The sequence below is a fragment of the Otolemur garnettii genome, unplaced genomic scaffold (genome assembly GCF_000181295.1).
Source record: "Otolemur garnettii isolate 467f Iridium unplaced genomic scaffold, OtoGar3 scaffold00241, whole genome shotgun sequence".
NCBI classification, from domain to species: Eukaryota; Metazoa; Chordata; class Mammalia; order Primates; family Galagidae; genus Otolemur; species Otolemur garnettii.
The window spans coordinates 1517985-1590073 of NW_003852636.1; the positions used below are offsets into that span (position 1 = coordinate 1517985).

Below are 72089 nucleotides of genomic sequence, written 5' to 3' on the forward strand. Positions count from 1 at the left end.
TCAACTTAAGAAAGTGGTCGATGTAGGGAGGAGGTTGACTATGGAGCTCCACTTTACTTTTATATGAGGTATTTTTATAACATTAAGTTATAAATATTTTCTAGATTACACTATAGTTCCTTCTTCAACTCATGAGTTAATCAAACATGTATTTTAAAATATCTCACTCCATATATTTTTTTCAAGTGTGTTAACTTTTTTTTCATTATACATTAATGCATTTATGGGGTACAATGTGCTGATTTCATTAGGAATGCTTACATCTCATTTACTTAATTATTGTGTTTAGACATTTATACTCTATACTAATAGATCTGACATGTACCCTTGCATTATGCACCATAAGTGATCCCATCATTCACCCTCCCTCGATCTGACCTCCCCTGTCCCTTCCCATCCCCCTTCCTCCCATCTTCATCTTGGGCCATAGTTGTGTTCTAGTCTTCATATGAAAGTGTGAGTGATTGTAAATTAGTTTCATAATAGTACTGAGTACATTGGCTATTTTTCTTCCATTCTTGAGATACTTTACTAAGTAGGATATGTTCCAGCTCCATCCATGTAAATGTAAAAGAGGTAAAGTCTCCATATTTTTTAAGGCTGCATAATATTCCATGGTATACATATACCACAATTTGTTAATCCATTCATGGGTCAATGGACATTTGGGCTTCTTCCATGACTTGGCTATTATTAATTGAGCTGCAATGAACAATCTGGTGCAAATATCTTTGTTATAAAGTGATTTTTGGTCTTTTGGATATACATCTAGTAGAGGAATTGCAGGATCAAATGGTAGGTCTGTTTTTAGATCCCTGAGTATTCTCCATACTTCCTTCCAAAAGGAACATACTAGCTTGCATTCTCACCAGAAGTGCAGAAGTGTTCCCTTTTCTCCACATCCACGCCAACATCTCTAGTTTTGGGATTTCATTATGTGAGCCACTCTTATGGGGTTAGATGATTTTTCAAAGTGGTTTTGATTTGCATTCCTCTGATAATTAAAGTTGATGAGCATTTTTTAAATTTATCTGTAGGCCATGCACCTATCATCTTCAGAGAAGCTTCCAAAACATCAAGAAAGAAAGAATACTTTCCAACACATTCTATGAAGCAAATATCACCCTGATCCCCAAACCAGGAAAAGACCCAACAAGAAAAGAAAACTATAGACAAATATCTTTAATGAACAAAGATGCAAAAATATTCAGTAAGATCCTAGCAAACAGAATCCAGCAACACATCAAACGAATTATACACCATGACCAAGTGGGTTTTATCCCAGGGTCTCAAGGTTGACTCTATATATTTTTTGAGGTTTTTTTTTTTTTTTTTGGTATTGATACCTAACTTAATTATACAGGGATCAAAGAATATGGTCTTTCTATTTTAGATGTCTTTTGTAATATCAGATAACTGGATTTTGAAAATATCATTTTGGGCTGGGCATTTTGGTTCACACCTGTAATCCTAGCACTCTGGGAGGCCGAGGTGAGTGGATTGCCTGAGCTCATGGGTTTGAGATCAGCCTGAGTAAGAGCAAGACCCCATCTCCAAAAATAGCCAGGCGTTGTAGCGGATGCCTGTAGTCCCACCTACTCAGGAGTCTGAGGCAGGAGAATCACTTGAGCCCAGAAGTTCCAGGTTGCTGTGAGCTGTGATGCCACAGCACTTTACCAAGGGTAAAAAAATGAGACTGTCTTAAAAAAATGAAAATATCAATTTGAAATTTACAATTCCAGTCTTTTAACTGGTAGGTTCATCTGAGTACATTTATTTTGATCACTGACATATTACTTATTTATTCATATCATCAATTTTAATGCTTTATATTTATCTTGACTTTTACCTTTATATTTTCTCATTTGGGGAATCTTTACAAGTACTTTAGTTTCTGTTTTCCCATTTTTTCTTCTACTGGCCCATATGTTTTCTAATCTTTCTACTTATTTAAAAAAATGTTTTATTTGTAGCTGACACATAATTGTACACATTATGGAGGTATAATGTAATGTTTCAATGCATGTAAACATAGTATAATGATCAAATTGGTAATTGCTACATCCATCATTTTCATTTCTTTGTGGTGACAACATTCAAAATCTTCTTTCTAGATATCTTAAAATATATAATATATTGTTATTTTCTATAGTCACTCTATTGTGTAATTGAACACTAAAACTTATTCTTCCTGTCTGTGACTTTGTATTCACTTACCAACCTGGTTACCCCTTCTGTTTCCCCTCCCCAGACTCAGATAACCACTATTCTATGCTCTACGTCTAGAAGATCAACTTTTGTAGATTCCATGTATGAGTGTTATCCTGTACTGTTTGTCTTTCTGTGCCTAGCTTATTTCACTTAAGCAAATGTCCTCCAGGTCCATCCACATTGCACAAATGATAGGATTTCATCCTGTTTTATGGGTGAATGATATTCCATTATATATTTGTATCATACTTTCTTTACCCATTCATCATTAGATGGGCACTTAGGTTGATTTTATATCTTGGCTATTATGAATGGTGCTGTAGTAAACATGAGTGTGAAGGTGTCCGTTCATTGAAATTGTCATGTTGATTTCATTCCCTTTGTATATATACCCAGCAATTGGCTTCCTTGATTATATTGTAGTTCTATTTAATTTTTTTTTTAGTCAAAGTCTCATTCTGTCACTTAGACTAGAGTGCAGTGGCATGATCATAGCTCACTGTAACCTCAAACTCTTGGACTCAATGGATCCTCCTGCCTCAGCCTCCCTGAGTGGCTGGCACTATAGGAATACTCCACCACACCCTGGCTAATTTTCTATTTTTTGTAGAGATAGGGTCTCACCCTTGCTCAGGCTGGTCTCAAACTCCTGGCCTAAAGCAATCCTCCTGCCTCGGCCTCCCACAGTGCTAGGACTATACGTATGAGCCACTGTGCCCAGCTTTATTTTTAAATTTTTGAGGAATCTCAATAACATTTTCCAAAATGACTATACTAAATTGCATTGCCATCAATAGTATATAAAAGTTCCCTTTTGTGCATATCCTTACCAACAATTGTTATTTTTTTCTCTTTTTTGACAAAAGCCATTCTAACAGGTATGAGGTGATACCTCATTGTGGTTTTGATTTCCATTTCTCTGATTAGTGATGCTGAGAAAGTTTGCATGTATCTGCTGGCCATTAGTATGTCTTCTTTTGAGAAATGTCTATTCAGGTCTTTTGATCATATTTAAATTGGATTATTTCAGGATTTTGCTATTGAGTTGAGTTCCTTATATATTCTGGATATTAGCCCCTTGTCAGATGCATAGTTTGCAGATACTTTCTCCCATTCTTCAGGTTCTCTTCACTTTGTTTCCTTTACTATTCAGAGCTTTTAGTTTGATGTAATCTCATTTGGCTATTTTTGGTTTTGTTGCCTAGAGTTTGGTGCCTTATTCAAAAAATCCTTAGTCAGTCCAAGATCATGAAGCATTTTTCCTGTTTTCTTCTCCTGTTTCCCTCGTAGTTCGGGGTTTTACATTTAAGTCTTTAATACAGTTGGGGTGATGTTTTTATACAGTGAGAGATAGGAGTCCAGTTTCATTTTTCTGCATATTTTCCAAGCACCATTTATTGAAGAGATTGTCCTTTCTCCAGTGTATATTCTTGGCACCTTTACTGAAAATCAGTTGGCTGTAAATGCATGAGTTGATTTCTGTGTTCTTTCTTCCATTCCATTGGTTTATATGTCTGTTTTTTTTTTTTTTTTGTGCCAGAACTAGAACCATGCTGTTTTGGTTACTATAACTTTGTAGTATATTTTGAAGACAGGTATTGTGATGTCTCCAGCTTTGTTCTCTTTACTCAAGATTGCTTTGACTATTAGAGTCTTTTGCCTTTTTCTTCTGCATTCTGAGAAATTTCTTCAGATCCATATTTTAGACCACTAACACTCTATTTCTGTCTAATTTTCTATTTAACTTGCCAATTGAAATTTTAAAAGCAACAGTTACATTTTTTAGTTCATGAAAACCTTTTTGGTTCTTTACAAAACTTATTCTAGCATGATGGTGGAGACCCTTCTCTCCCTGCTAGGTGCAGCTATAATTCTAGGTACAATGCAAGAAGTAACCAAAAGAGAATTCTGCAAAGTGGAAAGAAGATGTTGAACTGGTTAAGAATCCAAGGACCTGAGGAAAGATACAGTAGGGCATATAACAATCCCACACCTAATAGACAAAGTAAACCTAGGCCTATCAGTGACTGACTTCAACCTAATAATACAAGGTAGCTCAGGTAGGTTCATTTTGCCCACAAATGGAATAGGATTCCCAATAGTAATCATTGGAAGCTTTGCTGAGAAGGACCAATGGGGATCCTCTCTGACAATAAGTAGTCAGAGGAAGTCACTCCTTCTACATAAGGCCCAAGACTCCTCTCCCAGGAAGAGACAATGGGTGACGAGGAAGCACCTAAAAGGAGGACTATGCCATAACAAACACCCTTGATCTGGAAACCTCTTTGTCCCAAGATTCCTCAGATCCTCAGATTCCTTTGTTCCCCAGAACAAAGACATGAGTTAGGGTGGTCCAGGGACACCAATAGTGGAAATCCCAGTGCACCAAGCTGTCTGGGTCTGGAAGCACTCTCAATTTCCCAAAGACAGCAGGGATCCCCCCCCAAGAGGGCCCTGGTGAAAAACTCCCCTCCACAAGCCAGAGATTTTCTTCTATACCAAGCAGCAGGCAGCACTGATGGCAAGGAGGATGTTCCACCACAATAAGTGCTGAGAGATCCTAAACATGAAACATTCATTATGTTATGTTGAGTCCTAAACATAAAAATATACTAACTTAATCTGAATTTAAAATCTCAAAAACATCATAAAGAAAATTCAAATGTAAGTCACAGACTGGGAGAAAAGGTTCACAATAAATATATCTGTAAAAAGACTTGTATATTGAATACATAAAAGATCCTTATACATCAGGGGTTCTCATCTGGCAGTGATTTTTGTCCCCTGGGGACAGGTGACAATGCTTGGAGATATTTTTGGTTTTCACAATTAGAGGGGAGAATTCTACTGGCATTTAGTAGATAGAGGCCAGGGACTCTACTAAACATCCTACAATGCACAGAACAGCCATCTACAACACTGAATTATCTAGCCCAAAATGTCAATAATACCACATTCAGAAACTTTGTTACGTTAATCAATAACAAAAGGCAAAACAACCCTATTTTTTAAATAAGCAAAAAACTTAAATTGATGTCACAAAAGATCATACACAAATGGCCAGTAAGCAGATAAAGTGTGTTTAGGAAATGAAATTAAAACCATGATATACCACCAAGACAACAACTAGAACAGTGAAGAAAACATCTTAATAACATTAAACGTTACAGAAGATGTAAACAACTGGATCTTTCATGCATAGCAGGCAGTTACAATTATTCAAAAACAAGTTTGGGATTTTCCTGTAAAGTTACACACATACCTACTTTATGACCCAGCAATTCTACTCTCATGTATTTACAAAAAATATATAAAAACAGATGTCCACAAAAAGACTTCTACAAGAAAGCTTTATTCATAATAGTTCTAGCGATTGCTAGAGTTGGAGAGCTGGAGAGTAATGGGTAAGGAGTACAGAGAGCATATTTTGGCGATAATGAAAATGTTTTAAAATTAATTGTGGTGATGGTTATACAACTCTATGAATATTCTGTACTATAAACCATTGAGTTTTACACTTACATTTGTGAATAGTATGGTATGTGTATTATAACTCAATATAGCTGTTACAAAAAAAAAGAGAATTAAGTATTTGATACACATGTAGAATATACATCATTTGGATCATTTTACCTAAATAAGTAGACTCCAAAGAGTATTTATATGAAATTCTAGAACAGGAAAACTAATCCATAGTAACAGGAAACATACCCATAGTTGCTTATGGGAGCCAAGGACTAACTGAAAGTAGAAATGAGTACTTTCATGTGTGATGGAAATGTTTTACATTTTGATTTTGACTGGTAGAAATAGGATATATACATTCATTAAAATTCATTGATCACATGTAAATTTTACCTCAGTTGAGAAAGGATATAGAGGCAGGTGACAGGTGAAAGAAAGGAAACAGAAAAGAGGAAAAGAGGAGGGGAGAGATGAGAGGAGGGGAGAGAGGAGAGGAAGGGAAAGAGGAGGGAGCAGATTTAGGAGATATTTATAAAGTAGAACCTATGGATTTTTGTATCTGGTTGGATATTAAAGATCAGAGAGAGGAAGGAACAGCAGCAATAAAAGGTAGAAGAGTGATAGTCTATAAGCCACAGAAACATGCAACGGCTCCTCCAAGAATTAGCTGTGGGACCCTGGGCAATCATCTTACTTCTCAGATAATTCCTTGTTTTAATCATGTGTAAAAGTGACAATAATCCATCTTTCATGAGGTTTTTATGAGGACAAGCTAAATACTGCATTTAAAGTCCCTATAGGATGACTCCCAAACTTCTACCTTGGCCCCTAGATAGATTCTGTAATGCCTCTGGAATGAGATAGGGACCGTGAATACAGAAAGGATTTGTACAAGGGATACCCAAAGAAAGTAGCCAGATGTGAAGATGAGCAGAAATGAACCAGCATGCCAAGAGCTGGACTTGGAGCCTGGGATAAAAGTCGCAAAATCTACTTTTAGGAGACATCTCACCAGGTTCTCAAACCGGCAGGTGAGATGCTGGTATTATCTTCACCCTGCTGGTTCATGGTCAAAGGGGCCTACTCCCGTCAAACCTCTCCTCTTATCTTCACCTGGGCCAACAAGCGTGGCCTTGGACCCAGCTTTTCTGGCTTAGTGTGTATAGTGGTACTCTGAGAGCAATGGGATATTTCCCTAGGGTTTGTGGGGGAGCCCACATCTTTTTGGATCTGATCAAGATCTGCTTCCTTGGCTTGGTGCCCGTAGCTCGTTAGTTAGGGCACTGGCCACATACACCAGGGCTGGAAGGTTCAAACCCAGCCTGGGACTGCTAAACAACAAAGACAACTACAAAAAAAAATAGTCATGTATTGTGGTGGGCACCTGTAGTCCCAACTACTTGGGAGGCTAAGGCAAGAGCATCGCTTAAGCCCAAGAGTTTGAGGTTGCTGTGAGCTGTGATGCCACAACACTGTACCCAGGGTGACATAGTGAGACTGTCTTAAAAAAAAAAATCTGCTTCCTCTTCTATCCATGTGGTAATGCCCAATGGTATATACAGGGCCCAGAGATTGAAAGCAGGCCCACTGGGTTCCAGGCTACCTCTGATCTATCAAAACCAGCAAAGAGAAGCAGAAGCTGAGTTATGGTTTCTATGTTAATTTTGAAGCGTACTTAGACTTTGAGATGGGTGCTTGGGGATGTTATGGGCTTCAGGCTGATGATTGTGAGCCTGAGATCACTATAAAGGAAGTCATCCTATTTACAGTGTTTTGAACCTCCCTCCTTCTCCATTCACTTCTCACAGAGGAGTCTGAATGCAGGCCAAAGTAGGCAGTAGCATCTTCCATTTATGGCCTGAACCTCACTAGTCTCAACACTTGACAGAGTTGTGTCCTGCTCTTGTCCTGAAGCACTGCAGAGAGGGCAGAGGTGGCTGTAAGGAGCTGGGAAAAGTAGCCAGAACTTTGGGAGTTGACAAGCCTTTCTCCTGAAGTCACCTCAGGTGAGGAAAAGTAACTTCAGTTACCAGGGGAGGGCAGCAGAGGCCAATTTACAGAACACTGAGCCTGGACTTGGAACCCCTGGGTTAGAATATTTGTGTTGGTGCACAGAGTCGTGTCAAGTCCAGGGTCCACTCAATCCCAGGCCAGCACCACCTCATCTCCTTGCAGGCAGGTACAGACCTGTTCCAACAGTCAGGGGAGAGGATGGTCCAAAAAGCAGCCAGGGAAATCAGATGAGGAAAGGTTCCAGGACCATTGGGCAACCTTGGGGACCCAAAATACCATTAATAGAGAAGTCCAGCACATGGTAAGGGAGGAGGGCAATTACTTACATATAATTTAGTTCAGTCTTTACTGTGCACAGAAATTTCTCCTTCCCTGACTCTCACATAGATTCATTCTTCCCTGCTTTACATATTCTAGGCTGAGTCCTCACAGCCTGGAAGTACTCTTTCTCAGAACAGCTGCCTCAGCTTCTGTCCAAGGTCACCCTAGCAATGACAGTTTTCCGTGTCTACCATGCTCGCTTCTCTGGCCTGGAATCCATCTTCTTACTTCCTATAATCCATGTATCTAGATAGAGTATCTAGATATCGTAAAAATGCAGTTCAGGGATTATAGGAAGAGTTTCATTCCATCGCCCCCCCCCCACCAGGTACAGCAGAGAGATGAGTCATCAGTGATTTCTTGTGGAAGAGGATGAGGCTGGTAACTAAAGGTAGTTTGATGAGTTACTGAACTTAGAAGACACTGACGATCTTCATTCTATAACTGAGATGAAAACCAAAAGTACTCCTGAAAGACAGTGCCTTACTAGGGAGTCCAAGTACAATTTTCGACTTCAGAATAGAAAGAGTATGTTAATTGAAGTATCATAGCCTGAGATGCCAACTACTCTGGAGACCACACAGCTGATAGAATAAACATAACCAAATATGAGTTTATACCAACCAGTGAAGGTGATGAGCTTCCCTAAGGAATGTTCCAGGAAAGCCTTACTGTTTTTCCTCTTAAGCTTCCAGATCATGTGTCAGGTTCAGACCAAATCCAAGAGGTCTTCTGGCTTCTTGCAGGACTAGGGACTCATCTTCCTTTCTTTCCTCTTTAAAGCTATCATTAACACTCTGTCTTTAAGTAGGTCACATCTCTCCCTTGGGCTGGCTAAAAAGTAAGAAAAAGTTATCCTGGCACTCTCCCACAAATAAATCTACAGACAACAGGTAAAAGGCTGTACTTGCCATTATCAAGGCAAAGCAGAAGATAGTTAACAAAAGCAACACACTGCACATACTAGGTTTGGTGAATTGTTACAATGGAATAAACATAAAGTGACAAAGGCTCCATCTTCTAACTTTCTTAGATAGCTGGGGGTTGGGCTCTCTCTCTTGACTCCTTAATTAAATGGCCACTGGAAGCTCTGTTAGGCTTATTCCCTCTGCTTTCTTTTTCCTGAAACACTCTCCCTCCCCCCCACACACACACATTTCTCCCAACCCGCACCTGAAGCAAGGGCATACAGGCTCCCTTTCTTTGCATGGGAAATCTGTGTCTCCAAGGATGTTATCCCTGGTGGGTGAAGAGGAGCACCCAACCCACAAGCTTCTGCTATGCATAGAAACTTTCCCCTCTGGGAATTTCCTCCCAGCAGAGAACCAGACTTAATAACCTGCTGGTGAACATGTCTAAAGCTACAGAACAGATTATAAAGATACCAGGAGAGAAGAAAAAGGGAGTGCTTTCCCTGTCCAACAAAGAACAGTTCAAGGTGGATTAATATGAAATGGGGGGCATGTATAAGACACTTTAGAGCCGTTGTGACTGACATTTTATCTATACAACAACCTCCTTGCGAAGTACCTATTCCTCCCTCCCTCCCTTCCTTCTACCTTTCATCCTTCCCTCCCTTCCTTCCTTTACTGATAAAGAAATAGGATCTGATTACTTATGCTCAGAAGTAGTAGGCTGGGATGGAAACCCAGGATTGCCTAACTCCAAAGTTAATGCTATTCTCACTAGTACTATGTGGTGTCTTGAAGAAGGGTGGAGGTCTAGAACTCCCAGAGCTACAGACTATACCCCATAAGGTTGTCAGAAAGAGGCAACTTTAACTGGACCATGGTCCAAGCCTCAGGAGGAGAATCACAAACCCTCCAGAGGAAAGGAAAACCACAGAGCCAAAGTACAGCACATCAAGAGTATGGGCCTCTACTCAGAAGTAGTAGCGGAGCAGGTTATGGGGGTCCTGAGGAAGAAGACTTCCTTCTAATTCCTATTTTACAAGAATAGCATTTTTTCTATGTTAAAGATTGCCATGGGTAGAGGTTCTTCAATTTCCAGAGTTTTCTCATGTCCATGATTCCCTAGAAATCTTGTTTCCATTTTTTATTTTTTCTGCTTAGTTTTGAACCTATTTCCTCATGCTTCCCATAGCAAAGGTAGGTTAGTTCTCTTCTGCAGAAGTAAGTTCTTACTCTCACAGGAACGGATTAGTTGTGAAAAAGGGTGGTTAAAAAGAGTCTGGCTTTCTCATTTTTCTTGCTTTTTATCCCCCTATATAATCTCTTTGCACACACTCATTCCTCTTCCACTTTCTGCCTAAAGTTGGAGTAGCCTGAGATATCTACATGCAGATATCCAGTCTTAAATTTTCCAGACTTCATAATCAGGCTAAATAAACCCCCTTTCTTTATAACTTATCCAGTCTCTGGTATTCTGTTATAACAACACTAGATAAAGACACAATATTTGCTAAGAGTGAGAGGGTGGACTCAGGGGTGGGAGGTTTGAGATAAGAGTGGAGAAGATTTGAAATAGTCACCCTGAGGCTAGGCGCAGTGGCTCACACCTGTAATTCCAGCACTTCGGAAGGCCAAGGTGGGTGGATCGCCTAAGCTCACAAATTTGAGACCAGCCTAAGCTAGAGCAAGACCCCTGTCTCTAAAAATAGCTGGGCATTGTGGCCAGAGCCTGTAGTCCCAGCTACTTGGGAGGCTAAGGCAAGAGAAATCACTTGAGCCCAAGAATTAGAAGTTGCTGAGAGCTATGATGCCAGGACACTCTACTAGGGGCGACAAAGTAAGACTCTGTCTCGAAATAAATAAATAAATAAAAACAGAAAGAAAGAAAAAAGGAAATAATAGTCATCCTGGAAAGTGAGTGTGCTAAAGAAATTTAACTCTTAGTAGGATTGTGAAACAATGTTTAGGGCTTGTTGAGACTGGTGATTCATAACAGAGCAAGGCCAGTTTGTGACAATGAGTGGCTAAAATAGGGTAGATGAGATGAGGAAGTTTAGGAACCAGCAGGTTCAGGTGGTGACTGAATCATCAACATCTACACCGAAATCCCCTAGGACAATGGCAGGCCTTGTGGTAGGGAGTAGGGATTCCAGAAGACAGAACCCAAAGCCTTCATTGAAAAAGGGTGTACTAGTTTCCTAGGGTTATCCTGATAAATTACCATGAAACAACACAAGTTTATTCTCTCACAGTTCTGGAGGCAAGGCCAGGAGTTCTAAATCAAGGTATTGGCACGGTTGGTTCCTTCTGGGGCTCTGAGGAAGAATCTGTTCCATGAAATTCTCCTAGCTTGTGGTGGCTGCCACCAATCCTTGGCTTTCAGCTACATCACTCCAATCTCTGTCTCTGTCATCACATAGTGGTCTTTTTTTTCTGTATGTGTACCTGTGTCCAAATTTCCCTCTAATTATGAGGACACTAGTCACTGGAATAGGGCCCACTCCAATCCAGTAGGACCTAATCTTAACTTGATTACATCTATTACATCTAAGATCCTATTTCTAAATAAAGTCACCTGCACAGGTACTAGGGGGTTAGGACTTCAACATGCACCTCAGGGGAACATAGTTCAACCCACTACAAAGGATATACGATCAGAAGGTCTGTTCATGAAAGCAATGAGAAGGAGTGATGTATAAAAATGATATAAGGTTCAAAAGAGCTGTAGTTTTTGTAAGAGGAAGGAGAGAAAATAGTCTGAAAGTAGCAATGGGAGGAAGTATAACACTTACCCCATCTCCCAACCCCAAGGTACTAGAAGAAATAATGAGAAGCCTTCATGTAAGAAGGCAGCCAGGAAAACAGAGTCCTCTGAGTTTCTGTTAGATAAAAGAGGTTGAGAAAGCTAAGTAGGGATCATCTGGTCAAGATGGCCCCAGTGGAGGTTTGGGTAGATGGAGAAAAACTAGAGGGTTGGGTTGGATGAAGAAAAAGCATATCAGTGTGAGAATCAGTGTGATGGTGGATATGGGCTTATGCTTTGAAAGTTGACTGGTGACTATGGGAGGTATGAGGAAGGGTGGATTAGTCCTGGTATCTTTGAGGAGCCTGGCTCTGGACCTAGTGGCCATAAAACTGACTCTCTTAACCAGAGCTGGTAGCAGCCACAGTAACTGCATACTCTGCATACTACAAGTTCTAGAGTAGTGAGTGGTGAGCCCAGAGATGGCCATCTCTGTACTTTTGCAGCTTAGAGTGGGATGGATCCTAGCGTGAGGCCACTCTGTCAATTACCTAGGATTGAGGTGGGATTCCTCATTTTAGAATTAGAAGTGACAGGGAAATCCCATGGTGAGTCAAAATGTAGACATTTACTTCTCTTGGTTTTGACTGAGAAAGTATAAAAATATTTAGGAGGAATCCCCTGGGTCTATCTTGTAGCCCCATTTGTCCTGTCTCACTCACAACTGCCAAACAATCTACAAGCTGAAAATGTTTATCAGTGTTTTAATCTAGGAAATTACCCCAGAAGCATTAACCCTCTGCTGAGAGGAGGTTAGGTGAACATGAACTCTAGTGCCAGACTACATGTATACAAATTCTACCTCAACTACTTGCTCACTGTGCAACTTAGACAAGTGACTTAACCTGTCTATACCTCAGTTTCTTCATCTGGAAAATGGAGACAACAATAGCTCCTACCCTACAGAATTCTCATTGTAGAGGATTAAATGATTTAATACTTAGAACAATACCTGGCACATATTAAGATTATATAAGTGTATTTTTATGATTATTAATTCCCTCTCCCATCCTCCCACTCAATCACTCGATACTATCCTGCTTGACAGAATCTCCCTGCCTCTGAATCCTAATCTGAATAATTACTTCTGATCCTTCTCCTATATGCATTCTTCCCTGGATTTATCTACCTCTAGACCAAATAAGCCTAGAGCCTGCAACTGTTCCTCATATGATGGCTGCTGGTGCACCAGCCTAGTGATTCACCTTTGGACACTTTGCACTTTGTCATTATATCCTAGTTTAAATGGGTTGTCTACAGTAGAGCACAGTGTACCATGTAGGCACAGCCATCCCTTCACTTGTTCTGGTTCCCTACTTCTATTAATGCAGCCTAAAATCTAATCACCTCTTTTGGCAGCATCATCACTCTGTTGGCTTGAATTGACTTTATAATCAAATTGAGGTCTTTTTCACATATGCTGTTGTTAAACCAGGCAGGTCTCTTATATCCTGTGCTAGAGGAACAAACCAAGCTGAAATTGCTAAAAGAAAGTCAAGTTCAGAGTCAAAGCCCAGGGTTTGGCTCACAGAGTTTAGTCCAGGCAAACAGTTAATGGTTGGGGTTCATGGCAGATGCTACTCATTGCCTACCCAATAACAATTTTTCTCTTTTCTTCTTAACGAATTCCAACTTTGTTCAGAGCAGCAATGTGCTTAGCTAAAAGTACTGGATTTCAAAGCTTCCTTTGCAGGAATACACATAGGAGAAAAATCAGAAATAGTTATTCAGATTAGGGTACAGAGGCAGGAAGATTCTATCAAGCAGAGTAGTATCAACTGAGTCAAGGAATATCCATATGACACAGTTTTAGTCAGAGATGCAGGTGGATGTCACTGGAGAGAGCATTCCATTAAAAAAAAAAAAAAAGAAAGAAAAGAAAATACTCCCTAGAATGTCCTTTGTCCTTGTCCTTCATGTTCTCCCCCTGCCAGCTCTTTCCTTTTTTCCTGTTTAGAATACAGACTGAATCCCAGTGCTGCAGCAGCCATCTTGTGACAATGAGGCAAAAACAAGTGGATAAAAGCCTACTTAAGAACAAAAGTCTTGAGGGCAGCATTGACCTGACATACTGGCCCTGGATCATGTATCAAGAAAATTTTTGTTGAATGAAACAAATAAACCTCTACTGTTTAAGCCACTATTGTGGAGTGGTTTATTTGTTTGCAGTCAAAAAATATTCCTAACTAACATAGGGTTATAACAGGAAAATTGAGGATACAAATGGAGGGTTAACTGACTAGGAATCCAGAAGGAGGAAACATTTAGAAATACAAGTGGGCAGTTGGGATCAGAAGACTCTGTCAGTGGGCCACTAGCTCTCAGCTATCAGACTGGGGTTTGAGATCAGGACTCCTCCCCTAGATAGTGGACTAAAAGAGCATGAATGGGCCTAGGCCTTGACAGGGCCTTGACAGACAGGCATGGTTTCTGACTGATGGATTCAGATACAGGACATGAGACAGAAATTCAGGGTGCAGAAGTGGGGAATGAGGTATAGGATCAATGGAAACTTAAGATCAGGCTCAGACCAGAGACAAAAGGACAACTCGATGCTGAATTCCAGTATGCAGTGCAGGTTACTTCAATTCTTCCTGTTTTAGGACAGGAATAGCTTGCAGGTAGGAGGAAAATTACAGCTATAGAGGGAGAAAAGGGCAATGGGTAGGATCTGGTCAGAGCCTGACAAGCTTCAGCTCAAGCTGAGCTTTAGCCATCCTGACACTCTTCTTACAGATTCTTAGATTCACTCTTAATTACATATCCCTCTTTCCATCTTTTCTCCATGATCTTTTAAGATCTGAGCTTAACAGAAAGCTCACTGTGTAACCATACTGGCTTCGTTAAATGGCTCCCACTTTGTCTTCTCTCTAATTGCCAGCATTTCACTGTGGAAAACCTCCTCTTCCCTCTACTCCAAGTTGTCTTCCCTCCTGCCTGGTTTGAGGGCCGTCTATCATTCTTCCTGGGCAGTCTGGGCCTCTCAGGAGAGATACACCTTTATCCTCTGGCGTTCACTGTTGCTAACCAAGAGGTAGGTAGCGAGAAAGGGCTGGGGAGAAGAGCTGGCCAGGTTTTGACTGACTCTAGGGAGCAATGGGCCACTCCAGCTCCCTTCCCTACCTTGGCTATTTTACTCCAGGGGCCTATGCCCTCCCTTCCCCCAACCCAATTTCTTACTTCATCTAGAGAGAGAATGAGAGCCTCATCTGACTGCTGGTATGCTACCACTTCTCCTTTGTGTGCAGTGAGTACTGTGTGGGTAAGTTATTGTTACATTGTGCTCCTGTGTTAAATGGACCTTTGTGAGACACTTTTTGCTCTGTGTTCTGGGGTATAGGGAGGAAGTCTTGCCTGAGTGACTTCTCACAGAAAGCTCCAGAGGTGCTCAGAGCTGATAGCCTAGGCTTGGAAGACTGCTCTTTCATTGGCACTCAAAGTTGTCAATCACTGTGGTCCTGCCAATCAGCTCTGAAATAGGAATCTGTAAGAGATTAGCCTCCTTTGTTAAACATAACACTGAACCCTCCAAGGACTAAACAAAGAATGGCTCAGAAAAGGCAGTTCCTAGGTGGGCAGAGGCAATCGTGCCAGTGTCCCTAACTGGAGCTCTTTGGTTTCACTCTCTTTCTTTAGGCTCTGTCTCTATTCCTTACATCTAGGCCCCCAGTCCTAAGTCCTTTCATTTCTGCCTCTTTCATTTCCCTCTCATGTGTATTTCTTCTCTCTGTCCCCAGTGCTGCTGCCTTTGTTCAGCCCTCAACACCTCTTACCTGGACTACTAACCAGTCTCTCAGCATCCAGTCTCACCTCCTTCAACCCAGCCAAATCAATTTTCTAAAAATACAAGTCTGATTGTGTCACCTCCTGCTAAACACCTTTCAACCTCTTCCACATCTCCTAGTGCCTTTGGGCTAAAGTCCAAACTACTTAGCATGGCATCCAGGGCTCTTCATGATTTGGTTCCTGCCAAATTCTCAGCCTCATTTTTGGCAGTACTCCCACTTCATACCTAGTCATAATGAACTACTTTGTAGGTTTCTGAACATGCCATTCCTGATTTTGCTTCTAGGCCTTTACACATAACATTCTCACTATCTGGGACATCATTGACCCACCTTCTCTGCTATCTGTTTAGCCAGGACCTACTCATCCCTCATGATTTCAATTAAACTCTCACAGCCCAACATATATATTTCATTTGTGTCTGTGTTGTTGATGTCTAGTATAGATAGATATAGAACATAATAGATCCTCAGTAGATGTTTAATAAATGAATGAATGAATGAATGTCCCAACTCAAGTGGCTGTGCTCAATATCACCTCTGAGGGAAAGTGGCAGTTGACTGGTCCTTCCCTCTATGAGAGGAAGACCTCATCCTTACCCAATTACACTGGGTAGCAATTGTTTTTTTTTTAACAAGTCTGCCTCACTAATTCAACTGTGAGCATCTCAAGGGCAGGGCTATGTCTTATCAACCCCAGTTTACTGCCTAACTCCCAGCATAGTGCCTGAAACAATGAATAAATAAGCTTCCCAAATACCCGACAGTTCACTCCCTTGTCTTGTCCCCCACTATTTGCTTACCCACAAACTCTCACCATCAATATACCTAAGTGGTCACACTCAAGGCTTCACAAACATGCAAAGGTTCACCCCATCCCTGAAATTTTTTACCTGCATTCCTCTTACCTGGAATGTCCTTCTGACCCACCCACCCACATCCTGATACTTCTTTAGAAACCAGCTACAATTGCCCCTCTTCCAAAAAAATTTCATGCACCCACCCCAGCCTATCTCTGAGCAGTGCTAACCATTCCCCATCATCCCATTTAACCCTTGGCATCCCTTCATGTAACTAAGGGGAAAACTAAAACTCACAAAGGGAAAGATTCTTTCAAGGGAACACAGTATGTTCAGTGGCAGAACTAGTACCTGAACCCATGTCTCCAGCCCACGAATCCTTCCACTGGCCAATACATGTCTTGCTTCCTTAAATAGACTATAATTTCCTTTTAAGGAAGGAATGTATTTACCACCCTTCATCTTTCCAGGCAGGGCCTTTCTGACTCCAGAAAGAGAGAGCTCTAGGGCCACACTGACTGAGTTTCTACCTTGGCTGCTCCATTACCTTAGGCAAGTTTACCGCGCTAAACCTCAGCTTCCTCACATGTGAATGAAGATAAACAGCAGTACCTATCTGGCAAGATTGTTGTGAGGATTAGATGAATAATGCTTTTAAAGTACTAGAGCAGGACCTAGCACAAAGTATGAGCTCAATAAATGCTATTTTCTTTATTGTTATGATTCTTAATATTAACAAAACGGTCCTGGCAATGGTTGATTAAAAATTAGAATGTGGAAGTTACTGGGAGTTGGGGAGAGTTAGCGAGAAAAGAAAGTAGACCACAGGATCCGTCTGAGATTTGGTGGAATCCAAACAAGGTTAGTGGCAAGGCAGGACGTTTGTATGTCTGAGATCCTAGTGGCACCGTCTGACTCTGCAAGAGCCCCTAGCACATGGTTCCATCTGGCGGTGCAGCTTCCCTAACTCTTCCTCAGCTATTCTCAGCAGCCTGTAGGGGGAGCAAGGAAGCTAGGACGGGTTGGGGGGGGTGCTGGAAATATTTCTAAGGGCAAAAAAAAAAAAAATGACACCCCACCAGTACTTCCCATCTTAGCCCACTTTTTGCCCCTCCAGGATGCTCTCAAGCTGGGTCCTCTTCCTCAGCTGAGCTGGGAGCTGTCCTTCAGCACCAGGGGCCGCCTTGGTCTCCGGCAGGACAGTGAGGGCGACAGTAGAGTTAAGAACACGGGACTGGTCCGACCTGCAGCCGGCTCTAGTGTCTCCTAGTCTTGGGGACCGGGGAGGCGACCAAAGGAGGCAATGAGACAGAACGGTGTCTCCTTCCTCCTGCCTCCAAGGATCACCCTCAGAAGTACCCTAGCCCTGGGATTGGGGGAATGAGGGGTGGCCTTGGGGAGGGAGGAGGGCGCTGAGGTTGGTGGGGGAGGGGGAGCGCTGGGGCCTGGGACTCAGCGTGTGGTGTGCGCACGCGGGGAGCGGGCGGATGAACGGAGGCGCTGAAGTGAATGGAGTTGGGGGTGGACTGGAAACATCCCCAAACAGCACAGGCTGCGGCCGGCGGGGGCTGGGGTGGGGTGGGGGGGGGAGTCCTGAGGCGCAGGCGCAGTCGGGGCCCAAATCCCGCTCCCTCCTCCTTTCAGTGTCTGTTTCTCCGCCCCGCTCCCCCCTAAACACACTCGCACACTGGCTTTCAAGGTGTTCTCCGCACAGCGGAAGATGGCGACAGACTGACGGGGCATGGCCAGCGGGAGCCACGGGCTGTGCCGCTCGGCGGCCGCTGCAGCGGTGTGAACGGGAGGCGGAAGCGAAAGGCACACTAAGTAAAGCCCGGTGTCCGCGTCCGGCGCCTGTGGCGCTGCCAGGAGCCAGGTGGCCCTCCCGTGCCGGAACTCCGGGAGCAGCGGGTGCGGAGCCAGAGCAGAGCTGGCCCGGGACCGGCCCCGGCGAACAGCCGGAGCGCGAGCGAAGCCCGAAGGGCTGGGCAGCGGACCGGCTGGCCGGCCTAGGAGGGCGCGAGCGAGGAAGGGAGCGGCGCGGAGCGGGCAGCGGGCGGACTGGCGGGAGAGGAGCGAAGCGGGGCGAGAAGATCGGAGCGGAGCGCGGCTGCGGGCCCGCACGGCGGCGCTGAGGGGCGCAGAGCTGCACCGAACCGAGACGGCCGGAACAGAGTGAGAGCCGGGCGGCCGCTGGCGCGGAGTGAAGTGGCGCGGAGCGGAGGGCATGTGAGGGGCCCGACACTATGAGGAGTGCGGCGCGGCCGCCGCAGCCGCCACCGCCCCAGTGCCCCGCACCGCCCCCCGCTGGGACGCCGGGCAGTGCCTAGCGGGCCGGGTGGCAGCGCCCAGGCTGAGAGCTAGGGAGCGCGGGAGCGGTGCGGGACTGCACAAAAGCGCCCCGAGACTTCGGCCTGAGCGGGGCCCCGGGCCGACTGGCCTGCCTCACCATGCAGCCCCCAAGGTAGAGCCTGGACGGCGTCGAGGAGCGCGGAGTGGCGTGCAGCCCGCCCGACTGGGACGGCCGTCCGGCCTCGCGCCTGCCTACTCCCTTCATCCCGGACCACCCCTGAAATATGTTCAGGGGCGCTTGGATGTGGCCCGGAAAAGATGCCGCCGCGCTGACTATCTGCTGCTGCTGCTGCTGTTGGGCTCCCAGGCCAAGCGACAAACCTTGCGCCGACTCCGAGCGGGCGCAGCGATGGCGACTGTCCCTAGCATCCCTGCTCTTCTTCACCGTGCTGCTCGCTGACCATCTGTGGCTGTGCGCGGGGGCCCGACCCCGGGCCAGGGAGCTGAGCAGCGCCATGAGGCTGCCCTGGGGAGCCGGCCGTGAGAGGCAGCCAGTGCCTCCTCGCGCGGTATTGCCGCTGCCACCGCCGTCGCCCGGCAAGTCCAGCGCGCCCCCGGGCACCTGCGGCCCGCGATACAGCAACCTGACCAAAGCCGCCCCCGCCACCGGCTCTGGGCCGGTCTGCGGCAGCGTCCCAGAGCCCACGGGGCTGGACGCTGCTTGCACTAAATTGCAATCTTTGCAAAGACTTTTCGAACCGACTACCCCAGTCCCTCCTCTGCGGCCCCCTGATTTCCTTTCCCGTGCCCCAGCTGAGTTCCCCTCTGCCAAAAAAAACTTGCTCAAAGGCCACTTTCGGAACTTCACTCTCTCCTTTTGCGACACCTACACGGTCTGGGATTTGCTGCTGGGCATGGACCGCCCGGACAGCCTGGACTGCAGCCTGGACACCCTGCTGGGGGACCTGCTGGCCGTGGTGGCCAGTCCGGGCTCTGGGGCCTGGGAGGCGTGTAGCAACTGTATCGAGGCGTACCAGCGGTTGGACCGACATGCTCAGGAAAAATATGACGAGTTCGACCTCGTGCTGCATAAATACTTACAGGCGGAAGAGTACTCAATCCGGTCCTGCACGAAAGGCTGTAAGGTAGGAATTGGTGTCCGCGGCCACAATGGCTGTCTGGGCAGCGGCAGCGATAGTAGGGGGACCAAGACAAAAAAGGAGGTCTCCGTCTCTGCCCACCCCACCACTCCCACCATTCTCAGTGCAGCAATACCTGAGACCTCTCTGAGACCCTCCCTAAAGGGGCCTCAGAGATTCAGGTCAGGTAACCCACCCAGCCAACTTCTATTAATTCCGGGTTTGAGCACCTTAGGGCTGGGGCTTCCTGGCGCCCCGCCTCCGCGTGAGAAGGGCGGGGCTGTGGGGCCCTCGGCTGGCAAAAGGGTAGCAGGAGGAATTATACTCCCCTAGCCTATACCCTTAACCAGCTGTGCCCCCCTCCTTTTCTGGGCTGAAATTGAAAGTCCTGGAACTAGCTGGTCCAAGGAGGAGGACAAAGGGTGAGAAGAGGGGTATTCCTGGTGGTGGGACACATTATATGCTGTTGACCTTATGTGACCTGAAGTGGCTGGCCACAGCCAAGACAGGTGGAGCCCCAGAGTGCCTGTCTTCTCCCAAGGAGGGAACCTGCAAGTTCCTCTCCCCTGACAAAGGAAGAAGCTGGGAACAGAGTACTGTGGCTGTGGGAGGGCCACTGAAGGTTGTTGCATTACCAAACTCCCAGTGCCTTCCCAGAGCCCCAGGTTGGCAATGGAGGGAAAGCTGGCTTTCTGGCTGCTGGGGACAGGCATCCATAGTGTAAGCCAGGCAGCTGCAAAATGGGACTGCCTAAGGTAGAGCTGAGTGTTGAGAAACTTTGTGATCCTCAGCAGGGTTGTTTTGGACAGTATGTGGGTGGGGGCTGCAAACATTTGGGACCTGATGCTAATGCCCTATTTACCCAGTCTGGCCAGGTAGACTGCCTTTGAGAGAAAACAGAATAGCAAGGTCAAAGGGTCAAATGACAAGGAGACCAGGTGGGGTAGTGGCCTCACATATCCTTGAGCTGGGGCCAAGAGCTGGAAAGGGAGACAGTTGCCTCCTTGCCTAGCTCATCTCCTTCCAAGGCTTTTGGGAGGGGCAGAAAATGTCCCTTTCCTCCAGCATGGTCCCTCTGGACTTCTGCAAGGCTTCCATGCTTTTGGTGGACTCTATAGGGATTTGAGGATGAGAGCCAGGGAGGAAAGGGGTAGCTCCTTGTTCCTGACTCCACTTTCTCCTTCTCTTTTTTCCTGTTCTCGTAACCTAGCAGTCTCTCTCCCGCCTCCCTCAGCCTCAGCTGACTCACTGCCTCACTCACACTACCAAATGAGATATTCCACTTCTTAAAGGTGTACAGACAGATAGACACATACACACTGCCATATACCACCACCACCACCACCAACCGGGCAAAGTCACACAGAAATACAGAGAGGTTGTCATACCCACAAACGGTGTCACAGAAGCAGACACCATGTCACACACACACAGTGTCAGAGACACACAGGCAGAAGTACTGTCACATGTAGAATGACACATTTAGTCTATAAAGACACATACCTTTGATGTCAGCCACAGACACACACACACAATGGGGGCAGAGGGATATAATCTACAAAGAGATTGAATAAAGCATGTCTGCCTTTTGTGGCCCTCTTTTCAACCCCATAGCCATGACTAGTTTATTTCTCAGTCACCAGTATGAATGAGAGCCATGCCACAACTTTTCCAGGGGGGTTTCTCCATGTTACAGTTGGTTCCAAGCTCCAACTGATCCTGCTTTAAATAATAATATCTCATGTTGATTGTTTTTACCAAGCAGTTTAATGTAGGAGAAAGACATCTGATCTCTCCAATTTAGGAGGCCTTATCACATCGACAACTTATTAGTGGTATGACCTTGGCCAAGTCACTTCATTTCTCCAAGCTTTCATTTCCATATTTGTAAAACAGGGATAATATTCCTTGCTTGCCACATCCTAGGTCTTTTGTGAGACTTAAGTGGTAAGAGGTAGCTGATAGTATTTTGCCACAAGAATATAACATCTGACATGATGTTTTAAGGTTTTCAACTCCTCTCAAATATATTATTTTACAAATGAAGAAACTGAGGTGCAGAGGGATCGAGCAGTTTGCCCTAAGATCACTCAGTTAATGAGGAGGAGTTGCAGGACTCTAACTCATGTGTTTTAGTGCTAACTCTATGCTTTTGCATGGCCTCTCATCAAGTTCCCAGTGGCTCTCCCTCCTCTCCTTTGTTTCCTTGTCTGTCTCTCTCCAGTGAGCAAGTGAACTCCTCCTGCTCTCTTGTTGCCTGCTGTGCTGGCAGAAGGGCAATTCCATCTCCACAGCTTTCTTCCTGTCTTTCCCACCCCTTTTCCAATGCTCTCTCCCTCAACCAAAGCCTGGACACACAGGCTTTCAAATCCAGGTGTGTTATGGGCACTAAGGGAAAATACAGCTCTGATGCCCTCCGTGCAAGCCTTGTCCCCTGAACCCTTCATCCCATCTCCCTCACAGGGCTTCTCTGCCAATCCCCTGACCTGCTCCTAGGCTCCAGGCCCTTCTATACAGCCCTCACCCCAAATGAGATTCCTGGGAGATGCTCCACCCTCATAGTTTCTCCTGAGTGGAGAGTTCACAGCCCCAGGCCAGGACAAGGAGGCTTTCTCTACTTCTGGAAACCAGCCTGGAGACTCTGACCCACAGCTGAGTGACCCCGTACCCAGGGCTCAGGTCCTTCCTGGATGGCCCCAGAAACACTGTCATCTGCCTTTACAATGTCTGCCCCTGTTTCGGGCAACAAAGGGCCCTCAAAATCATACCTGTCCTCACTTCTGCCTGTAACACCTCCCAATTTAGTACCAGCTGCAACATTTCCTTAATGTGCGACTGACTTCCTCTCACACAGCAGAGCAATATTAACTTAGGCAGGCCAATACCCATCCTCACCCTGGCCTCTCCCAACAGCTGGGGCCATCTCCACCCTTTTCTTATCTCCCTATGTGCCTCTAAGCCCTTCTCTCCCCCTTGGCTGTGTTGGCCCTACCAAGGGTTACTGGGCAGAAACCTCACTCCCCCACGGCTCTCTATCCTCCCAATAGGTGCTGTGCTTCTGCCTGGTTCTGATTGCCTCTTTCCCCGCCTCTTTCCTACTCTCAATTCAGAACATTCAGACTGGGGGGAGTGGTAGAGATGGGAGCAAAATCCTGGCCTCTTCTGCCATGGCTCCTGATCTAAGAGGGAGTAGAAGTTCAGGAGAGGGACAGTTCTCAGCTGTCTAACCAGCCATAGGGCCACATTAATAAAGGTTAGTGCCAGGGAAGAATGTGATAGTTCTGCTCTATTCTGGACTGGCCCAAACCCACCTGGCAGACCATATTTTTGGTTCTGGGTCTCACATTGACTGGGCTTGGAAGGGAGCTGGAATTCAAGTTCTCTTGGAGAGACTTGAAGGAACTGTTTCACTTGGAGAAGTGGAGATTCGGGAGGATGTGGTCTCTGACTTCACATCTCACAACAGTTGTGATACAAAAGAAGCCTATCCTAATTGTCCCCAAAGGGAATTTATAGTTAGAAAATCCTAGGTGCAAATCTAGCTCCTTTATATATTACCTCTATGACCTTGAGCTAGGGCCTTCAAGTCTCTGAGCCTCACTTTTCTCATTATTAATTAGAAGTCTGTACAGTACCCATGCCTGGCACATCAGAGTTGTTCAGTTAAGTTTTTTTTTTTCCTTCCAAAGAAGAAACAGGCTGTCTTAGGAGAAATGAGCTCTTGCTTCTAGGAAATGTCTGGTCCAATACAGGTAGATCCCTGGGGAATATGCTGAGGAAGTTAACACCAGATGATGGGGGGAGTTGAGCCAGGTGACCTCTGAGGTCTGTTTCAGCCCAGAGTTGAGGCCTGTGAACAGGCCCTGTTCCCTGAACACCAGCATTGCATGGGGAGGGTTGGGGAATGAGGTTGGGCCTAACACCCACACACAGAGAGGAGGTGGGGGGCTGCCAGAGCCAGTGCCTTGCCTTCTGCCCATACCCACTGGGGGCCTGCTCTTCCTCCACTCTGGCTGGCAGCTGTTTCTGCCTGACTGCCTTCTTTCCTCCCACCTGCCACAGCTTTCCTGCCAAGCAGGACTCCCAGGCTAATGCAGGAGATGAGGGGTGCCAAGATCAGGGAGCTCAGAGCACTGGGCAAAAGGCAGGAGCCCCAAATTAGCTAGTGATTTCTGTTGTCATCCAGTCTGGCAGGCAGGGAGCCCTGCTCCACAAGCAACCTCCCTGACCCAGGGCCCTTGGGACCAAAAAGGGTACCCTGGCTCCTGTTTGGGACTGGAGGAAAGGTGAGGCGGTCAATAAGTGGCCTCCTGGGAACTAAGACAAATCTGCCCTGGGGGAGGAGCCTCCAGATCTACAGAAACTCATCTCCTAATTGCCACAGAATATGAGCATAGGGTTCTGGGAAGAGGCAGGAACTTGATGTCTTGGAGTAGCGACAGAGAGGAGGCAATATTTACAGCTAGGACAAGGAAATAGTGAATTAAGGCTGATAGTGGGAAAGTGGCTTCCTACTGCCCATACCTGGCCAGATCTCTTGTCTCCATCCTGACCCACTCCCATTAAAACCCCTATGTTCCTCCCACATTTTAGCCCACACCCAACCCCCATTCACATACTAAGGACCCCACAACCTTCCGCATATTCTATTTATCATCCTAGCACCATCCCAAACCACACTTACACTTTATTCTCTAATCTTTTTCCCTACACCTACACTCCTACAACTCCTGCTCCTCCTAACAGTTACCTCCACCTCTGCCAACCTTCTCCTTTACCCCACTCCCCACCTTGCTCCTGTCAGCCCCTCCCATCCCACTCCACTTGCCATCTCCCACCTCACACCCCTCCCAGCCTTTAACCACTCTTCTGGACTCCATGCTTCTCACCCCTGGCATCCCTCACACCCCACCTCCTTTCTCCAACTCTCTTCTCCTAGCCCCTCTCCTCTCTGCTCTCTGTCTCTTCCCACCCTTCTCTCCTCCCCATTCAGGGTAGACATGTGCATGTGTACATGCACACACACTCACACACACACAGATACACATGCACACAGACATACATCCCCCAGTCTTCTTCATGGCTACTTCCCATCCTTCCCGCAGGCTGATGCCTGACTACTAAAGTCACTATAGCAATGGGAACCTCTAGGAAGGATACACTGATATCTCCTGAAGGTGGGAGTAGAGGGAGTTAGGTAGAGGAAAGGAGCCCAGCAGCCTCCCACCTAATATCATTATCTGGCTGGAAAAGACTACTGAATATGGTGGAGGAGAGGGTGAGAAGAGAGAAGACAGTGCCTGGGACTGAGATTAAAGGAGGGTCAGAGATCTCTGAACACTTCATAAGCCTTAAACGGTACTTCTAAGTCATGTAGGTACATGCCAATACCCTCCACACAGTTGTCAGTACCTCAGGGAAAGGGTACACCCACTCTTTCACATGTGGATGGGGATGTAGGCTGACACCTCAGACTCAGGGTTGGGAGTTTGCCCTAGAAAAACTTTTCCCTTGGGGAAGTTCCCAGCCTCTGAGGCTGTTTACTTGCTGTGTGATGTGCAGACTGGGCATCAAACTTACCCTCCCTAGCTCACTGCTCAGCCACATGCAGACTCCAGCTGTCAGTGTTTCCTGAAATCCAAGGGCAGCCTCTGCTTCTGCGGGGTCTGGAAAAATCTGGGAACCCAGAAAGATCACTCTCCAGTGATGGCCATTCTCTGGGGAATAGGTATATTTACAATCCTGTGATTATAAGCATGCAGACCAGAGTGCATGCAAAAGGCCAGGCAGGCTAAACCAGCCTCTTCTGCCTGGGCATAAGAGGGGGTTCAGTAAAGACTGAATTTTTTGAGACCTTGAGCCAGGTAGGTGCTTAGAGGGGAGAAGAAGGGCATCAGGTGAGCTGTAACTGGCCCTGAGGAGGGAAGAAGTTACTATGGAGTGATAAAAAGGCTGTCATGGCCAAAGCTCCTGATCGAATGGATTCTGGAGAAAGGAACTGGAACTTGAGCCACAAGTTTCTGGGCCAGAAGATGAGGTCACTGGCTCCAAAGAAGAACGAGCTAAGAAAGCAAAAGGAAAGAAGAAAACTGCAACCTTTTGAGTGCCTAGGAATTGCCAGGGGCTTTTAATATGTTCATGAACTCATTTAAACCTGACAGTCATCCTAGCAAGCAGGCACTATCATGATCCCCCATCTTACAAATGAAACAACCGAGGCTCAGTGAGGAGAATGAGTTATCCAGGCCATATAGCTAAAACATGGGAGTGTTGGGATACAAACTGAGATCTGTCTGTCCTTTCCCCAGTGCACAGATATATAAAAAAAAAGTGTTAATAATCTCCTCCAGTTGTCAGAGGAGATTGACTACTGAGAGGCTAAGGAGTGAGAAGTTGGATGGACTGGAGAGGAGGCCTGGCAGAACCTATTGACATCTTAGGAGCCCCATGAAAGTGGCCTAGATCCACAGTTAGGACCCACTAACATCCTCTTAGTTTAGTATCCCAGTCTCTTGTCCTTCAGACCAAGTGACAATCACTAGTATCCTCCCGGGATAGTGACAGGAGGAAGGGAGGTGTTTTCTTCCTCCTCTTTCTACAGGCTCTGCAAAGGAGACAGGAGGAGCTGGGCTCATCTTGCCTGGAGGGAAGGTATCATTGTTATATTCTCAGCTCCAATATACTAGAGAGATCAATCTGTTATGTAAGCCTAAACCCCTGGCCTCCACATCCACCTCACTCCAACATGTACAATTTCTCCGCATTCTTGCCCATGCTGATAGAGCTGGAAAGGAAAGTAAATGCAGTGAGTCTTTGTCACCCCAGAGCCTATTGAGGCCTAGCTTTGGCTTTGGATGCCTGGATCCCATGCCAGGGTTTTGGTGAGCCCCTGTCTTCTTGGAGATTGAAGAATATGCCAGCCCATCAAGTTCTGCCAGGTGTTACCAATATTTCGTGGCTTATTTGCTTTTTTTTTTTTTTTTTTTTTGAGACAGTCTCACTGTGTCACCCTTGGTAGAGTATCCTGGCGTCACAGCTCACAGCAACCTCAAACTCCTGGGCTTAAGTGATTCTCTTGCCTCAGCCTCCTAAGTAGCCGGGACTACAGCACCGGTCACAATGTCCAGCTATTTTTTTGTTGCAGTTGTCATTATTTAGCTGGCCTCGGCTGGGTTTGAACCCACTAGCTTCCGTGTATGTAGCTGGTGCCATAACCACTGTACCATGGGCGCCGAGCCGGCTTATTTTGTTTTAAGCATGGCTACCTGTCTGACGAGTGAAAGGTGAACATGTCTGTTTAGTGTTGAACTCAACTAAAATTTCCAACTAAGTTAATCCTTCAGGATTACTATAGACTCAAAATATTTAAATATGTCTTTTTTACCGATTACAAAAAAAAAAGGCTTTTGAGAAATTTTGGAAAATAAAAGTATGACAGGAAAAATTCCCCAGAGACACTTAGTTTTCTTATTGTAGTAAAGTATACATAACGTAAAACATACTAAACTTAACTAGTTCATCTATTTTTAAGTGACATTGTCAGTGGCATTAAGTACATTTGTAGCATTATACAGCCATCACCACTATCCATTTCTAAAATGTTTTCATCCTCCCAAACAGAAACTGTCATTAAACAATAACTCCCTATTCTTCACTCTCTCTATCCCCTGATAACCACTATTCTACTCTATTTTCTGTGTACGAATTTGACTAAGTATCTCATATAAATGGAGTCATATACTGTTTGTACTTTGGTGTCTGGCTTATTTCATTCAATATGATGTTATCAAGGTTTATCCATGTTGTAGCATGTATCAGTACTTCTTTCCTTTTTATGATTGAATACTTTTCCATTGTATGTCTATGCCACATTTTTTTATCCCTTTTGCTAGTAGACATTTAGGTTATTTCCAGGTTTGGCTATTGTGAATAATGCTGCCTCAAACGTTGGTGTGCAAATATCTGTTTGAATCCCTGCTTTCAATTCTTTTGAGTTTATACCTAGGAGGAATATTGCCAGATCATATGGTAATTCTATATTTAACTTTTTAAAGAACTGACATCCTGTTTTCCACAGTAGCAGCGCCATTTTATATACATACCAGCAATGCACAAAAGTTCCAGTTTTTCCATATCCTTGCCAACACTTGTTATTTTCTGGGGTATTTTTGATAATAGCCATCCTAGTGGGTGTGACTATATACTTTTACATAGTTGAAATCTTATTCTGCTATTTTTCATTTATTTTCTGGGGTATTTTTGATAATAGCCATCCTAGTGGGTATGACTATATACTTTTACATAGTTGAAATCTTATTCTGCTATTTTTCATTTATTGTTAAACTGAGTATCTTTGCCTAAATTAAATATTCATAGACATCATTGTTAATGAGTGTACAGTATTTCATCACATGAATGTAATTTACTCGTCTAGTTCTTTTGATATTACTTCCAACTTTTACTATTACAAATAATGCTATGAAGGATATCTTTCTTTTTAACTCTATATCACAGCTACAATTCTTTTTACTAATATTTTTTTTCTCAAATTCTTTTTTCTTATTTCCCCACTGTGCTGAATTTTTAAAATCACAATAATTCATGCTCATTGTACAAAATCTAACAATATGGAGGTTTATAAAGAAAACATTAATGTCTGAGAGTGATGGGTCACCCTTATAATCCTAGTACTTTGGGAGGCCCAGGGGAGAGGATTGCTTGAGGCCAGGAGCTTGAGACCAATCAGGGTAATAGTGAGACTCCGTCTCCATAAAAAAGTAAAAAATAGACAGTGGATTAACACATTGTGGTAGTCCCAGCTACTTGGAAAGTTGAAGCAGGAGAATCACTTGAGCCCAGGAGTTTGAGGTTATAGCCGAGCTATAATGAAGCCACCGTGTTCTAGCCTGAGCAACAAACAGAGAAAGACCTTGTCTCAAAAAACAAACAAACAAACAAACAAACAAAAACATCAATAATCCTCCCATTTTCTCTCCTCCCAGTAGCACTTCCCAGGGGTCACTAATGTTAACAATTTGGAGTGTGTTCTTCTACCCCTCCCTCCAGCCTTACATAAACATCTACACACAAAATGACTTTTCCTTTCCTTTGTTTCACACACAAATGAGAGTGTAAACAGTAATTCAGCAGGGTGAAGTTTCTTTTGGCACTAGACGTACAGAAAAGAGTGTTAACCTTTTTAAGTATCTTGACATACATTACCAAATTTCTTTTATATTACTACATTATTCTGGTTTATACCTCACCAAAAATGGAAGACTAATTTAGCACGCTTTTCCAATACTGGCTAGCATGTTTTTAAAGCTGTATTTATTTGGCAGCTGAAAAATGGTACAGTATTGGCTTTTCGTTTGCATGCCTTAGGTCAGACATTTGCTTTTCTTATTTATAGGCCATTTGTATTGCCTGATTTTTGAATTGTCTTTTCATGTTTTGTGTTTTCCTTATTGATCTGTATGTACTCTTATATATATTAATGATATTAACCTTTTTCTGATCACATTTGTGGCAGATTTTTTTTAATTTGTTATTTACATCTTAGAGGTGAAAGGAAGGAATGAGAAGGAAAGGAAATATCTCAGTCATTTTATGACCTTTATGTCTTTAATTCTTACATCTGCTTTGTGAAGTATATATTATCTCCCTTTTATAGAGGAGAGGAAAGGCTCAGAGGGATTAAATGACTAGCTCAAGGTCATCCAGCTTGTAAAAGTTGAAGCTGGGATTTGACCAGCAGTGGGCAAAGGTACCACCCAATCTGTGTTAGTGTGATTATATTACAGGTAAAGATTTGTGCTTGTTGCTTTTTACAGAAAAGTGAAAGCAAGTACTATTATTATCTCAATTTTACAGATGAGGAAACTGTGGTTCAGGGAAGTCAGGTAACTTACCTGAAGTGTTATTACTGGTAAGAGAAGACCTGGTATTTGGACTGCAGGACTGTTTCAGTTTATCGTTGGTTGACCATCTTCCCACCATACAATGTTTGCTCCCTGGAGCAAAATTTGAATCTTCTTGGATTCTAATTGAGGCCCAGAGAGGGACAGTGACTTTCTCACAGTCACATAAAAAATTAGTGGTTTAGGCTTGGCGCCTGTAGCACAGTGGTTACAGTGCTAGCCACATATACCAGGGCTGGCGGGTTTGAACCCAGCCCAGGCCGGCTAAATGACAATGACAATGACAACTGCAACAAAAAATAGCTGGGCATTGTGGCGGGTGCCTGTAGTCCCAGCTACTCAGAAGGCTGAGGCAAGAGAATCACTTAAGCCCAAGAGTTTGAAGTTGCTGTGAGCTGTGATGCCATAGCACTCAACCGAGGGCAACATACTGAAACTGTCTCAAAAAAAAAAATAGTGGCTAAGTCTCTGCCTCCTTACAAGTAACTTGTCCAAATTCACACAGCTAGTTAGTGGCAGAGGCAGAATCTGAACCCAGCTCTATCTGGCTGGAGCAAAGGTTTCTTGATGAAGAGCACTTATGAAAAAAGCTGGGGAGAAGGAGCAATCAGGTGGAGTTTATAAGCTGACCTGAAACTTGCCGAAGGAACGGACTCTGGCATTTAGTCTTCTAGGGCAAGGCTATTTTAGAAGCCCCCAGAGGTAGGCCCTGGGATGAGAGAACTCATGTAGTAAGACAAGAAAAACTTTCTACTGGAGGAATCTACTCTCTTTTTACTAATCGCTAAAGATTAGAGCAGGAATAGTGAGCCTCGGGCTTTGGGTAGGAAGCTGGTGGGTGTGAAAGAACCAAAGCAGTGTTTGCCTTTTTCAGCACCTTCACCTCCTAGGGGGTGTGTGTGTATAAACGTGTGTGTGTAAACGTGCGCATGTGTGTGTTTAGAGAAAAGAAGGAATGGAGTGCTTTGATAGGGAAATAGAAATTATCATTTGTGGACCTTACTATCCAAATGTTCTTCCCTCTACATCCACTTAAAAAGAAAATTGTACCCATATGGGGAATTGACTGAATATAGAGTGATTTAAGAAAATCATATCCCCCTCTCCATTTAGACCTAGAAATCTCCCCAACTTGATCTGAAATTCTGTCAAAAAGAGACTTTTTTTTTTTTTTTTTTTAGTAAGAAGCTTCAATGGTCATAGTACATTGAGGGGAGGGAAGTATGGTATATAAGATCTTAGGCAGTGAAGTCCAGGTGAATCTGGCTTCAAGTTCCAGTTTGAAATCTGTCTTCTCTGCATGATAGTTGTCGAGACCTTGAACATATTCTTTAATCTTTTTTGGGGACCTCACTTTCTTTATCTTTGTACCTAAGAAATAGGGTTATTATGAGACTTAAATGACATACAGCATGCTAATTTCTTAAGAGCACAGTGCCTGCAAAATGGAAAGTACTCAAGAAATGCTAGCCACTCCTATTATTATTATCAGCTGTGGGCCTTGGCCAAGTTATTCAAACTCTTTGGACTTCCCTGTTCTCATCTATAAATACTTATCTCTACCTCAGGAGATAGTTTTGAGTATTCAGTGAGTTAATAATGTCCAGGTCAGGTGCTTACAACAGAGTCTGACATATGATAACTTAATAAATTGTAAATATTATTATTCTCACCTTACATGTGTTTAATCCAAATGATTGCTTAACACCCAATTGAGATTAACAATACTGGAGTAGAGAAAGGTAGTTGGGGAATTGGAGATGAAGACTCTGGGATGGGTATGGGGGACTTGGACTCAGAAGGCAGCTGGAGAGATTCTAGTGAGTGAGGGCACAAAGACATGCTTAGATAGGGGAAGGAGAAGGCAGAGGGGAAGGTGGAAGGACTCCCAAGTTCTTGATTTGCCTCATCACCAAGACCAAGCACAGCTGACAATCACCTTTGATCAAATCTCTGTTTTTCCCAGCCTCTCATCTATCTAGCCAAGCACAGCATTTCAGGAATGAAGTCTAAGGCAGGAACAAGGAGCTGGTTTTATGGTGATCCCTACAGGAGAATGAAATTGTTTACTAGGCCTGGACTGAGGTCTAGCTGTGTGGCAAACAGGTTTACAGCTCATTTGAAACTGTGGTTGTCACTGTCACACTGGCACCATGCCTGTGGTGACCTGCACAACCATTGAGCACAGAAGGTGCTAAAGCTCCCCTCCTCTTATTGAAGTTTCTCTCTCTGGCCATGGGTTCATTTGCTAGTTCTTGCTTACTTGGCTTGAGCTCATGGCTGGCCCTGATGTTGGTGATGGAGTAGATGATCCAGAGCAGGGATGTACAGTACAGGCCTGGGGATCTGGGGCAGGGCAGTGTGGGCTGAATCTGATGAGGTTGGTCAGGTTAATTCTTCTAGATTTTGTTTTGTTATTTTTGAGGTTCATGGCTACAGATAAGTTTTATGTTTTTATTTAATTTTCACTTATTCAGAATAATATATGTTCATAATTTTAAAAGGCATTTTCACTATGTACATATGTGTATACACACACACACACCTCTGAGCCTCACTGTTCAGAGCTGATCCTCTAGACTGTTTCTTCTGATATTTACCTCCATATTTCTAAATGACATGTCAATATGCTGTTTCTTGATTTTTATGTTTTAAATACCTATTGACTTTTGAAATTTGATTAGAGAGGATTTAGCTCTTTTTAATTTTTTTTCATTTTAAATTTTTTTTTTTTGCAGTTTTTGGCCAGGACTGGGTTTGAACCCACTGCCTCTGGCATACGGGGCTGGTGCCTTACTCTTTTGAGCCATAGGAGCTGCTGCCCCAGGATTTAGTTCTTTTACTACCAGCAGCATTATCCACATACACATGCTTCTTCTCCAATACACTCAATAATGGAAAATCACACTTTGTGGTTTTAACAATATTCCATGTCTTCATTTTTAAGATTATAAACACTGGGCAGCCCCTATAAGTCATTGGGTAGGATGCCACCACATACACCAGGTTTGAACCTGGCCCAGGCCAGCTAAAAACAACAATGATAACTCCAACAACAACAACAAAAATAGCCAATGGTTGTGGCGGGCACCTGTAGTTCTAGCTACTTTGGAGGCTAAGGCAAGAGAACCAATTAAGCCCAAGAGTTTGAGGTTGCTGTGAGCTGTGATACCATGGCACTCTACCCAGGGTGACAGCTTGAGATCTGGCTCAAAAAAAAAAAAAAAAGATTATAAACATTGTTCATAGCTGGGTCATGTTGAATACTGTGACTACATTTCCTCCCTTGGTTATCTTGTTTTCCTGGAATTAATAGTTGCTTATTTTTTTTTCCTTTTTTCCTGTTTGCTTAGTGTTATATGACTTTCTACTAATACATCTCCAGTTTCTTCATTAAAACTATAAAATCTCATGCAAACACATTCATAACCCATTATTTTCACTTTTTTCTTGGAGCTTTCCACCTTATTTCAATTTGGGCTAGATGCTAGAGGCTTGATTTTCAAATATAATAGAACCATCATACTTGACCACCTCCTTAAATTGACCTAATTTTCATAGACTGGAAATGTACCACATGTACATATCAGTACAACAGGCCTAGTTCCTTATGTAGGCCACTGGTTTGTTACTGTCCCTTGAGAGATCAAATTACAGAGATTCTACCATACCTGGCAAACACCTCTTTGTGTATACTTCTTCTACTTGTGAACCCAGATCCATGTGAAGCCCTGTACACAGATGAGTAAGGTATACTCTCTGCTCCTAGAGAGTCATGGTATCATGGGTATTTAATTCATATAGATGTCTCACCAGAAGGCTTGATCTCTGTCACAGGACTTCAATCTAAGCTGTATATTTGGTCCCACACTCCAGACAGGCCTTTCTTTGTATGTCTCCAGTGAGTTACCAGGTTATGATAAAGTCTCCCAGACAGCAAATGTGATCTTAGGCTGCATTAATAGAAACAGTTTCTAGGACAAGAGGGCTGATGCTGCTACTTCACTTTGTGTTGATAAACCCTATCTGAGGATTGTGTTCAGTTGCAAAGGACACAGAAAAATAGACTCATCTGAATGTGAACAACCAAGATAGAAGGACTAGAAATAACATCCCATGAAAAAGTTGAAAAAGCTGGGGATAGTTGACTTCTTAAAAGAGCAATCTACACATAGCTATCTCCAGTTTTCTTCCCTCACTTTCGCTTTTCAATTTACTACAGTCTGGTTTCTGCCCCCACCATTCCGCTGAAACTGCTCTCAATGTAATGAGACTGTTTCTCAATATCCCAAACCAGTGTGTACCCATCTAAATCCTTATCTGCCAACCACTTCCTATTCTTTGAAATTCTCTTCTCCCTTAAAGAATGCCACTCTCTTCTGTTTCTCCTTCAATCTCCTAAACCACTCCTCCATCTTCATCTGATTCCCTTCTTCCACCTACCCTTTAATGATATTTGCATATCACAAATTTGACAAAGTCTTGATAACTAGGATCTAGAGAGAACTCAAATTAATTAACAAAAGAAGACCTAATAATCCCATCTGTCACTGAGCAAGATCATGAATAGAACATTCTCTGAGGAAGACAAATGAATGGCCAACAAACATGAAAAAATGCTCATCATCCCTAATTATCAGAGAAATGCAAATCAAAACTACCCTGAGATATCACCTACCCCCAGTAAGATTAGCCCACATCACAAAGTCCCAAAGCTTCAGATGCTGGTACAGATGTGGAGAGATAGGAACACTTCTACACTGTTTGTGGGGACTGTAAGACAACAAAGCCTCTTTGGAAAGAAGTATGGAGGCTCCTCAAAGAACTCAAATTACACCTCCCATTTGATCCTGCAAACTCATTACTAGGCATCTACCCAGAAGAAAAAAATCATTTTATCATAAGGACATCTAGATTGCTTATTGCAGCTCAATTTACAATCACCAAGATGTGGAAACAACCTAAATGCCCATCAACTCAGGAATGGATTAACAAAGTGCAGTATATGCATACCATGGAATACTATTCAGCTATAAAAAGACACATCTTTTGTATTAATCAGGATGGATTTGAAACACATTCTTCTTAGTAAAGTATCAGAAGAATGAAAAAGCAATTATCCAATGTACTCAATACTAATATAAAGCCAATAGATGATCTAATGCATGCCCACATAGGAGAAAAATTCATTTCAATTCATGTTGGGGGGGAGGGGGAATCAGAGAGAGAAGAGGGTGAGGTGCTTCCACTGAATGGGTGTGGAGTGAGGACACACCTTTTGAGTGCGGGTCATAACTACAAGAGGGACTGTACCTAACAAATTCAAATATTTTGACCTGGTTGTTTGTATGCTCACATTAAATTGAAATTTTAAATAATTATTATGTGAAAAGAAAAAAATAAAAAATAAAATGTTTCTTTCAGAAAAAATAAAATTTATGTTAATATTTTCTAGGGATCTATTGTTGATCCTTTTCTCTCTCTTTATACTATTCCTCAGTAATACTACCTCTAGACTTCCACTATCACTATATTAGAGTAAGCTAGGTTAGGCTCTCGTAATGAACAACCTGCAAATATCTGTGGCTTAGCAGTTATTTCTTGCTCATGATATATGTCCAAAACAGATCAGCATGGAGCATCTGCTTATGATAGTCACCAAAAGACCCAGAGTAGTAGGTCCATCTCAGCACTGCTTCTACAGTTAGCAGAGGAAAGAGAATATAGCAAATAATACACTAGCTCTTAAAGCTTCTCCTCAGAAATGATCTATGTTACTTCAACTCATATTTCATTGGCAAATTATATCATATAACCATGCCTACTTCAGAGGGTATGGAAAATTGTCCTTCTATGTTCCCCTTAACTCCTGATGGCTTTCAGACCTTTATACAGACCCTCCCTCTGAGTTCAGTCTATTGTATCCAACTATCTCCTTGACATTTTTACCTACCTGACCCATATATACCTCAAAGTCAACATAACCAAAAACTGAATTAATCTTCACTCTTGAGTCTAATCCTCCTATTTTCCCTTCCTTACTAAATGAGACTTCTGTTTATCCAGCTATGCAAGCCAGATGCCTGATAATTATTCTGGACACCCTTCCCTCTCCCTTATTCCCCACATCGTTAAGTAATCCTGTTGATTCCAACTGTTTAACAATCTCTTCTCACATCTATCCCTTTCTCCCATTTCTTAATTCTGCTGCTACTTACTGGCTTAGTTGAGGTCCTCATTGTCTCCAACTCAGATTGTTGTTGTAGTCTCATACCTGGTCCCCCTACCTCCTATCTTGATGACTATATCATCCACACATCAGGCAGCAGTGTGAAAAGTTGGTCACAGAAGTGGTAAGCAATCTTTAGATAAGCAATTATTTAAAACCCACTAAAGGTAGAACCTGGATAGCTCAGTGGGTAGGGCATCAGACTTTTAATCCAAGTACAAGTCCCTGTTCAGGCGTCACCGAGTAGTTTGACTCAGCGTCCGTAACTCAGTGAGTAGGGTACCGGCCACATACACTGAAGCCGGCAGGTTTGAACCCATCCCAGGCCAACTAAACAACAATGACAACTGAAACCAAAAAAATAGCCGTGTGTTGTGGCTGGCACCTGTAGTCCCGGCTACTTGGGAGGCCGAGGCAAGAGAATTGCTTAAGCCCAAGAATTTGAGGTTGCTGTGAGCTGTGACGCCATAGCACGCTACCGAGGGTGACATAATGAAACTCTGTCTCAAAAAATAAAATAAAATAAAATAAACCCATTAAAGGCTCTCCATTGCCTTTAATGAAGCCCAGCTCCTTCTCAGCTTCCATAGTTTATCATGCAGCCCATCTCTCATCATGCCCTCCTTTGCCCCCTCTAATTATGCTGAACTACCTACAGTGTCTGACCCCAGCCCTATTCCACACCTCCAGGCCTTTGTGCCTGCTGATTTCTCTGCTTGAAGTGCCCTTATTCTTTCCCTATTCCACTTAAAGAACTTCTACTCACTTTTTCTAATCCCTAACTCAACCCTTTCCCACATAGAGATAATTTTCTGTCCTTCAGCCTTCAAAATGCAATTAATGGTTCTTCCTTTTATGCTACTGCTGTACCTACTAGATACAGATGCTCCTTGAATTAACATTGACTAATAAACCCATTATAAGTTGAAAATAGTATAAGTCAAAACTGCATTCATTATATACCTCACCTGCTGAACATCATAGCTTGACCTATTCTACCTTAAATTTCCTTAGAACACTTATATTACCCTATAGTTGGGCAAAATAATCTAATACAAAGCATGTTTCATAATATATTATTGAATATCTTTTGTAATTATTGAATATTATACTAAAGATGAAAAATAGGTGATTGTATGTGGTATAGATACTTAAAGTATATATGGTTTCCACTGACTGTATATCACTTTCATACCATTATAAAGTAAAAAAAAAATGTAAAGTGGAACCATCATATGTCATGATTCCATCTATACTACTTATCATAGTGACTTGTAATGATTGAGTCACATAGTTGTCTACCTTGCTCCTTGAGATGGGAATCTTATCTTGCTCATCTTTATTATCTGTAGCTCCCAGCACAATGCCAGGCACTCAGAAGATGTTCAGAAAGTGTTCATGTGAACAAATGAATGAGAAAACCAGATTCAGAAAAATCTACCAAGTTCCTGCAAGCCTGTCATGGGGGACAGGCACCAGAAGTGCCACAGGGAGGCATTATCTGAACTCAAAAGAAGGAAGAACTTTTTTAATTGCTGGAGTTATCTGAAGATCTAGGTTGCCTTGGGAGAGAGTGAGCTTCCCATGACAAAGTTTACAATCAGAAACTCTATAGTACTTGGAAGTGATGTTGGAGTGGTAAGATGATGACTCTTATGATCCCTTCCATTCTGGAGCAGTCATGAACTAGCCTCTTCTGCTCACTTGATTGACATTGACCATCTAGGCTCCTTCAGAATCGTCTGCATTAAGGACCCTGCTTCTATACCAGCCCACCACCTTCCAGGCCTGGCCCATCTAGCCACTGGCCTTTGAGTAGATGGAATAAGAGGCTTGTTTGGAGGTGCAAGGGCCCTGTAGGACTTCATTGGGACTAGGTTCTCACCCACCTCTCTGGTCATCTCCTCTGATTTTTCCTCAAGCCAGGCCAAGCCACTTTGCTTCATAACTGCTCAGTCTGAGAAGCAGGACAGATGTTGCTTATTTTTACAGCCACTTAAGTAAAGCCCCATAATCCACCTCAATTTGCCCTATAATGCTTCTAATCCAGTGGTTCTCAACCTGTGGGTCATGAACCCTTTGTAACAATGAAAATACATATGTGGCATTAGGCAGGTTGAGAATCACTCAACCTTCCGTAGATTAAGGAGTCTAACATTAGATTAGAGTCTAATCCCAGTCTGACTCTGCTGATCCCAATGAAGTACTGCTTTCCTAAGAGTAACATCCATGATATCCTTCCTCTGGTTAGGATGACTGATTTTTGACCTCACACTGTTCTTTTTTTTAATTTTTTTTAATTGTTGGAGATTCATTGAAGGTACAAGCAACCAGGTTACACTGATTGCATTTGTTAGGTAAAGTCCCTCTTATAATTGTGTCTTGCCCCCCAAAAGGTGTGTCACACTCTGAGACCCCCCCAACCCCATCCTTCCTTCACTCTCTCTGCTATTCCCTTCTCCCACCACGCACCCTCCTTCCCTCTTTCTGCTCTTCCTTATCCCCACCACCCTCCCACCTTCTCTCTCTCTCTGCTCTCCCCTTCCCCCACCCCCCACTGTGTACCAGGTCATTAATTGTCCTTATATCAAAATTGAGTACATAGGATTCATGCTTCTCCATTCTTGTGATGCTTTACTAAGAATAAAGTGTTCCACTTCCATCCAGGTTAATACAAAGGATATAAAGTTTCCATCTTTGTCATGGCTGAATAGTATTCCATGGTATACATATACCACAGCTTGTTAATCCATTCCTGAGTTAGTGGGCATTTAGGCTGTTTCTACATTTTGGCTATTGTAAATTGAGCTGTGATAAACAGTCCAGTGCAAGTGCCCTTATGATAAAAGATTTTTCCTTCTGGGTAGATGCCCAGTAATGGGATTGCAGGATCAAATGGGAGGTTTAGCTTGAGTTCTTTGAGGGTTCTCCATACTTTCTTCCAAAAAGGTTGTATTAGTTTGCAGTCCCACCAGCAATGCAAAAATGTACCTTTCTCTCCACATCCATGTCAGCATCTGCAATTTTGAGATTTTGTGATGTGGACCATTCTCGCTGGGGTTAGATGATATCTCAGAGTGGTTTTGATTTACATTTCTTTAATAATTAGGGATGATGAGCATTTTGTCATATGTTTGCTAGCCATTCATCTGTCTTCTTTTGTATTCATCTCTCTTGTCCATTGATATATGGAATTGTTGGCTTTTTTCCTGTGGATTAATTTGAGTTCTCTATTGATCCTAGTTATCAACCTTTTGTCTGATTCAAAATATGCGAATATTCTTTCTCATTGTATAGGTTGTCTGTTTGCTTTGGTGGTTGTCACCTTAGCTGTACAGTAGCTTTTCAGTTTAATTAAATATCTTCTGTTTATTTTTGTTGTGGTTGCAATTGCCATGGAAGTCTTCTTCATAAAGTCTTTCCCTAGGCCCATATCATCAAGTGTTTTTCCAATGCTTTCTTTGAGGATTTTTATTGTTTCATGCTTTAAATTTAGGTCTTTTATCCATCTTGAATCAATTTTAGTGAGTGGAGAAAGGTGTGGGTCCAGGTTCAGTCTTTTATATGTGGATATCCAGTTCTCACAGCACCATTTATTGAATAGGGAGTCTTTCCCCCAGTGTATGTTTTGTTTAGTTTATCAAAGATTAGGTGGCTGTAAGATGTTAGTTTCATTTCCTGGTTTTCTATTCAATTTTAAATGTCTATGTCTCTTCTTTTTGTACCAGTACCATGCTTTTTGACCAGTATGGCCTTGTAGTACAGCCTAAAGTCTGGTATGCTGATGCCCCCAGCTTTGTTTTTATTACTAAGAACTACCTTAGCTATACAGGGTTTTTTCTGGTTCCATACAAAACGAAAAAAAATTTTTTTCCAAGTCTTGAAAGTACAATGTTGGTATTTTAATAGGGATGACATTGAATCTGTAGATTGCTTTGAGAAGTATAGACATTTTAACAATGTTGATTCTTCCCAGCTATAAGCATGGTATATTCTTCCACTTGTGAATATCCTCTGCTATTACTATTCTTAGGGTTTCATAATTTTCTTTATAGAGGTCCTTCACCTCTTTTCTTAGGTATATTCCTAGGTATTTCTTTTTCTTTGAAGCTATGGTGAAGGGGGGTTGTGTCCTTAATTAGCCTCTCATCTTGGCTGTTATTGGTGTATACAAAGGCTACTGACTTGTGGACATTTATTTTATATCCTGATACATTACTGTATTTTTTGATGATTTTCAGAAGTCTTGTGGTTGAGTTTTGGGGTTCTCTAAATATAAGATCATATCGTCTGCAAAGAGGGAGAGTTTGACCTCCTCTGCTCCCATTTGGATGCTCTTTATTTCCTTGTCTTGCCTAATTGTATTGGCTAGAACTTCCAGCACTATGTTGAATAGTAATGGTGACAGAGGGCAACCTTTTCTGGTTCCAGTTGTAAGTGGCAAAACTTTTTTACTCCTTTCAGTGAAATATTAGCTGTAGGTTTGTCATAGATAGCTTCAATCAGTTTAAGAAATGTGCCACGTATGCCTATACTCTTCAATGTTCTAATTAGAAAAGGATGCTGGATTTTATTGAATGCTTTTTCTGCATCTATTGAGAGGATCATATGGTCTTTGTTTTTGCTTCTGTTGATATGGTGAATAACGTTTATGGACTTGCATATGTTAAACCGGCCTTGTATCCCCGGGATGAAACCTTCTTGATCATGATGTATGACTTTTTTTGATAAACTGTAATTTATTGGCTAGGATTTTGTTGAGAATTTTTGCATCTATATTCATTAGTGAAATCAGTTTGAAGTTCTCCTTTTTAGTTGGGTCTTTTCCTGGTTTTGGTAACAGAGTGATGTTTGCTTCATAGAATGTGTTGGGGAAGATTCCTTCCTACTCAATTTTCTGGAATAATTTCTGCAGTATGGGAATGAGCACCTTTTTGAAGGTTTGATGGAATTCTGGTGTGATGCCATCCAGACCAGGGCATTTTTTTGTTGGGAGATTTTTTTTTTATTGTTTCTTTGATTTCAGTGCTTGAAATTGTTCTGTTCAGGAGATCTGTTTCTTCCTGGCTAAGTCTAGGGAGAGGGTGTGATTCCAAATATTGATCCATTTCCTTCACATTGTTAAATTTCTGGGCATAGAGTTTCTTGTACTATTCGGAGATTGTTATTCTTTTTCCAATACCATAAGATGGCTTGTGAGTTTGTTGATGCACTCTCTTTCTGTTTTTCAGATGTAGGCATCTAAAGCAATAAATTTTCCTCTCAGGACTGTTTTTGCTGTATCCCATAGGATTTGGTAGCTTGTTGTTATGCTCAAGGATGTTAATGATTTCCTCTTTTATTTCTTCCTGCATCCAACTCTTATTCAGCATAACATTGTTTAATTTCCATGCCTTTGTGTGGGGTTGAATGTTTTTGTTGGAGTTTAGTTCCGTCTTTAATGCCTTGTGGTCTGAGAAGATACAAGGTAAAATTTAAATTCTTTTGAGGTTTATTTTGTGTCCTAAGATATGATCCCTTTTGGAGAATGTTCCATGGGCTAATTAGAAGAATTTTTATACTTTAGCTTTGGAATGGAGTCTTCTATATATGTCTATTAAGCACAGTTGTTTTGAGGTCTCAATTAAGTCCCTTATATCTTTGTTTAATTTCTGTTTAGAGGATCTGTACAGCTCTGTAAGAGGAGTGCTAAAGTCCTCTGTTATTATGGTATTATAGGATATTATATTGCTCAGACTAATTAAGGACTGTTTGAAGAATCTGGGAGCATTTAAGTTGGGTGCATAAATATTTAGAATTGAAATGTCTTCTTGTTGTATTGTTCTCTTGACCAATATGAAATGTCCATCTTTTTTTTTTTTTTACTTTAGTTGCTTTAAATCCACCTATATCTGAAAGAAAGATTGCAACCCCTCTTTTCTTCTGAATTCCATTTGTCTAAGAAATTGTCTTCCAACCCTTAACTCTTGAGTTTTAACTTGTCTTTTGAGGCTAGGTGTTTTTTCTGCAGACAGAAAATGGCTTTTGTTTTTTAATCCAGCCAGCCAGTCTGTGCCTCTCCAGTGGGAAATTCAAGCCATTAACATTTATTCAGATAATTGATAAGTGTGGTAATGTTCTATTCATCTTATTTTGTGAAAGTCCATTACTTAGTTTTATCTTTTGCATCATTGTGGAAGCTAGCTTCTGTCTTTTAATTTCTGGGTGCTTACTTTGCTGGTGGTCCATTGTGATGGTCAGTGTGTAGAACAGGTTAAAGTATTTCCTGTAGCGCTGGTCTTGTTGTGGCAAATTTCCTCAATGTTTGCATATCAGTAAAAGATTTGATTTCTCTGTCAGTTTTAAAGCTTAGCTTAGCAGGATATAGAATTCTGGGCTGGAAATTGTTTTATTTAAGTGGATTAAAGGTAGATACCCATTGTATTCTTGCTTGAAAAGTTTCATTAGAGAAGTCTGCAGTCACCCTGATGGATTTGCCCCTGTAGGTCAACTGGCGCTTACTCCTGGCAGCTTGAAGAATCTTTTATTTTGTCTTGACTTTGGACAGGTTCATCACAATGTGTCTTGGAGAAGCTCAGTTAGAGTTGAGGTGACCTGGGGTCCACTATCCCTCTGAAAGGAATGTGTCAGAATCTTTTGTGATATTTGGGAAATTTTCATTTATAATATTCTCTAGTATGGCTTCCATTCCTCTTGGGCATTCTTCTTCCCCTTCTGGGATACCTATAACTTGTATATTTGAATGCTTCATAAAGTCCCATAAGTCTGTCAGTGAATGTTCTGCTTTCTCTCTCTCTTTTTTCTGCCTCTTTAACTATCTGAGTTATCTCAAGACCTTGTTCCTCTACCTCTGAGATTCTTTCTTCTGCATGGTCTAATCTTTATTGATACTTTCTATTGCATCTTTAAGTTCCCTAATTGACTGCTTCAATTCCTTCAGCTCTGCTACATTCTTTCTATATTCTTCATATCATTCATTTCTTATTTGATTCTGTTTTTTGATTTTTTTTTGGTTATTTTCCACTTTCTCAGAAATTTCCTTCATTGTTTTCATCATCTGTATTTTAAATTACCCTCCTGTCATTTCTAACATTTCTTTATAGATGAATAAATTTCTACATTTATAAATAGCTACATTTCTGTAGTAGCTACCTCATGGTCCCTTGAGGGATTACTCTGGTCTGGTTTTTCATGTTGCCAGGATTTTTTTGTTGATTCTTTCTCATAAGTGTTTCCTTTTATCTGTTTCCTTGTCCTAATTTTCCTTTCACTTCCTCTTGCTCTTTAAGATAACATGCCTCTGGTCTAAGGTTTAGATGAGTCCTTTGGTACAGGACTAAAAAGATTAGAAGATTAAAGAGCAAGAAAGGAAAAAAGATTTTTAAAAAAGAAAAAGAAAGTAGATGGGGTGAGTAAAAAGGAATATTGACCAAAAAAGGAGAGGCACAGAAAGAGGTAGACATGAGTAATAAAGGTGTACAGTAGGGTAATTTCACCTACACCTTAAAAACCCCCAACCTCTGGGGGTGTTGGGTTGGGTGGGTCCCTTGATTTCAGCAGCTCTTTGCCAACCTGAACATACATGGTATTCCACCTCCACCAAATAAAGTGAAAAGACAAAAATACTGTAAATCAAACCAAACAGACAGAAAACTTTATAGGGTTAAATTGGGGAAAAAGTAAAATAACAGGGGCAGAAACACAGCAGAAATGAATTTCTTATTATTAAGGAAGGCAACAATAGAAGATTATATTTAAACTAGAAAATTTAAGAAAGAAAAAAAGAAAAATCTAGGGGGAAAACATTGAAATAATAATAAAAATAAAACCATAATCAAAAACAAAGCAGTATATGTATTTTGCTGAATATTGTCTGGGTAACAGGTGATCTTCTGGGGTGTGAGATTATAATCACAATGCTGATACAGCTATATGAGATGGAGACTGGAGGCCTCTGCTGACTTCTTTGCCCTCAAAATCCACAGGGTTGAGAACTTGAATCTCTTCTTAGCCCATTTAAAAGACACTTTAAACCGTTAACCTTGGCTAAACAGAAGCTTTCCCAGGAAAGCACTTGTCGCTAGGATCTTGTTTATCCGGTGCACCAAGACCAGCCTCACTCTATGCCCCTGAGGGCTGAGGCTGCAAGGCAGCCCTCCTACTGACAAACACTAAAAGCTCTGCTCTTCCCCAGTGTCTCAGTCCTGGCCTTTGGCACTACTCACAGTCACTAGATCACTCACTCAAGGTCTCCCAGCCCAAGCCTCAATTTGCCATCCTGAGGGTGGAGCCTGCAGGGCAGTTCTCCCACAATGACTGTGTGCGTGGCCTACAGGAGAACAATGTTAGCTCTGTTCAGGCCTAGTGGCTCATTCCCGGACCCTGGACAATGCATAAAGTCATCCGCACTCTTGCCCAAGTTCTCCCAAGATAATTCAGCCGAGTGTCCGTGTCCAAAATAACAAAACAACCCACAGGGAAGGCCTTCCCTGTCTGTAATCTCACTGCTGTTGTAGTTACAGCTGTGACTGCCTCAGACTGAACACAATCACTTGCCACTTCTCCTTTGCTTTTGTCCTCCTCCCAGGGACCAGAAGTCTCTTGCTGTCTCCCTGCATCCCAGAAGGGGTGTTTCTGGGCAGAGCCCATAAGCCAGAGATGCCTGGAGTCTTCTCTCCCCAATCTCACCACGCCCAGTTGCAAAAAAGCTGTTACTCGGCCACCATCTTGCTCCCACCTATCCCTTACACTGTTATGATCTAACTCTTTGAAAGCCCAGAGTTGGGACTAGGAGCACTTGGCTCTTTTTCAATCTTGCCCAAGGGGCCCCTCAAAGAATGCTATGTGTGCTGATGGGTGCAGTACAGAGAGGCTTTAGATTAGTTGTGAGGGTGTCTTCCTTCTCACCCTGGCTTGTAGTTGATTTCTTGGATGCAGCTGGTTTGGCTAAGCCAATCCCCTTCTTTGGATCTCAGTTTCCCCATGGGTAAAATCTTGGGTTGGATGTACAGAGCTGTGGACTGTGGATTTCATCCCCAAGCCCATGGCTGCTTTGTCCCCACAAGTTTTAAAGCTATAGCTCCTGGCAAAGGATCCCAGTGGTACATTAAGGAGATAAGCAGCCATGAAGCAAACATCTATAGGGAGGATTTGGATGGGGAAATAGGCCCTAGAGAGGGAAGAAAGTTGAAAACAGGAAGGAAACTGCTTACTTTCTGGTTGGCAAGAACTGAAGCTTTCCTCCCGGAAAGCTTTCTAGCTCCTATACCAAGGAGCTCAGGACAGCCTCCTTTTTCTAAAATGTCTGGCTTTGGGGTGTGAAAGTGTGCATTTGAGCAGCATTCAGGGGAAGTCAGGTGCTTCCTTCTAGAGAATAAAGATGAGAATGCCCTGGCCAGGGCTGCAAGCCAGGGAGCCTGAGAGTGAGGCTGTCTAGGTCCTCCCACTTCTGTCTAAATGTGCAACTGCAGAGCCCAGGAGGGATGGGGATCCCTCTTACCTTGCCCCTCCCATCTCAGGAGTGGCTCTGCAGCCCAGCTGGGGAAGAGGGGGACAGCCTTTTCAGATTCCTTTTTGAGTTAATTGGTGTTTCCTCTAGTTACTCCCTGCTTTCTTCCCCTCCCAGTTCCCATAGCAACTAGGCTGTAGCAGTCAGAACTTAACTGAGCCCAGCAGTGGCTGGACTGAGGTGGGGAAAGGAGGGCACTGCCAGGCTAAGGCTTTCTGCCCCACCTAAACCCCCCTGCGGTCACCTTAAGGGTCCAGGATGGTTAAGCTCAGAGGACAGAAAATAATGGAGAAGCCTTTTCTGCCAGGGCTGGAGTGTGAAAAGCCCTGAAGAGCAGGCCTGGTTCTCCTCAGCTGTCCTCCCCTACCACGCCCTTGTGTTCTGCCCCCTGAGTTTTGAATTCATAGTTACTGACAGGATAATTCAATAGAAAGAACCCTGAAGTTGGAGCAGGGAAACAAGATTTCAAGTTCCTCCATCTGCCACTATTTTATGTTTCTGTAAATGAATCCTTCACACCTTTCTGGGCCTCAGTTTTCACATCTGTAAAATGATGAAGTAGTACTAAACTGATGATTGTCAACTGTGGCTGCATATTAAGATTGCCTGATGTAATTTTGAAAAACTACAGATGTGCTGGCTCCACCCACAAGGACTCTGCCCTCGTTGGTCTGGATTGTAATGTCAGCCAGGCAAGAGTGTTTTTACAAAGCTCTCTGGGTGATTCTAATATGTAGCCAGAATTGAAGCTGGAGAGTAAATAATCTCCAAGGGTCTCTCAACTGACTGTTACCTGGTGCTGAGACATTTCCTCCTGCATGCCCCACATCCAGCAAGCCCCACAGTTCTCCTAAGCCTTTCCCTCCTCACTTTTCCCCCTCCTCATAGATGACTGTCCAGGCCCCTGTGTCTAGTCTGCCTCCTTGGCTCAGTCCTAATGTTGATGTGACAGGGCAACTACCTGGGCCCATCCTAGGAAAAGGGCTACATAGTCTAATACAGGCTTGTTACCTAGGTGGTAGCACTGAGAGCCAGACCTTTCACCTGAGAAGGACCCCATGCCAACTCTAAAGTATACAGGCCATAATGGCCTCAGCTGGATATCTGTGAAGCCAAGGAATTGGATTACCTCTGAGCCCTGTGTCACTCTTCTTCCTCCAGTTCTCTCATTGGCTCCTTGCCTGTTCCTGCCTCACCACCCACAGGCCTGGTGTCCTCCCCAAGCAATCTGCTCGCCCACATGTTGCCATGGTGACTCTGGCTGGGGGTGTGGGGACTGAGAGGGGGTCATCTCATTAAGGAGAAAGGCTGCACTCCTTCTGTCAGGCCATCCCCTCCTCTCCCTCACCTTTCCTACATCCTTCCCTTTCTCCTTCCTTCCAGGAGCAGATGGGGGGAGTGCCCAGCCACCATAGCCTATTACTGGGCAAGCTGCAGCTGCCTGGGAGGAGGGCAGTAACTGCACTGGGCCCTGCTTACCTAGGAGCAAGAGCACTGACCTGGAAGAGCCCAGAGAGAATCCCACAGGGACCTATGAACCCCACTGATGGATGCAGGGTCAGGAGTAGGGGTCATTCCACAAAATTTTGGGTAAGGATGAAGCAGACTCTGGGTCTAGGCTGCAGAGATTGGGGCAGAGGTGGTGGACAGAGACTCATCTTGGCACTGTGGGATCCAAAAGATGGAGGCAGAAATCTCTGAGGTACTGGTCCCCTTAGCTCTTGTAATTTTTTTTTTCTTTCCTGCCTTCTATTTCTTTTTCTTACCTGCCTTGTGTTCTCTTATCCTTTTTTCTTACCCCTGCTTTTTTACATTTCTATATTTTTCATTCATCCTTATTCCCTCTAATCCACCCTCTGCTCACTCTTACCCCATATCACTTACTCCCTCTTTCTTACCCCCTCCTTTTACCAGCCCCTCATACTCTCATCTCACCCTTTCTTATGCCCCTACTCTTGTTTATCCTTCATCTCCTCTCACCTTCACCCCACTCACTTACCTCTTACCTCCTATACACCCTCCACCACTTAGTCCCTAGCTCTTTCTCCCGAACTTGTCCTTTCCTACCCCCACTATTCTCAACATTACATACCCTCCACCCTCATTCTTTCTTACCCTTTCCTATATACCTCCTCTCTTTTACCCCTTACCCCACTGCTACTCTCTTGTATTCCTTAAGCCCCTCTCTTTCCCCTCCTTTCTTACCCTGCCTCCTATTTTCACCAATTCCATTTTACTCTCCTTTCACACCTTTCTCATTCCTTTGTACATACCTTTTATTCCAATAAATTTCATATTTAGGAATTTATAGGTATAAAATTTAACACAAACATGTAAGAGGTGTGTGTACAAAGATATTCACTGGAGGGTTATTCATAATAATAAATACTTGGAAGCATACATCCATGAACAGGAGATTGGTACCCTTTCCATTCCATTCACACAAAATCATGCTCTGCTTTGGTTGCACGCCATGCATTCACTGGTTTCCATGCCTTTGCCTAAGCTGTTGCCCCAGCCTGGAATGCCCTTTTGTCTTATCTCTACCTAGCCCATCTAAAATCCTACTTTGACCCCAAGCTCAACATTTTGCACTCACTGAAATCTTTCCTGGCTGCTCAGCTTGCTTCCCTCCAGTGGCCTATGGTTTGAATTTTCTCATAGTACAGACCATCTGCCATAAATTCAAGTAATTTCATTGAGAGTAGGGATATATCCCCATTTACTTTTCCTGTTCACTCAAGCAACAGTGGTTAATAAGACAACCCCATCTCTGCTTACATGCTACTTACATTTTAGAGGGGCTGACAGAGAAACAAAACAAGGGTACAAAGTAATACTTGTGATAAAGAAACAACTAATGAAAAGAGAGAATTATGAGGGTGACACCATCTAGTGACCATGGTCAGGGAGATCCTCTCTGAGTAAGTGACACTTAAATTGAGACTTGAAACATAAAAAGGACTGAACCATACCACAAGTGGGGGAAGAACATTCTAGGCCAAAAGAGCAACATATGCCAAGGCACTAAGGTGGGAAGAAGTAGAGCATGTTCAAGGAAAAGAAAGAAAACCTCTGTTTGTAGAGTATGATGAACTTGAAGGGAGAGATAGAAAATGAGATTGGAGAGAGAAACAGGTGTGAAGTTATGCAAGGGCCTGAAGTCTGTGGTCAGAAGTTTGGGTTTTAGTCTAAATGCATTAAAGAATTTGAAGCAAGGGAGTAACATGATTCGACTGCATTTCGAGACCACTCCTACTCCTGTGTGGACAGTGGACTGGAAAAAGCCAGAGTACAGGTGGGGAGGCCAGATAGCAGGCTGTCACCCAAGTGAGAGAGGATAATGGCCTTCACAAAGGTGTGAATGTCGAGCTAGAATTGGCATGCCTTGCTGATGGGCTAGATGTGGTGGTGCAGTGAAAGAGAAATGAAGGCTGACACCTAGGCTTCATGGCACTTACTGAAATGATCAAAACTTAAAGGTGACAGCAGATTTCGGATAAAAAAAGTTAAGAGCTATATATACATAGAGAGAGAGACAGAGTCTCACTTTGTCATCCTTGGTAGAGTGCTCTGGTGTCATAGCTCACAGCAACCTCAAACTCTTAGGCTCAAGCGATTATCCTGCCTCAGCTTCCCAAGTAGCTGGGACTACAGGTGCCCGCCATAATGCCTGGCTATTTTTAGAGACAAGGTCTTGCTCTTGCTGAGGCTGGTCTAGAACCTGTGAGCTCAGGCAATCCACCTGCCTCAGCCTCCCAGAACGCTAGGATTACAGGTGTGAGCCACTGCACCCAGCCCAGCCCCAGGGGATTTTGAGGCACACCAAAGTTTGAGAACTATTGCTGTGAGGAGCAACTATGAACCTAGAAGGCACTCCTGCAGATACCAGGGCTGGATGCAGGTAGAACTCCAATCCCATACATGAGAGTCACCTGGGCATTCTGTTAAACTAGAGATGGTGACTCGGCAAACTGGGGCCAGGGCCTGAAGATTTTGTATTTTTCACAGGCTCCTTGGTGATGCTGCTGGCCCAGGTCCACACTTTGAGTAGCAAAGAAATAGATCAGTAGTTCTCAATGGGAGAGAGTTTTGCCCAGAGGATATTCAACAATGGCTAGGGACATCTTTTTGGTTGTGATAATGAGTGAAGGGAGAGAATGGTGCCACCATCTAGGATCCAGGGATACTACTCAATATTCTACAATGCATAGAACAGCCCACACAACAAATGATTATCCAACCCAAAATGTCAGTAGTGGGACTGTTAAGAAACCCTGCCTTGATGATAGCCAAAGAGTATGGAGGAGGGAACCTTGCTTAGCTAGGACCCAGTGCCTGGTAGGGTTGGGTAAGATGAGGAGCAGAAAATATACCCATAAAATGAAACTACAAAGCCAAGATTCTAAATTAAATGTAGCAGTGTCCATGATGTCTGCTCTGTACCAGAGCTGAAGCCAACAGGACTCAGCGTGGATTAAGTAGAGCTCAAGGGCAATTGTGGTTCCTAGGAAGGCAGATTCCCATGCATATTAAAAATAACTCCTCACATTTGTGTTGCACTTTATAATTTATAAAATATTTTCACATGTGCCATATTATTTGATCCATACAACACCCCAATGAGGCAGAGCAAAGATTACTCTTTTCGTTTCTTTCTTGAACTTAAGAACTCAACACTATCAGCCAAATAAATGTTTGCTGAATCAAACGTAACTGAAATTTGCCTCATTATATACAGGTAACCTCAGAGAAGTTAAGCCACCTCTTTGGACCAAGTGTTAAATGATAGAGATGGATGGACCGATTGGTAAGGCTCCTTCCAGCTCTGACATGGGAGTAATTTTGTGATTTTTGCCAATGAACAAATTCGGAAACTTGGATTATTACAGACTGGGCAACTTGGGAGTTGGGCTGTAAGATGAGAGATCTTAGGGTAGGATGTAGTGTAGTGGCCTTGACCTGAACCGTCCAACCCTGGATCCTGGGGTTAAGCTGGTGAATCCACTTTTGAGACCACAATTATGCCCCCCTCATCCCTCTCCTCTGAGGTGGGAAGGGGCTGACACATGGGCTGATGCTCTTTCCTCTCCCCACAGGCTGTCTACAAGGCCTGGCTGTGCTCAGAATACTTCAGCGTGACCCAGCAGGAATGCCAGCGCTGGGTGCCCTGCAAGCAATACTGCCTGGAGGTGCAGACCCGGTGCCCTTTTATACTCCCTGACAATGAGGAAATGGTGTACGGAGGGCTCCCTGGCTTTATATGTACAGGTAAAGGCAGGGCACTGGGGAAGAGGGAGGAGGCTGGGTACCCAGGACATGCACCAGGCCAGGGGAGTGGGAGTAGGGAGGACAACAGGGAAGACAGGTTAGAAGAAGGCCAGTGGCTGGAGGAGTGGGCACTGAGGTCCCCAGTCTGGGATAGGGCCAAGTGGAATAGGGTGAAAGACCAGAGTGCCCATCTCTTATCTAGAACACACAGCCCAGGAGTCACCCTGGAGAAACTGGCTGTGGGCTCCAGGAAAAAAGGGCTCAGAAAGGAAAACTGCTGAGGACCAGGGGGAAAGGAGTCTTAGATAGGGCTCCCTGAGCAGTCCTCTCTAGATTAAAGCATAAGGCATAGCCATAAGCCCTCTGAGCACCCCACCACACCTTCCTTATCCATTGGCAGGGTTACTGGATACTTCACCAAAGCGGCCGGAAACCAAGTGCTGTGACGTGCAGTGGGTCTCCTGTGAGTCGGAGAAGAAGAAGTTCAAGGAATCTGAGGCCCCAAAAACCCATCACCAGCAATTTCACCACTCCTATTTCCACCACTACCACCAACAGTACCACCACTACCACCCCCGCCATGACCCCCCAGGCCGTGTCAGTCATAAGCCTTCCCTGCTGCCGGTCTCTGGGGGTTCTCGTCTCAGCCCCAGCAGGATCCGGCTCTGTGTTTTTGTTCTCATGCTCCTCCATACCATGGTGTCCTTCTCCAGCAACCAGGGTGGTGGGGGACTAGGGCTGGAGACACTGCCTTCCCTAGAGGAGGGCCTGACACGGGAAGAGTGACAGTAGGGAGGGAGGACAGACCTCCACCACATACTGACATCAGCCCCTCCAGGTGGGGGGAGAGGGCTCCTCCCATGGGGGGGTATAGGACAAGGGGGGGCGGGGAAAAATGGGGGACCACACTTTCCCCCAACCTACCCCACCCCCAAAATAGCTCCAACAGAATGCCCAGAGGGCCTCAGGGAGCTATAAAACTCATCACAGAGATAAAGGCAAGAGCAACAGGTGCCCCCTCCCAAGACCCCATCTATGGGGCTTAGCAAACAAAGGGGGGGAGTAGGGGCTGGAAATGTCCACCCCTGCCAGGAGCCCTGACCCCAGGGAAAGAGGCTGCTCACACAGCCTTGGACCTGCAGGGAATGTTGGGGGGCACAAAGGGGAGAAGCTCTTTTCCCCCATCTGCATTCCTTTTGTTGCCAGGATCCTTAATTCCCCCCTTCCCATATCCCTACAGGCGACGGCAGACACTGCAATGGCCCTCCTGCCACTTCAGTGCACCTTGCTCCACTTGGGCCCATCACAGTGAAGCACCATGCTAGAAGATGAGCTGCACACAGTTGTGGCTAGTTTGGGGTCCCAGTTAGCTATGCCCCACCACCCTAAGCAATGAGGGGTAGGAATGGGGTACAGAATGAGTGCTGAGAGAGTGAAGACAGGGAAGGGGAAGAGAAGAGGAGAGATCAGGACAGAGCTTGGAGAGATGGCCTGATGGGCTACTGCCACCTGGCTTTGGAGAGATGGGCAGTTAGTGTTGAGGCAGGCTCCAGATCTGCTCCCCAAATCAAAGAGATTTCTCTTTCAAAAAGAGAGTTACATAAGGAATCCTCTGGGAAAGAGCATAGGAACTGAGTTTTGGGGCCATGAAATAGAAGGCTGAGAGCATGTGGTTCAACTGCCACTGTCTGAAGGGCCATATCTTACAGAAGGTGCACATACTCCCAAGGGCCACTCTTGCCCTGGAGATCTTGGCCTTGGGGCCAAAGACATTTCCATTTCTGATCTCTATGGGGAGATGGGACTTAAGCCCAAGTGGTCGCCTGGCCTGGGTCCTCATACTCTCCCATCTTGTCCTAGCCCAGGCCTCCATGAAGGAGAACCTGGTGGGATTCCTCCAGAGCTCTCCAGAGATAAGCCCCCTCATCCCTACCCTGTCCCTGTCCCTGTCCCTATCCCCAGCCTACCAAAGAGTATTCATCCTTTTCCATCTCTGACCCCATGGGTTACTGTCTCAGCTGTGGAACAACCAGACTCCTTTTCACCCTGTAATGGAGTCCCCTGCTTCAGTCACCCCATCCCTTGCTAGAGAAAGTCCAGAGACTAGCAAGAGAACCATTTGACTAAAGATAATGGGCTTTCATCTCTTGGCTGATAGATTTCGACTATCTAGTCAGACTAGAAAGCAGGACAAGAGCCATTGAGTGCCCCTTGCTGGTCATTAGACTTGTTTTGATCTGCTGGAGGGGCACATTTCCTAGGATATGTAAAAGTCAATAAAAGCCAACAAGAAAAGGGAGAAAGAACTGTATTTCTGTGAGAGGCCAGGAGGCTTTCCGTGCCAGAAAGGCCTGTGTCATCCTAGGACATGATGCTAGTGAGTAAAGTGGAGGAGCAGGCGTGGAGCTGCATTAGAGTGAAACCAAGAAGGAGATAGGAAGGAGAGAGCTGCATTTGGTCAGCTTAGGGATAAATGAGAGGCCTGCCTCGTAGAGAGAGAATCATTAATGCCTGGGCCTCAGCTGGGTCCCAAATTGGTTTCATGAGACTAGGGAATCCTTCCTTGCTAGTTTTCTCATTTCTCATAGGCTTTTTCCTTCCAAACACCCCATGCCCTACCCACACACTCCCCTGTTTGGCCCTCAGCACTTTGGGCCTGGCCACATAGCCCATCCCTAGAGTGCTCTTTTCAACTGGGAAGGGAAAGAGGTGCTGGCTCCTTTCCAGACATGCTTATATGTAAGTGGAGGGGCAGGTGCTTGGGCTCCAGAGAGACCCTAGGTACTGCCTTCTGATTCCCACATCCTTACGAGGGGAAAAGGGACTGGGAAGTAAACGGGGACCATATGGCTCCCGGGAATGGACCCTTGGAGACTCCCATCTTTCCTTCCCTCTCACCAAGTGCCCAGGAGACCCCTGGCTCAGACCAGCCCAAGGCCTTTCCCAGTGGCAGGGGAAAGGGGCACCACATGCCACCTCAAAGTCATTTGACTGCTCCCATCTGCCCCCTAACCTCAACCTTCTACCACCTCTCCAGCTGACCCTGCCCTCCATCACAGGCAGCAGAGCCGGGCAGCTTTCTTCTGCCATTTTCTACACTGTGCTTCAAGAGTAGGACTTTCTTGCACTAGTCCCTATGACTGAGTCTCCAAGCTGGTTTCCTAGTAATCCCCATCCCTTCCTACCTTACCTGGCTATGATTCAGTTGTCTCTGCCTGCCCCCTTACCTGTGCCTCTGTGTTTCGGTGAGAGTCTGTATGTGTACTGCTTTCTGTTTTGTTGCATTGTGGGGCAGAAGCCTCTCTGCTCTTGTTTAACCCCATAAAGAAATAAATGGTAAGACTTGATGATAACCCTCCCTTCATGGCTTTGTTCTGCGGAGTAGAGCTTGCTGCCCTAGGAAAAAAATCTGTGGCTTGGGAATGGGGTGGGACCAGGGGATGCTGACCCTGTGCCTGGTCCCCTGTCAGCTCAAATCTCAGGAAGAAAAGGGTAAACTCTGTGGTTTCCATTCTAGACAAGGAATCACAAAGCCAACCACCTGCAGGGATGAGGCAGATAACTAAGGAGTGAAGTGGGCCAGGCTGAGGAAAGTGTAGACTCAAATGGGAGTGATGAGAACTGTAAGGCCTTTGCAAGGGGAACAGCCGAAGCCCCAGAGTTTTCTGGTGGAAACATAGGCCCAGTGTTGCCAGATCGTCTCATTCTTCAGTGGAAATCAGGACTCAGGATTTTGCTGCAAAGCCCCTTAATTCCTAAATGTTGATTCAAGTCTAAAAACAAAACAACCAAACTACCTCCACATGGGTTAAATTCCCATGTGGCCTGTGGATTACTAGCTTTCAACCTTTGTTGTAGCTTCAGTTAGTCTCTCAGCCCCATCTGCCCTTCACCAGGTCCATCACAGGGGGAAAGGCACTCAGGAAGAACTGCCAGAGGGGTGACAGAAGGCGCCCTCCACCTCTACCACTTCTTTCACAAGAGTGAGGAAAGTGAGCACGGCCAGGAGGGAGGCTGGCATCCTGACTGTGCTGCCAAATTACTTCAAGTAAACTGCACCCACTCCCCCAGAAGCAGCACAGCATGGAAATTAGAGCATGATCTCTGGAGCCAAACTATATGAGTTCTAATTCTAGCCCTGACCATCTCCCACTTGTATGACTTTAGACAAGTTCCTTTACTTCCTTGGTGTCCTCATCTATCCCAAGAGCTATTGTGAGAATTAGATGGTAAACATGCAGTACTTGGCACAACAGCCAGCACAAAGGAGCCATTCAAATGCTGATCATCATTACTATCAGTAGTCACTCAGTCTTTCTTCTCTTTTCCTCACCCTTACCTAAAATAGTCACCAAATACTGTCATCTCACTCCATAATATGTGTCAAGTCCTCCCCCTGCTTTCCACCCCAACTTCCATTAAGCTGCTTTAAGCCCTCAGTAGCTTTTGCCTGAAGTACTGCAATAGTCTACCAACTAATCTCTTGCTAATTACTCCAATCCATCCTCCACCTAGCACAATGCTATGCACTTCAGAAGCCCTTGACAGAGATTTTGTGAAAGTAATTTTTCCAAGTTTAGTTTCCTAAAGGACGCAGCTAATCATTGTAAAGCAATCATATTACATCTCTCAAAAACATTAAAAAAAAATCAAAAACATCAAATGGCTCCATATTGTCTGTAGAATCAAGTGTAAACTTCTGAGCATGCCGTTCAAGGCTCTTTATTTCCTGATCCTATCCTCCTAGTCTTATCTCCCCCATAGGCACTCACAAGCACAAGTCCCATAGCCCTACTGATGAGTCTCTGAATGAGCTCTGCATCTTCTCATCTCCTGCCCTTTGCTCACTTTGTCTCTTCTCCCTGGAATGCCCTCTTTCCTTCTCTATCTATCATGGACTTTCCTAGTTTTCAAAATCCAGCTCAAATGCCATCTCTGGCTATGAAGACTTCCACTCACACCCCCAACCTGGAAACAATCTTTTCTTCACTGTACCTCAATAACACTTTGTCCCTTAATCATGGTACTTACTACATCCTGCCTGTGTTCCACTTAGTCATTCATTTAAAATATACCTCCTGGGCAATTACTATGTATCAAGCACTATGCTGGGTGCTAACAGTACAGCAGGAAACAGAAACATTATACAGCTACAAGATAACATCACTTTATACATAAAGCAACTATAATACACTCACTATAACTTTAGAGTCTTTGTTTCACTGCATGCCTATGAGGAGGGAGCCAGGCTTTCTTGGCCTTGGGTATAGGAAAGAGAGTAAAGGAATGGAGGTCACATTCTAACCTACTACATGCAGAAATAGAGGGGGCTGTGCACCCATGGTGCTAAGGTTGTAAAGGGGGCAGTGGCTATACCAAGGAAGTAGCTCTACCAGCCATATGTCACCCTTTGACTCTCAGACTAAGCTAGCATCACAATGCAGCTGCCTCTGAACTCCCCTCCTCTAACCAAGCCTAGGTCCTGGCATTCTCCCTTCCAGTGAGTTCAGCTGCAAACAGCCTCAGTGTCTTTCAGCCTCTACATGGGCAAGGAAGGCTCAGCCCTGGCAGTGCATCAGAATCACCTGGAGAGTTTTAGCTCTGGCCCCACCGGCAGAAATCCTGGCTTAATTAGTCTGGGGTGGGGGTGAATCCAACCTTCAGTATTATTTAGCAAACTCCACAAGTGATTCTAATGTGCAGCCAGGCTTGACAATTACTGGGTGAAGAGAAGGCTGGGGCTACATGAAGTCCTTGTTATTTGAGGATAAGTGGTGCTAGAATAAGGCCACTTACAATGAATCCACTTGAAATGGTGACCAATAATTCATAGTAGAGTGGAAGAAAATGGGAAAAGGGTTTGATTCAGACTGACTTCATCTTGAGAAATAAAATTAGAAATGTAGAAAATATTTTAGTCTCAATTTAAAACATGTAAAATGTGCAAATATGCACTAATTCTTAGAATGAACAAAGAATAAATCAAGTATTGAGGGAATAATGTAATTTTCCTGACAAAAGTACATGAAAGCATAATATTGACTTTTGCAGCACAGTCATAAGCAGAGTTTTTGTTTTGTTTTTCCAAAATTAAAGAGCTTCTTCAATTACCCCAAGGACCTCTTGTAATCCTTTGAGAGTTGAATCATTCTCTTTGAAGCCCTGATCCTGTCATTACCCAAGTCAATTTTCTCTTCTGCTAATGGTAACTGGTCTCTCTCTGCCAAATCCCCATTATCAAGAATTTGACATGACATTCGAGATGGTCTCCTACATCACTTTCATTGACTTCATGAAACCTTGAATCCTTTTCAAGACCTATAGTTTCACCTCGAGACTTTGTAATACTATGAATTAACAAGGGACTAAGAAAAACTTTAGCATAATGGATATGGATAAACAGCATTACGGTGTTAAATGGGAAGAAGGGCTTATTTGGGACTCAAAATAGTGATGATTTTATGCTATGACAACTTTGCTCTTCTACCCAACTTCAGAAAGTCCCTTTTCATTTTTTGTTCTTCCTAATCTGCTTATCTCTAAAATGAAAGGATATGATTAGATATTGTTACAGAGATTAAATAAATTAACTCAAATGAAATAAAGTATGTGAAGACTTACATTAAGCCCAGTTACTAACATAGAGGACCAACCTCCATAACTCATGCATTTTCTTTGCTACCACTTTTAAATTCTTTAAGAGACACCAAAAGACAAAAAACAAAAAAGGAGAAATTTATTAGAACAACTGGAAATAAACCCCAGAAGTTAGGCCCAAGGGCCAAATTTCTGTCCTACTGCCATCACCTCCTGTCACATTCACCGTGGTAGGTCATATAGATCTATTTACTTAACACTAAAAACCTATGAGCCTAACTGCTTAGGGGTATAGGAGGGGAATCCAAAAATCACTGAGATATGGAATCTGCCCCCAAGAAGATCCTGGGTTGGTTGGGGGACAGAACACATGAACAGAAATTGTTCAAAATACCTCTAGAATCTGACAATATCTCCCACCTCCATTGTCACCACCTAGTCCAGGTACCATCAACTCTCTCTTAGACCACTAAAATGGCCTCCTAACTGGTATCCCTGCTTCTAATCTTGCACCCCACTCACAGTCCACCCAGAGTGAGGCTAACATGATCATTGTTCGACCCTGTAACATCCTCCCGTAGTTTCCCATCTCTACCAGAATAAAATCCAAGCTCCTTAGCATGGCGCATGGTACCCTATACAACCTACCACTTGACTACCTCTCCAGACCTACCCAATATATTCCCTTCACTCTATCCTTCAGTCCTTCAGTCACTCTGTCTTATTTCTTTTCCTCTGAAATGCTGAACTTTTTCCTGTCTCAGGACCTTTGACCATGTCTCTCCTCAGTGAGAAATGTTCCTCCCCAAGATTTTTGCAAGGCTGACTCTTCATTTTAAGGTTTAAACTCAGATGTCACTTTCTCAGAAAGGCCTTTTCTAGCTACTCTAGGTATAGTAGTGCCCTTCTCACCACAGTCACTCTATCATACTACCCTTTTTATAGAATCTAGCACTTGTAACTATTTGAAATGGTATTGTTTATAATTTGGATTTCTTGTTTATTGTCTCTCTTGCCCTTTAAATGTAAGCTCTATGCAGGCAAGGACCTGTCTTCTTCCTATCTCTCCTAGTCAATGCTCACTGAGTTGAATGGGTGTGGATGCAGAAGTGGTTGAGTGGTGAGCAGTCCATCTGGGAGAGAGTGAGTGGTAGAAGATGCGTGGAGTGGGTAGCAAGAGATGAGCTTAAGGATAGCCTGAGATCAAAACATAGAAGGCCTTAAAAGTCAAGCCAAGGAATTTGGGATTTATACAGTGACTTATAGGGAGCCATAAAAGATTGTTGGATGGTTGCTTGAGAGGAATGTCATCAGCTGACTTGAAATAAAATTCACCTAGTGTCATGTGCCAGATGGATTGGTGGGTGAAGTGAACGGAGGGTCTGGTTGAAGAATCATCATCCACTGCTCGCCTGCCCTCGCACTCACTTTCCTCCAGGCCTGCCTCCATCGTCCCAGTTCCACTCAGCTCCCGCTCTCCTTTGAGGCCACGGAAGAGCCCTGACTGTTGTTACCGATACTGGCCGCTGGGTGGCGCTGTGGCTCCTCCTACCCGGGAGGGAGGCTCCAGGGAGGCGGAGGCGCGGCGGCCGTGGTGCGGGGTCCGTGGGCGCTTGCCCAGCGGGCTCTTCTGAGTCAGCTCTTTCTTCCCACTTCACGCTCTTACCCCACGTCCAGGCCCGTTCTTGCCCCTACTCCCACCCCCTGTCCCGGCCCGCCGTAGCCCACTGTCCTTGGTCTCTGGCTTTCCAACCAGCATGGCCAAATGTGGAGGTCTGGGCGGAGCGCAGGAGGAGCTGGGACCAGGTGGAACCTCCCTTTTCAGCCAGTTCAGGCCTCGGGTCTCCCTGGACCCCAGCGACGAGACAGCTCCCGAAGCCAACACCTGCAACTGCAGGCCCTAAGCCGGCCTGGCACATCCAGCCAGGCCTGAGTTAAATGGAGCTCAGGGCTGCAGGGGCAGCCTTTTGATGCCAAGGGACCAGAGCCTTTACAGGGGCCAATTCACCATTTATGTTAATAGTTCTGGCTTTCTTCTGGGCCACTGGAGCAAGAAGCCAATCATATGGGACTCCTCTTTTGACCCTTTCCACTCTCTTGCCATATGTCCCAAATATATTATTTCTCTGTCTCTGTGTGTGTGTTTACATGGTTATATATATCCCAAAACTGATTCCTCCATCGCCATTGCTATTGTCTGCCTATATCTTCATATTTACATCACCTTCCAACTGGCCTCCCTGTCACTAGCTTCCAGCCTTCTGCTCTTGCTGCTCAGATGCCCTGGCACAGGCCCAGGAGCCTCCTGGAGCACTAGTCTGGCATCCTGCCTCTGTCATGGCTCCCATTACTTGGAAATATTGAAAGCAGGTGTTGAAGCCCCTCTACACTCTGATCTCTCCATTTTGGTCAGTTCACTTCAACTCACATCCTACCCAGCCTACCCCTGGTGGGCTGCCCTGCAGAGAAGAGTAGCTAGAACAAGAACTGAACACAGTGGGAGGCTCTTTAAGACTCTGTACAGGATTCCATAGGCATCTATTTGAACAACCTTAACGCATGATCACATTGTCACAAGACTGGAAAGATACACAGAATATAATGCCTGCTTTCCCTAGAGCACTGGAGCACATCTCATTCCTTCACCCCCTCTCCTTTTCTCCCTTGTCCCCAGAATCTGTACTTCTCTCCTGCCATCTCCCTGTTCCTTCTTCCCCTCTACCTTGTCCCCTCATGACCCTCATGCTGGTACAGGAGGCTTATTCTTAACAAGCACACAGCATCCTGTCACAAAGTGGTTGATGACATGCATGACCAGGTTTCTCCATAACCTCAACTCTTACTTTTAGCAGTTAGGGTGGTTTTTGTTTTTTGTTTTTGTTTTTGTTTCTCTTGAGGCACCTAACGCTCATAGGTACTAAGACTACAGATAGCTGTTTGTTAGGTAAGGTTCGATAGAGACTCCTGTATTAAACTTGGCCTTATTGAACCCAGCTCACTAAGCTGTAAATTAGCATGGAAAAACATGCAAGCAAAGAGGAAAATCAGCAAAACAGATTTACTGGCAAACAAAGCACTGGTGGTTAATTTCAAGATGCTCTTGGTCCTTGAACTCCTTGAATAATCACCCAGGGTCAGATATGGCTTATTCATGGCCTTAGAAGTGGCCTAGTGAACAAAAGAGCTTAGGTTCAAAGACATAGCCCTGAGATGGCTGTTGTGAGAGGAGGAGACAGCTCATGTTCCCAGATTCCATCTCAGGGTAGCTTTCCCTGGGAAATGACAGCTTCTGTTCTCCAAACCAAACCCTACTGCTAAGAATATCCTCTTCCATTTGTATTACACATGTATACCCGTTGTCTTGATGATCCTTACAATAACTCTGTGCAGTAGAAATTATTAGTTAGGTTCATAGATGAAAGCACAGAAGCTTGGAGAAGCCAAAAGATCCTTTCTCCTCCTCCACCAAAAAAAAAAAAAAAATACAGAGCAGAAGGTTAGGACGTAAAGCCAAGAATTCCAACTCCAAGACTGGTTCCAGCACCTTTATATCCTATTTTATGACCTGTTGAGGACCCAAAGCTAGGCCAACTAGCCCTGGCCCTGTTATCTTCACTCTTTTCTGAAGAATGATTTAAAATGCAGATGGTAATTGAAACCAGGTGAAAGGCCTTCCCCTGACTCCTGGACCATGCTGACACCTGGACCATGCTGACACCTGGCCTGGGTCTGAATGATGGCAGAAAAACTCAGTCAATGTTGAGGTTGTCAGAATCATCTGAGCGGCAGCAGCCTCATGCCAGACCCCTCTATAGTAAAAGTCTCCACCTGGAGGCTTCCAGAGATATCTTGTTTGACTTGGCAGTGTTGATCTATGCCAGGTATCCTCAAACTACGGCCTGCTGAGGACATTTATCTGGCCCGCCAGGTGTTTTTGCCACTGCTGCCTGTCCTGCTTAGCAGCCGACTCATCCTGGGGCCCACAGTCAAGCCCTCCAATGGTCTGAGGGACAGTGAACTATCTCCCTGTTTAAAAAGTTTGAGGACCCCTGAATTCTATGCAGTGTTTAAATTTGAGTCAAGTTTCTCCTCAGTAACAGGTTATAAGTGTAGTCACTAGAGGCATAGCCTAGGTTTGCATCCTGACTCTGCCACTTGTTCTCTGTGATTCTGGGATGGTTAGTTAAACTCTCTGTGCTTCATCTTATTCATGTAAAATGGAGACGAAAATAGCACTCTACCTCACAGGCTTACAACAAATATTGAGTTACATCTAAAGGTCTTATAACAGTACCTGAAACATAGTAAGTGCTGTGCATTTATTATTACTAATACATTATCATAATATTAAATGAATTGGAGAGAGTTGATCAAACCGAAATTTCTGGCTTCTCCTTAAATATTCAGAAGATCTGACAGCACTGGGCCTCTGGAACTAAATCTGCCCTCGTTAGATGTGGTATGCTCTCTCCTGGTCAGTCTTGCCCCCCACAATCTCCACTTGGTCTCTGACACTAAAGGCAGGTGTCAGTTGCCCTTTCATCTTACATGCAGCTGGCTTCATGGGTTTCCATTATTTGCCTGGCCTTTAAAACTAGTCTGTCTCCTCTGGCCACTGCTTAAATGTCTCAAAAGACAAGAAATATCACCAAGAAGGAATTGTTAGCTAGCAAAGACATATCAAGAGACCTCTCTACTAGGCAAGTCAGAAGGCAGGCCGTCTTCTTAATGTCCTAGAATGCCACTTAGTCGCAGTAACTTGAAGATCAAGGAAAGCAGCAAAGATGGGAAAGGGAAGCGAAATGAGCCCATGACATTCCAAAGCATTCTTTCCTGCAGCTTCAAAGTTGGGTTTATAATCTGACTCAAGGAATCTGTAGTAAGATATACTCACACTTCTGCCAAACTATGTATGTATAAGAATACTTATTGCTGCATCATGAATAATAGAAACTATTACCAGTATACAGAACTGCAATGTTATCAATAAAAGACTGGGTAGGTAAATTGGGACACAGACATACAATGGAGCACTACAGCTATTAAAAAGAACAGGAAGAGTAGAGTAGTGTTTATAGTATATAATTCTGTGGGAAGGAGGAATAGGAAATGTAAACACATGCACATATGTATTTGCTTATATTTGTACAGCATATCTCTAGAAGGATATGTGAATATGGCATAAACATAAAAGACCTGTGGAAGGATGTATTGAGAAACTGGTAACTGTTGCTACCTCTGAGAAAAGAAGGGGACACACTTTTTATTTTATCTTCTTATTTCTTTTGAATTTTGCATCATGAATCTAATAAAATATATCTTCTTTAAATAAATGCTGTAGTAGATACAAAAGAAAAAAAAAACTAACTCCAATGTCTCTCTCTAGACAACCTGAAATCACTCACAAGGGGAGCTTCAAGGAAGGCTGTACAGGAAACAATCTCCCATTGATAGTATCCAAACCCTTATTTTGCAAAGTCATTTACACAGTTTTTATTCTTTGTCCAACCTTAAATCAGGTTTACACTGTCCCTTCTTACCCAGGTTACCCCTCCATCCTGGGCAGGTTGGCTTCATTCTACCTCTAAAACAAATCCTGGTTTAAGCTCCCTCTTTGGTGCCAAGAAGTGAAGCCTGTGGGGATTGTAGATAAAAGGAAAAGAGGTTTGGCAAGAACAGTACACCCAGAGTCCAGGACTCGAACCCTCCTTGTTCACCAGAAGTGCCTCTCCCAGCCATCTGGAGAGGAAGCTCTGAAGTAGACACAGCCCTTGTATCTTTCAGGATACCTTCCCAACCCAAACCCACCTCCTTTACGTAACCAAAGGCCCCCATTTTATTCAGCAGTTTAAAAGAAATTTACCCTGTGCTCCAGGACAAGTATTAAGGTCTCAAGGTGCTATGGACACAAGGTATAGGTGATGCAGTGCCTACCCTCTAGAGATTCATAGTCTAGACTCTGAAAAAGTCTGAGTTGGAAGAAATCTGGGGAGATAACTGAGGTGATGGCTTTCACCCAGAGTTCTGTGGTGCCCTCAGGCTTTACAGAGGAGCTTTAAGAGTTTTGCAAAGGTTCATCTGTTGGCAGATTTCAGACAGCAACCAAGAGCTCTAACCCTTGATTTAAAACCACTGATTTGATCAAAATAGCCCCATAATTCTGATTGATCCACTTTATACTAAGGTAAATGACATAAATTAGAACTCAGTGAACATATTTCCATTAATAAAGCAATACATTCACCTGCTTTATATAGTAAGATTCTGTGTAAGATTTTTTTTCTTTTCCCTTTTTTTTTTTTTTTTTGTGGAGACAAGAGTCTCACTTTGTTGTCCTTGGTAGAGTGCCGTGACAACCTCAAACTCTTGGGCTCAAGTGATTCTCTTGCCTCATATTCCTGAGGAGCTGAGACTACAGGCTCCCTCTACAACGCCCAGCTATTATTTTTATTTATTTATTTATTTTTTTAGAGGCTAAGTTTCACTCTGGCTCAGACTGGTCTCAAATCTGTGAGCTCAGGCAATCTGCCTACCTGGGGTTCCCAGAGTGCTAGGATTACAGGTGTGAGCCACCATGCCTGGCCCTTTGTTTTGAGATAGAGTCTTACTCTGTCACCCTGAGTAGAGTACCATGGCGCCATAGCTCACAGCAACCTCAAACTCTTAGGCTTGAGCAATCCTTTTGCCTCAGTCTTCTGAGCAGCTGGGACTACAGGTACCCACCACAATGTCTTCCAGTTTTTCCATTTTAGTAGAGCTGGGGTCCCATTCTTGCTCAGGCTGGTCTCAAACTTCTGAACTCAAGGAATCCACCTATCTCAGCTTTCCAGAGTGCTAGGATTACGAGCATGAGCCACCATGCCTAGCCTCTGTATAAGAGACCATTAAAAGATACTTTTAAAGGTCCATCTTATTTTGACAGAAGAAGAAATAGACCCAGAGAAAAGAAAGGACTCATCCAAGGTCACAAAGCCTGACAGAAGTAAAACCTGGTTGAAAGGCAGGCTCCCCTCCTAACCAGAACACCTTTCAAGCATCCAGACAAGTCTGAATTAAGAATTGAGTTGGGTTAGGGACTTCCTTTCTCAGTGGAATCTTTGTAGGGTTAGAGAAGATATTCCAGGATACTTCATAATAGTGCAACCAGCCCAACAAACCACCATTTTCTCTATCATATGACCTTATGGAGCCTGAGCTTTCAACAGGCCTCAGGACGGGGCTTCTGTCACAAGCACTACCCTGATGCTTGCTCTATTCTCCAGGGTTTGTTGGGATTCCCTTAAGCCAGGGCCTGGTCCAGGAAAAGCTGAAATTTACTGCTTGGTCTATGTGGCTTGACTCCCAGAGGCTGGGTCTGAGCTCTAAGCCTCTTGCCTGCCTTTCCTGGGAACTCACATCCCTTGCCTTGTTCCTGCTCCATCTCATCCATTCCATTCCACCTCCTCCCTCACAGGTGTTCACCCCTTTAACACCCCCTTGCTGGCAGACATCCTTGTAGGCCCTCCCTCTTAGTCACCACTCCCCCTGAAACCACTACTGCTGCCTCAGACCTCCTTCCTTTTATCTTGCCCCAGAAGCCAAGCCCTCCGGTCCCTTAATTGTACAGGTTGCTCTTTTTCTGAACTCACTCCAATTGAGCTCCATAAATTGTAGATAATTGGACTGTCTCACTCAGATTACGAGCCCCTGGGGCAGTGTCTTCTTGGTCTGATAAAGCCCTGCCCAGAAAGGGAGGGAGTGAAGGGTGGGGCACAGAGGAGGCCAGCCTAGGGATTTGTGCCAGAGGAGAAGGCACAGGATCACAGTATACACATTTCTTCATTGCTGGGCTTTGCATACTTGGTCCTTGCTGCCTGCCCTAGTCCTCTTATGTTAGTGACTATGCGAGGAGCCAGTGCTTCTCCACACACAATGTTGGCAGCAATTGTCTAGTACATAAAGTGGATTTTCAAATACTGTCAAAGATAGGATTCTGGATAAAAGACCCTCCTTGGTGTGGGCACCTGATTGAGTCACCAGTGACTTCCCCTCTGCCCACTATCTTATGACCATGCATTGCTGTGGTGCTGCAGTGGGCAAGGACACACCCTGGAGCAGTTCTTTGGCTGTTGTCATTGGACATGGGAGATACTCTTTCCCATCATTGTCCATCAAATCTCCTGAAGGCAATGGAGCTCATCATCATACTTAAGGATTGGCATGGAACCCAGCACAAAGTAAATGTCTGTTGAATAAACAGATGAATTGTTGGATGCAGTAATTGTGGTCTGAATCCTTTCAAGCTTTCAACCTCTACAAAATCTACCTCCTTCCTTCCCTTGTGGATCTAACGTCATGGAATTCCTCCAAGGGAATTTAAAAGGGGAGGTAATATTGTTTATCCTCTTGATTCTAGTTGGAACTGTATGCAAATGCTCCCAAGCAGAAGGTTTTTTAAACTTCCATAAAATTAGGCTGAAAGAGAAGCAGCTGGGTTGTAGTAGAAAGAACCTTCAAAGTTGAAATCATAATACCTGTTGTGAGATCTGCCCTTGTGCTCATTGGCTAGAATCTAAATGGCAATGGAGGAAATGCGGCTGGAGACAGGAACAGGCTTTATATGTCTCTCTATACAGCACTTGGACATCTATCCAGTCAACAAATTTTACTTAATATCTATTATGTGCCAAATACTTTTCATCACTCTGGGTGCTAGGTAAAAATAATCATTGAGGACCAAAACTGCAGATGGGTGGATAAGTTAGGAGGCTGTATCACTAATTGTGGTAAGAGATAAAGACCTGAACAAAGGTAGAAGCAATGGAAAGAAGTATGTACATTGCAGAGCTGTTTCAGAATTACGTTTGATAGGACTTGAGAATTAATTGAATGTAAGGGCTGAAAGAGAGAAGCCACTCTAGATAACTAAACCCAGATTTCTGTTGTGAGACAGAGTGGATAGTGCTGTCACCAATAAAGACAAGGAACACATGACTCTGGTTTCATATTCTGATGGAAGAAGATTCTGGATGATAATGAGTTTAGTTTGAGACATGTAAAATTGTAGAAGGTGATAGAGGAAGAGAGAGTCGATAGACAGTGGATATGCAGGTCAAGAGCTCAGGCAAAAGCCTTGGGCTGAACTAAGAGTTTTGGGGAATCCTTATGAAACTATATATAGAGAAAATATTAGGGCTAAGGATGGAATCTTCAAATTTGCCAAATTTTAAAATACATTTAAGACTATGCATGATGCAAGCAAAGACACTTAGAAGAAGACTTAGACTTCAACTTGAAAGGATACCATTCTTACTTGATTTCATGATGCCACTTTCCATTCAAGAATCAGTCTGGCAGGTAGGAAGTGAGCCATTTTAGGGGAAAATCAGTCATGGGAGCCAGAATTGATAGGGAAAGAAACACAGAGGGGGACTGCCAGTAAGTTAGAAATAGTGGCATTTCTAACTCTAATAATGGTAAGGTCAAAAGTTTTAATGAGATGTAAGAGGTACCAGAGTAGGGAGTATAAGAGCTAGAATATTGTAGTAATACTCTTGGGACATCAGAATTCAGAGGTAGTGAGATTCTAGGTAATGCCAGAGTCAAGATATGACAATGAATTTGATGTTCTGAAGAGTAGTGGAAGTGAAGTCATTAGAGTTGAGAGTTCCAAAGACCTGTGAGACCAGAGCAGTGGCCCTGCATCCTGGCTTGTGATATAAGTAGCAATGGAAATCTTGAAAATCTTCATTGCAATCCTGGTACACTAAAATCACCTGACAAATTTTTAAAATATCCATACTAAGGCCATATTTAGGAATTCAGATTCAATTGAGTTGGTCCCAAGCATTAGTGCTTTAAAAAACTTTTAAAAGTGATTGCAGATCAAGAACCACTGGGCTAGAGATGGATGGAATCATCCACATGAATGTTGAAATCATCCAATGTGGCAACAGGAATTGGAATAGAGAAGTAAGATATAAAGTAAGAGTGAGTGTGAAAATCATCTGACAATAAAGAGAATATGGATGACAGTGATGGTGGATAGAGGAAGATAGAGGGTGATAATAGCATATGGAAGTATTGAAGGAAGAGGGGATTTCACATGATAGTAGAGAGCAATGGTCTGGAAACAACAACAGAGTATCAGGTGATGTCAACCCTACTTTGAGGCAATATGCTGGTGGCATGTGGGAAGAGGAGTTGGTTTGTAAAAGAAATGCTGTGCCCATGAAAAGCCTGATTTTAGCAATTAGTGAAGGAGAGAAAGGTACACTCTGATAAGAGGTTGATGGTGTAGGGGAGTCTTGAAGTTGCATCCATAGCACACATTGGAATCAGGCCTGCCATACTGCTTGGCACCAGGGATGCCATTCATATTAGGAGTGATGGGCCTGGTGAAGAAGAAAGTCCAGAGCAGCACTCTAGTGAGAGAATAAGAGAATGTTTGTGACCAGATGAGACCTCCTATCCTCATTACTCTTCTTGCTTCATGTTTTTCTTTGACTTCATGAAGGACTGACCAACCGACAAGCAAGTTTAGCATCTTACTCATTTCAAATATGTCCTTTCCCTTACATCTCTCAATTCGCCTTTTCTCTTAAATGTGTCTCAACCTCCTAAGCCATTTACTCCTACAATCTCCTGGGTGACCTCAGCTTGAAAGGACAGCATTGTGACTTAATTTCACTATGCCACCTTTCATTCAAGAGTCACAGAATCAGCACAGGACCTGCATGGTAGTGGCTTGTTAGCAGATTCAGAGAGGCTTTGCAGTTTTTTGGCTACAAGGCCCTGGCTGGGTATTCCCTTTCACAAACCTTACTCTTTTAGGCAGAAAGATATCATATATAGATGTCTATCTATCATAGATGTCATAGATAGACAGGAGGGATCCAATAGTTAAAAGAAATCATAAAGAAAGGAAGCCTCATGTCTGGCTTCCTTTCAACTGAATGCAAGGTGGCATGACTTGGGCGGAGATTTGAAAGTAGGTTGCAAGAGAATGTGCATTTCCTATATTAATTTGGCCTAACACAAGCTTCTGCTGTAAGGTGGCTAATCTATTTTCAAAGGAAAGGCTGATGTGATAGTGTTCTGCTCCTACCTCATCCATGTTTCAGCACACTATCAGAGATATTCAGTCTAGAATGAGTGTGCACAGCACTAACTCAGGGTAGGAAACACCAAATCATATCTTGCTTGGGCCTTGAAATGCATACATGCATCCATACCCACTCTTAGCTCCCTATAGAACTTTCCAGATCAGTCAGTCCCCCTTGCTCAAGACTCCAAGACTGGGCAGTGTTTCTCAAGCCCAAGGGAGGAAACAATGGGTGTGAATGAGTGTTCACAGCCTGTGATAGAATTATAGGATGACCCTCTCCCTCCATGATCCACATTCTTGTATAGTCCTTGCTCCTTGAGTGTGGGTGTAATTGGCAAATATGATGGGTTATCTCTCCCATGATTATGCTACTATACAAAAAAGGGGATATTTTGGATGTAATTAAGGCCCATAAGCAATTGACTTTAAGTTAATAAAAATGGGGATTATATTTGATGGGCCCTGACTTAATCAGGTGAAATTGACTTTTCAACAAACAATGCTGCTGTATCTGGATATTCATAGTCAAAAGATAAAACTTGACCTGGATTTAGCACAAAATTAGGTCAAAGTGGACATAGATTTAAATATAAAATGTAAAAATATAAAACTTATAGAAGAAAACATAGGAGAAAAATCTATAAAACCTAGGAATTGTTGAAGAGTTCTTAGACTTAACACAAAAAGCATAATCCATTAAAAAAATTAATAAACTTAAATTCATTAAAGGTAAAAACTTCCATTTTGTGAAAGATTCTGTGAAAGAAAAGACAAGCTATAGACTGGTAGAAAATATTTTCAAACCATGTGTCTGACAAAGCACATATCTAGAAGATATGAAGAACTCTCAAACCTCAACAGTAAAAACATAAACAATCCAGGCAGCGCCCATAGCTCAACTGGGCACTGAGGATGCTGGCCACATACACTGAAGCTGGTAGGTTCAAACCCTGCCCACCTAGGCCTACTAAACAACAATGACAACTGCAACAACAACTGAAAAAATAGCTGGGCATTGTGGCGGGTGCCTGTAGTCCCAGCTACTTGGGAGGCTGAGGCAAGAGAATCACTTAAGCCCAAGAGTTTGAGGTTGCTATGAGCTGTGATGCCACAGCACTCTACCAAGGGTGACATAGTCAGACTCTATCTCAAAATAAATAAATAGATAGATAGATAGACAGATAGATAGATAGATAGATAAAAATAAATAAACAATCCAGACCAGGTATGGTGGCCTGTAATTCTAGCACTCTGGGAGGCCAAGTCAGGTGGATTGCTTGAGCTCACAAGTTCGAGAACAGCCCGAGCAAAAGCAGGACCCTGTCTCTACTAAAAATAGAAAAATTGAAGCAAGAGGATCACTTGAGCCCAAGAGTTGGAGATTTCTGTGAGCTATGATGCCACAGCACTCTACCCAGGGCAACAGCTTGAGGCTCTGTCTAAAAAATAAATAAATAAAAATCCAATTAGAAAATAAGTAAAAAGCATGAAAGGGTATTTCATTGAAGATAATATACAGATGGAAAGTAAGCACTTGAAAAGATATTCAACATCATTAGCCATTAGGGAATTGCTAATTAAAACCACCTATCCGAAAGGCTAAAAAAAATAATGACAACACCAAATGTTGGTGAGAAAGCATGAGAAATTAGATTACTCATTCTTTGCTGGTGGAAATGTAAATGTAAAATAGGGCAGTAATTCTAGAAAAGAGTATGGAAGTTTCTTTAAAACTATACATAAATTTGCCATATAACCCAGCAATCAAATTCTTAGTCATTCATCACAGAAAAATGAAAATCTATGTTGATGAAAAAATCTGCACACAATTTTTCATAGCAATTTTGTTTGTAATAGCCAGAACTGAAAACAACCAAAATGTCTGTTACTAGGTGAATTGTTATACAAACTGTGGTACGTCCATACTATAGAATAATACTCAACAATAAAAAAAGGAATGGATTTTTGATATATTCAAAAGCTTGAATGGGTGTCAAAAGAATAATTATGCTGAGTAGGGGGTAAATACAACCTCAAAAGGTGCCATACTATATGCTCTATGACATTCTCAAAATGACAAAATTATAGAGCTGAGGAGCAAATGAATAGTTGTCAGGGGTTGGGGATGGTGAGAGGGAAGAAGGTAGGTATGATCACAAAGGGGTAGCACAAGGGAATAATTTGAGGTATGAAACAGTTCTGAATATTGACTGCAGTGGTGGTTTCAGGAATCTACACGTAACAGAATGGCATAGAAGTATCACACACACTGTACCAATGTCAATTCCCTAGATTTGATACTGTATTATAATTATATAAGATGTAATTGTTAGGGAACACTACACAGAAGCTCTCTGTATTATCTTTTACAACTTCCTGGGATTCTATAAATATGTCAAAATAAATGAGAGAGTGTGAGGCAAAGAGAGAGGGAGAGAAAGAGAAAGAGAGAGAGGAAAAAAAAAAAAAACATGTGTGAGCATGCATGCTACAGCAGACACTCTTTTTGACCTTGAAGAAACAATCGTGTCCAAACTACCTAGAGAAGGGGCTATGTGGCAATGACCTCAAGGTGGCCTCTAGGAGCTGAGAGTAATCCCTGGCAATAACCAGCAAGAAAATGGGAGTTTAAGTTCTAAAAATATGAGGAACTGAATTTTACCAGCAACCAGTGAGTTTGGAAGAAGACCCCAAGTTTCAGATGATATTGCAGCTTGATTTCAAGCTATTAAGACCCTGAGCAGAGGACCCAGCTAAGCTGTTCCCAGTCTCCTGATGCATGGAAACTATGAAATAATACGTTTTATTGTTTTAAGCCACTAAATGTATGGTAATTTGTTATGCAGCAATAGGTTAACTAATGCACATCCCCAGGAGTAAGAGGCTATTGAACAACTGGGGGCTTTGTTTCCAAGGTCCACAGTTGGGACCTATATATTCTGACAAAAGAAACCAGCAATATCAGGAGGGAGGAGCCAGTCTTGGAATTGAAACAGATGCTCGTGGTCTTTCCCCAGAAAATATGATTTTTCAGTTCAGAGTCTTGAACTGCTTCCAAACCAATCCAGCTCTGCTGGCTCCTTGACCCTGCAGTCGGCTGTCACATCCCAAATATGCTGTTCACAGTCACAGATGAATTGCACATTGATGACACTATGCACTTGCCCTGCTTCTTGCTGTAGATTTTCAGCTGTAACTAATTCCTTTTGCAACTTTCTTGGCCTCTCCTGGGGAGGTGTCCTTGCACCCAGAGCCTCAGCAGCTCCAGCAGTCCTGCTCAGTTCATAGGCAGCTGTATCAGGCTAGCCTAAGCCTAAGAAAATGACCCTTTCTCCATCTCTTCTAGGCCCCAGAACTGGGGCCAGCAAGACACCCAGGCTGACTCTCAGTGAATGCCAGAAAGGTCAAAGACATAGAGTAGGACTGAACAATTGGGCTGGGAGCTTTCTTTCAATCTTGGGTTTTGATGCTGTGTATCATGGTCACTGTATATTATTCTGCTCAAACTGCCATAACAAAATACAACAGACTGCATAGCTGAAATAATAGAAATTTATTTTCTCAGTTATGAAGGCCTGGAAGTCCAAGATCAAGGTTACAGCCAATTTAGTTCCTGGTGAAGGCTCTCTTTTTGGCTTGTAGATTGCCATCTTTATATTGTGTCCTCACGTGGATGGAAGGAAAGAGAGATCTGATGTCTATTCCTTATCCATAAAGGCACCAGTCCTACGACGTCATTTA

At 43.6% G+C, this 72089-nt stretch overlaps 1 protein-coding gene across 1 annotated transcript; it reads left to right on the forward strand.

The window, feature by feature from the left end:
• The first annotated feature begins 18752 nt into the window (after window positions 1–18752).
• On the forward strand, window positions 18753–54018 carry FAM155B (family with sequence similarity 155 member B). The gene is made up of 3 exons (XM_003802237.2): window positions 18753–19743; window positions 50494–50665; window positions 51066–54018. Exons 1-3 carry the CDS (start codon window positions 18883–18885, stop codon window positions 51449–51451), a joined length of 1419 nt encoding a protein of 472 aa, XP_003802285.1. The 5' UTR covers window positions 18753–18882; the 3' UTR covers window positions 51452–54018.
• The last annotated feature ends 18071 nt before the right edge of the window (window positions 54019–72089 follow it).

Bases quoted from the DNA above. Each gene is read 5' to 3' on its own strand.
- FAM155B (XM_003802237.2), top strand. From the start codon at position 18,883: ATGTTCAGGGGCGCTTGGATGTGGCCCGGAAAAGATGCCGCCGCGCTG. The intron at 19,744-50,493 runs GTAGGAATTGGT...CTCTCCCCACAG, and splicing joins CCTGCACGAAAGGCTGTAAG to GCTGTCTACAAGGCCTGGCT. The intron at 50,666-51,065 runs GTAAAGGCAGGG...ATCCATTGGCAG, and splicing joins CCCTGGCTTTATATGTACAG to GGTTACTGGATACTTCACCA.